General features: G+C 36.0%; 1 protein-coding gene across 2 annotated transcripts; it reads right to left on the reverse strand.

Moving 5' to 3' along the window:
• Positions 1 to 19,297: 19,297 nt before the first annotated feature.
• Positions 19,298 to 54,244, reverse strand: LOC149186379 (putative copper-transporting ATPase HMA5). 2 transcript variants are annotated; one of them, XM_089410988.1, is made up of 7 exons: positions 53,937 to 54,244; positions 53,529 to 53,857; positions 22,030 to 23,424; positions 21,522 to 21,776; positions 21,255 to 21,377; positions 20,466 to 20,948; positions 19,298 to 20,242 (listed from the first exon to the last, which is right to left on the reverse strand). In XM_089410988.1, the coding sequence occupies exons 2-7, from the start codon at positions 53,844 to 53,846 to the stop codon at positions 19,826 to 19,828; spliced, it is 2,991 nt and encodes a 996-aa protein (XP_089267114.1). In that variant the 5' UTR covers positions 53,847 to 53,857; positions 53,937 to 54,244; the 3' UTR covers positions 19,298 to 19,825. The 2 variants fall into 2 exon arrangements, with proteins under 2 accessions (XP_089267114.1, XP_089267113.1); XM_089410987.1 differs by having other exon boundaries at positions 53,990 to 54,243.
• Between the last annotated feature and the right edge of the window lie 17,845 nt (positions 54,245 to 72,089).

Raw genomic sequence — 72,089 nt, forward strand, 5'->3', positions numbered from 1 at the left:
GGTATGAGAATAGTTCTTTTCTTGTGTCAACCTCCTTAAAAATGAAACAACTCCCTTTTCAAGTTAAATATTGAAAGTAAACCTTCATTTCATCCAGCCGGTTGAATGCAATGAAGCCTGGGGGGCATGTACCTTGCTTTGCATCATTATGCTGGGGGCATGCGAACTTTTTGAGCATAGTTCCTTATCTTGTGTCAAGCTCGTTAAAAAATGAAACAAGGATAGGTTAGATAGGTAGATTTTAGAGAGTAGTCATGAGCATAGTTCCTTGTCTTGTGTCAAGCTCATTAAAAAATGAAACAAGGATCATGAGCATAGTTCCTTGTCTTGTGTCAAGCTCGTTAAAAAATGAATCAAGGTTTTTAGAGTAAAGTTTTTTGTTAGGTAGATTGTAGAAATAGTTATGAGCATAGTTCCTTATCTTGTGTCAAGCTCGTTTAAAAAATGAAACAAGGGTTTTGAGGATAGTTCTTTTCCTGTGTCAACCTCACTAAAAAATGAAACAACTCCCACAAGTCTTTCTAAGATCTTGAAAGTAAAGCTTCATTCCATCCACCTCATTGAATGCAATGAAGCTTGGGGGGCATGTACCTCGTTTTGCGTCATTATGCTGGGGGCATGTGAACTTATAACAAGCATAGTTTTTCGTTTCAAGCTTGCGTAAACATGAAACTGAATCCGAGCATAGTTCTTTTCCTGTGTCAAGCTCGTTAAAAAATGAAACAAATCCTCCTCTATTTGAGTCGAGAGATTGACTAGATCTCATAGATGTTAAGTTGTATATCTAGGTTAGTTATTTCAGTTTTTTGCATAATTTTCTTATAGTTTAGGTCGAGTCTTTCAAATGATCTCGTAACTCAACCTTCATTTCATCCAGCTGGTTGAATGAAATGAAGCTGGGAGGCATGCGCTCTAGCAGTTACGCTTAGGGGGCATCAAGCACAGTTTTATCTCTGTTTCAAGCTTGTGTAAAAATGAAACTACTCTGAAGCATAGTTTTTCTCTGTTTCAAGCTTTTGTAAAAATGAAACCTATTTCGAGTCAATTTCAGTTATTTTCAAGACTCGTTAAACTCATGAAAATACCGAGATTATTTTGCTATTTTTCATTCTCGTAAAACAAATGAAAATGCCGAGTTCTTTCCATCTTTTCCTGCTCGTAAATTAAATTGAAAGTCGGCCATATGAGTACATTTTTATCATTTTTTCGAACTCATTAAAACTTACGAAAAAGTGAAAACCATGAGTACATTTTTATCATTTTTTCGAACTCGTTAAAACTTACGAAAAAGTGAAACCGCAGAGTCATCTTTTAAGCCCTTTTCTGACTCCTAAAAAATGAAAAGATTGCCGAGCATTTCTTTTACACTCGTTAAAACAGAATTAAAAGACGGTCCCCTTATAGCTCTTTTCTGACCGTAAAATCAGGAAAAGATTGCCGGGTTTTTGTCGTTTCAAACTCGATACAGAAATAAAACGACGTGTCCTTGATCGCTTTTTACTTTTCAGGTCAGTGGCACTAATTATGAAAGTACTCCTTGGTCGCAAGATCAAGCGGTTCCCCCAGGTATTATTTTATACTTTTTCGGGCTTGAGGGACACAAATCTACGAAAAAGTTCAACTTGGAGTCTTCTTAAGTTTTTCAGACTCTCTAAAATTGAAAAACACCGAGTTTCCCCTATACTGGGCTCGTTAAACATTTCACAGTAAAGGACCTGTTCAATTACAAACAGGAACGAACCACTCCTTCCTAGGGTTCGAATCAAAACTAGGTTGGACTCATCCGAAGGATGAGCTTATAATCAAGCATATGTTATCCTCCTCAAGCTTGTCAAAAATAAAGAGGTACTTGCCAGAAATGGTGGGGGGAAAAAAAAAGAATGAACCTGTTTGTTACCTTTTGTCTCAAAAGAAAATTTATTACCACTCTTGGACACGACACTTTTCATTCACCTGGGTTGGGAAATATTTTACCTCACAGTTGATCAAACCACTTTGAAAGTCTTTAACCGGGTTCCGGGGATTAACTTTGAGTTATTTGTCACCAAGCCATCTGTCGTGTCGTTATGTGTTCAAGAGGTCTGCAAGCAAAACTTTCATCTGCAAAATACTTGTCATCCATTTTACCACCCCTGAGTCAGTCCTTACAGCAACATTTCTTCAACTTGAACAATGATTTCGTGTTGCGGGCTTGCCTGCAACGGGTCGCTTTCTATCGACATTAGCACATTATCTAGAGAGATGACTTAGAAATCGTCAGTACCTTGAAGTCTGCATGCATCAATGGCAGGTTTCTCGCCTTTGACGTCAGTTTACATCATTGACTTTCGATCGAAGGATTCCGTGAAATGTTCGACATCAACTCATTCATTCACATCTCATGGATTGTACTGGGTACTTTGAGAACCATTGACATTACTGGTGGTCTCTCTCACGCTTGTTAACAGTTTACATCATCGACTGGTAATCAAGTGGTTTCTACCATGTTCGACATCAACTCATTTATTCGCATGGCTAGAATCGTACTAATTCGGGAAGTAGAAATGAAGACCCTGGATCTAGTTTCCACCATCCAGGCTGCGAGGAGTTTTGTATTCATTATCTAAGTAGACTAATCATAAACAGATGGCTGCGTCCATACTATGTCTACAAAAGTCTATGACTGTGATGTACTGCAAGATCATTCCTGTATCAGAGTAGTTAGTCTGTTAGTTAAAGTTTTGATCTGAGTATGGGAATGCCTACCTTAGTGATGATATAATCTTATACATGTATTTTGTGTTGAAAATTGCAGGTTCTGACCAGGCTCTCCACGGGATAATCCTTGAAATGATAAAGCGCTTCACCCTTCCTAGATATTACAAACCCTAATCTATTCCAGGCTTCGCACTTTAGGGGGCAATCTGTTACACTAAAAAATGTCACCATGACTATTTACAGTTAGTATGGCTCAATCAACAGTCATGCTACCCTCTTAGGCAAGTCTTATGCCTCTGCTCTCCATGTCAAACTCCAAAAAAGAGAGAAAGTCTTGTATAAATGTATTTATCTCTGGGGACGCAGGTTCTCTCAACCTTACCTGCGGGGACGCTCCCAATGTTCACAAAAGCTGCGTCCAAAGACGCTCTGTATGTAAAGGGACAGGTGCGTCCCCCTGTAAAGGTTAGAATGCGCAAGTTTCATCTTTAAAAAGTTACTTGTGGTCATTTCTAGAGCATTCTAGAAGGTTGTTCGACGTGTATTGGGCGCCTCCAGATGGTTCATGCACTCCTATCAAAGAGGAACTTATCCCATCAATAAGGGAGCTATCCCACCCAAAGAGGGGATTATCCCATTGATGGTGGACCTGATTAACCTCCTCTTGAGTACTATAAATACAGGCATTGGGCCAGAAGGAGGAGAGTTTGAAAGCTATACATTTCTAAGGGTAAATGCTGCAGGAATTAGGACTCCCATTTAGAAGCTTGTGAGGAGAGATTGCCATCTTTGCTTGTTCTATTTGGAAGTGGGTGAGCTTTGTCAAAGTAGAGGAAGACTCTTGTGGACCCTGGAAGGAGCTTGCACAACACCAAGGCTCAGGTTGTAATGGTTCCTTTTGATTACCTTTAATGCAAATTGGTCCATTCTTCTCAATAACTTGTTGTTTATGGGTTATTTCATGTACTCCTTGGTCTATATGTTGAATATGCTTTGTTTTATGTTATAATCAGGTGCTATTTAATTGTTTGACTGTTGGTGATTGCAGGTTTTGGAGAAAAGGAGGAGCTCATCCAGATCAACAAAGCTTGGACTTCTACAACAGCGTTTGGATAAAGGTAAGAACGAAACACTTGATTTCTCATATCATAATGCATGTTTAGAGAAGGATAGCTCCAGTTTGTTTTGTTTGTCATTAGAATGTCTTAGACTTCTAGGAAGGAACCATAAGATCAATACAGACAGTTTTACTTAATGGTAATATTCATCATAATGGTAATATAAAACTATATCAATAATGAATGTTAACCTTAATCTTAATCTTGAAGAATATGAAATGATAAAGTAAAGAATGTTCTAGTAAGGGACATGCATCTATATTAATTAAAAAAATATAATAAATAATAATCCTCCAGGTGGCGCGTTCGATTCTCCCTGGCAACGGTTTCAGATATAGCGTCCCCACTTGCGGTAACACCAACCATCTTGATGTACTGGAGCTAGACTGCATCATTCTCAAGGAAAATGTAGGAGGAGATTCGATCTCAAGTTAATTCTGCACATATTATGCACTCACGTCACTCATGTTTTCATCATATTAATCATGGTATTCGTAATATATATGGGATTCAATCCCGATAATATTTTTAATATTAATTAATTAATATTAATTTGATAGTGTGAAATATATTTATGGAATTGTTTTTAGTGAGATTTTTTGGAAGTTTTTTTGGTGGGTTTTTCTAATCTAATTTCTCTAAAATCTAAGAGAAATTTATTGAAATCAGAAGCTTGACAAGTAACCCTTGCATAATTTAAGTGCCTTAAAGATTTTCAGGTACTAATCAAAAGGAATGTTCTAGAAAGGGACATGCATCTATATTATTAAAAATAATAATAAATAGTAATTTGCAAGAGGGGCAATTTTCTTTTACCTAAACATCTCACTTTTTAAATAATATCCCTTTAACATGTAGTCATTGCTTTATAATGGAACTTAAAAGGTAATAATCAATATCTAAAGAATTTTAGGGAAATGGTCCAATTTAAGTATGGTGGTAAACCATATCTAAAGATAACAAATTGGAAGATGCATTTAGAGTATTATTGAGCTTTAGGTGATCGAATTCATAGTTAATGTCTAATAGGTTGTCTTGCTTCAAGGATGTCACTTCTAAGGAATGGAAGAATGGTAATAAAAGAACTATGTCAACAAACATTTGGAAAAAAAAAAAAAAAAAAAAATGGTAAGGGGAACCTTGATACACTACATATAGTACGATGACACTAACCAAATCAACACCTATGAGATGGAAACAAGAAGACAATATGGGCAGGGAAAATTTTAACCATGAAAATTTATCTTAAAGTTCAGAAACCTTGGCAACCTTTCTTGTCCCTAACATGCAAATTGTAAAATGTTTAGTCATATTTTTCTAAAAATATTCAAATTACTAAAGATTTGTTATATAGTCTTTATAAAAAATTTGTGATTTATAAGGTAAAATAATTTTATACCATAAAATTTAGGCAAAATTTTTTTAGAAAAAATGAAAAATGGCAAATATTTTTTTTGGAAAAAAACATGGAAAATTAACCCACTTGCGAATATTAGCCCCTAAAATTTTCGTTGAATATGGGAAAAGAGGAAACACCTAAGCATAAAGGAAATAATCTCCTACCTAGTCGATTATTATTAATAGTTACATAAGGTGCCACATTGAATAACGACAATATGGAATTCTTAGAGTAAAGAAAATAACAAACCCATGGATGCGTGTGGGAAGGAAATGAAGAAAAATAATCATGATTAGTGAAAATTCCACAAGTCAAAAAAAAAAGGAAAACAAGGAAAAGCAACTTAACATAAAGGAAATGTTCTCATGACTGGTTAAGATAATGGATATTTGAGCATGGTACCCAAATATAGTAACCACACTATGGAATTGTAGAATTGAGGTAAATAATTGAAGCTCATACAACTCCCATGGGGTGTATACCTAATGAATGGTATGAAATTGCTAGGTGAAAATGCAATAAAGCCTAGGACCAAATTATGTGATGAGTGAAGGAGTGTTTCTCTTATATGACAATAACTCTTAAGGTTAGTGTTGAATGGATTTAGTGACATGAATGATGAGTAAGGGTGAATGGCAAGGGTCATGGTGACGACTAATATAATTTTAAAGTCTCAAGATTGGAAGTTGTGAATACTTGTAATTGGTGAGAAACGGCAAATGGTAGAAGTTACCAAGCACACCAAGCATATTAAATGTTTTGGTGGATGATAAGGGTAATAGTGGTTCAATTTTTCACATTTTAAATCAACGGTAGTATTGACAAGCCAACAATGAAAGATAGATATTAAAGATAATAATTGTTTTACCATTGGTAAAGGAGATAAGTTGAGGCTTAAGAACTAATGAAAAACAAAAAATGAAGGTTTAGAAATTGTTTGTCATTGATGAGTTATGTATTTGGATTAAATGAGTCAATGTATTGGGAATGAAAAAATGACTTAATGAATGATGGTAAGGCCATCAATACCTTAACTAGAGATTACGACTCTAGATGGTGAAACTTGCAAGTAAATAGACCGTTTCAAAACTATAGCACACTGCTAGTGTGGCTATGCTTATTTGGTACATTTTGAAATTTCTTATTGAAATAAGAGGAAATGATTGTTTAAAGTAATTTGAATCTTGTTGAGAACACAACATTAATAGTGTTGATGAGACAACCTAAATCCTAAATGGATGTTGAATAATCTTAGTTCATAGTTGGTATTCAATGTTTATACAAGCAAATGAAATTGATTTTTTCTAATGAATCATGATAAGAATGTTTATAGTGTATTATTGTTATATATTTGATAAGTATTGAGATGATTCTCATATTGATGATGGTATGAGAATTATGATGCACATGTGGTTCCTATTTATTTAGTTGATCGATAATAATGTTGTATGCTCACGAGAGATATGATATTCATAAGGTAGCATAGGAATTATGATGTTATGATATGAGGTATATTGACATGTGGTTCATTTATTATGTGATGTTATGATATGAAGTATATTGACATGTAGTTCATTTATTATGTGATGTCATGATGTTGATATATTGATGTTATAACTTATGAGGGTATTTTATGATGAAAAGCATGTGGTAATTGCATGCAAATTTTATGACATGCATGAGTATGTAGTTATTTACTATTCAGAATGTGGTGATTAACAATGATGTTATGTTATGATGATGACATGTAAGAGTTGGCATGTGGATTATTTTTTGATGTTATGATTATAACTAATGTAGTGGATGCATGTTGAGATGTGGTGACTATCAAGAACTCCACAAATGGGCTGAGAGGGCTAATTTATTTGATGATCTCATGGGAGCCCATACCTATGAGGGAGAATATGTAACACCATATGGGTTGGGGAAAAACTCAATCAACACTACATATGCCAGTGGTTCCTTTGTCTTGTATAGCTCTTGATGGATAGCTCTTGAGGGACTATGGGACCATCTTGAGGAGGCCAAGTGTCTGATATTGGATTGGGATGTCGAAGTCTGGTGGGGATGTAAGGACTTCGATGCCTGGGGTTGTGCACCTTAGTGAGTGTGGAGGGAGTGGGCCAGCCTTGCGAGATGCCCAGAGTCATTGAGTACTGGGACCAAATGTCTGCCTTGGGGAAGATGAGGTTTGAGCCGGGCGTGAGCCTTGGGCTATGGTACAGACCAATGAGGCTTATGCCTAGTTCCGAAAGTGGGAAAAATGACAGAGATTCCTTGAGATTTCCCAGGTGTTGTGGAAACTTTCAATGCTTGCTAGGTATACTAATTCAGCAGAGGGTGTAGGGAAAATGTGAAGTAATAAATAACTAAATAAATAAAATGTTAAACGATTCAACTTAACTTTGGAACAAATTTCCTTAGAGAGGGGGAGTATGTAATGTCCCTTAGTAATAATAAAAATAATAAATAATGTAATATAATATTAAAATATAAGCAAATAAATGATAAACAAAAAAAAAAGATAATAATGGTAAATAAATAATAGTAAAAATTAAAGAAAAGATAATAATCGTGAATAAATAATAAATAATGAAGATAATATAATAATAATAAATAAATAAAATAGTAAATAACAATACTTGAGTTTTAAATAAATATATATAAAAGTAAACTATAAAAATAGTAAAAATAAGTAAAGTTAACAAAAAAATAAAATAAAATAAGAAAGAGTTAAACCACGATAACTATAAAATAAGTAAAAATTAGTAAAGTTATCAAAAAGTAAAAATGACTAACACAAGAAAGAATTAAATTAAGAGAAATATTAGATTAAGTAAAACTTAAAACAAAAATAAAAAATAAAAAAGTTGCATGTTGACACATGGAATGTGTGCATGCAGACCCCTTTCCATTGTTTGGTCTATTTAATAGACAATGAGGAAGAAGATAATATTCATCATTTATTCATCAATTCTCTTGGAACAAAAGTATTGTGAGAAAAAAGATTCTCTGCCAGTAGTACATTGATTGAGGGCTCGGGGGTGGCCAACTATAGAAAGACTATGTGCCGTTGAGCCTACGATTGGGTGGAGAGTTGTCCCGAAAAATTTTGTTGCGGTTAGCGGGATTCCAATAGCATTCAACTCCGAACTCACAAGTAAGGAATATCATCGCCACAGTAAGTTGTTTTTGCTCGTGTTTTTGGAAATTTTATGTTAATTAGTGGAATAGTTGTGTGTTGATTATTAATCCTATAATTTGATGTAATTATTTGTATATCTTAAATCTGGGTTATTACAATCTACCTGTTGAAGCAACAACTCTGCCTGTTGCAATAATCCTCCTTGCCAATTGCAAGAGACTACTACTCAAGGACCATGACTCCAACTGACTTTGGACATGATATACAATACATTACAATACAATATAATGCTTCATGGAGCAAATACATGGTTGTGAAAAATACACAAGACTGACATATGAATCATCTATAAAATCTCCTATCACCAACCATGACTCTATGGACCCAAGTTTACATCATGCACCCAATATGTGGGGCTACATCAAATATATACAAGATGAAACATGACTTGGACTCCCATTGACCCATACATAGCAAATGACAAGACATGTTAGACACCATGGGTCTCTCCATGAGCAATGTGCCCAAAATATGAAACAATGACAGTACATAGCTTGGCTTTTACATATGCACATAAATGTGCTCTCATCAATAGGTGCCCAAAAATATGAAATAACATGAAATACATGGCATCAATGAGCATCAACATATGCTCTGTATGGCAGTAACAATATAATGTATTACATAGCATGTGCATAAAAACATAATACCTCCTTGAGTAATAACATAAGCTCTCCATATGTAGCAACAATAATAGGAGCACTAACCAAACCATGTGCTAGCGCAAGACCACTCAACACTTTGGCCATCACCATCCAAACAATGAATATCCAGCAGCATAATCATGATAACCACTAGCAACCACCATGCTCCACATGTGCATCAACAAACAATATCAACCGATAGCAGCAATATCACAATAGTAGCAACAACAATTACATATCCTCATCATGAGCAACAACAATCTCTCCATACATACTCAGCCATATTGCTCCAGGAAGATCCATCGATCCAAGTACACAAGTGTTCAAATTGTCGTCATCAGTGTTCATGGGTGTCGTTCAATGTCGTCATTGCTTCAGTTCAGCTTTGACAAATCGATATTGTTGGTTATGATCAGGCTGTTCAGGTAATGTTCGTAGTTATGGTTTCATGGCATTCAGTTGATTGTGTAAAAGGATCCAAAGTTAAAGTACCTGGACGATGACATAGTCTTGTCATCATCACCACCAGTGTCAGTCTCAAAGATGTGATGGTCGTCGTCGTGCAATGTTGACGAATGTTGCATGGAGACCACAAGGATGTACAAGGGTTGACCGTCTAGTAAAGGCTTCAATTTCACCGATGTCACTTTGCAGAGCCGACATGGGTCTTGAAAAGTTAAAAGAAACTCTTTACCTAAGCCTAGACCTACACCCTAACTCCTAAGCTATATTTTCATCATTGTTTACCCTAAGAATCCTAATGCATTTTTTCCCTAATTCTAAACCATGTATCAAATCAAATCCTATGCTAAACCTAAGTGCCAACCCAAATACATTACATCCATGTATTAAATACCTAATACATTAAACTATGTATTAAGCCCTAGTCCTAACCTATCACAACACTTTAATCCTAATCCTATATAGCTCTCGGCCTATTGTATGTTATAAACAATATAAAACATTGTTAAAAACCATACGACAGCCCTAACCGCGTCCACAGACCGCAGTGGGACTGCAAGGTATGTGACTACAGTATTGAACTGTCGGAGGTTAACGGACAATTAGGTCCCCTAACCATAGTTGTTAGCCGCGTCGGGGCTAGAGTTCATGTGAACACTTGCAGGATAACCGTCGGGTTATGCAAACCGTAGCTTGGGATTAAGCCATGGGGGAAGTTAATCAGGTAGTCAGCATGTGAACGCAACACAAATCGCCACCACCACTATCACTGTAACTGCCAGTCAATGGAACCGCCAGCATCCAAACCGCAAGCCAGGTCGACTGTTCACATGCACTGGCAGTCTCCTCCGCGCTATTAGAAAACTGCATGCGGTTTACGGGTTATAACTATGGTATTTTTGAGTTTTTTAAAATAGTTTAACAAACAAACTAATTTGGTGACAATGGAACCTATCCATGTGTCCTTTCATCACAAGACCAAAGCTCCTAAACCCAAATTAGGCCAAATCCATCCCTAAATACAGTGAGAGGAGGTTTCCATGCATCTGCAAAAATTTAAGAGGCGGATTTGTCCTTTGAAGACAGGAGGGAGTAATTTTGAGATTTCATGTGTAGGTTCTGGAAGGATAGAGGCGATTTTGTTTTTAGTGTTTTGGGAACATCTGGAGTCGGATTTGGAAACCATAAGCGGTGTTGGAAAGTTGGTTCAAAGAGCTATTTGATGACAAAGGTCAGAATTGCCTGTGTGCAAGTTCATTATGTCCAATTCACTGTGTAAACGTCTTCTTTCTTCTCATTCCTAATAAAACAGTCACCCATCTTGAAAGCAGACGCGGAGACATAGTCCATCAGGGACGAACTTCGTAATCAATATTGTTGTCTGGTATATCTGTGTTTTCGATATTTTCACTTCTATTTTGCATCTTCATTATAGTTTATCAGTTGTCGTAAAGTGTTCTACTCCAGCAGTTTTCCTCGATTTCTGTTCTTTAAGTTATCATTCAAATCACTAATGGCTAATCAATTCTACATCAGTTTTTAGTATATAGTCATTTCAGATCACATATGAATCAACATCACTCAACCAAATGAATATCCAACCTATCATAAGCAACATCATGCTCTTTCTATCCATGCAAATGCAACATATAATCCATCCATCTAATATATCAACAACATACATGATTCATCTATAAGCAAAAACATAAGTAGTGAGGTACATAAATTCTATATGATCCAACTAGCAAAATGTGACAACAATAATAAAAATCATCCAACATAAAATAGTGTCAACAAATCCATTAGGAAACACATATGCTCTCCTAAATGTGTGGTCCTCCATCACACCTTAACCATGTGTATGAGACGACCATATGGTTGTCATACCTTCAATAACATCACAAGAACTCAACATGCAGCTGCTCCAAAAACCATTAACCTATAACCATTATATGGTGTTTTTTTTTTCTTTTTTAATTTGACTAGAAACACAGGTTTTTTTCAAAGGTTGTAGCCTCGGAATATTTTACTCATGTACTCTTATTTGAACACAAAAAATAATTTATAAACCCTACCCTTAAGGTATGTATATATATATGTGTGTGTGTGTGTGTGTATATATATATATATATATATATATATATATATATATATAATTTGGGTTCACATATACTTCAATTAAGATTTTGACTTGGTAGAATTGATTAAGATGATTGGAAAAAATAAGTTACTTTTAATTCTCAAGAGTACTCTAGTTGGAATTTTAAAGCCTTAAAAAATATTTATATAATCTTTTCTATGATGCTCATTAGGTATTTTCTTACGCTAGTACTGTTTGAATGATGCAGGAATTTCCTGTTATTATATTGGTCTTTATTAGTTACATATAATAACTCATCTGATTGTCTTTACTAGTTTAGCAAAGGGTGTAGGGAAAATGTGAAGTAATAAATAACTAAATAAATAAAATGTTAAACGATTCAACTTAACTTTGGGACAAAGTTCCTTAGAGAGGGGGAGTATGTAATGTCCCTTAGTAATAATAAAAATAATAAATAATGTAATATAATATTAAAATATAAGCAAATAAATGATAAATAAATAATAATAATAAAAAGATAATAATGGTAAATAAATAATAGTAAAAATTAAAGAAAAGATAATAATAGTGAATAAATAATAAATAATGAAGAGAATATAATAATAATAAATAAATAAAATAGTAAATAACAATACTGGAGTTTTAAATAAATATATATAAAAGTAAACTATAAAAATAGTAAAAATAAGTAAAGTTAACAAAAAAGTAAAATAAAATAAGAAAGAGTTAAACCACGATAACTATAAAATAAGTAAAAATAAGTAAAGTTATCAAAAAGTAAAAATGACTAAAACAAAAAAGAATTAAATTAAGAGAAATATTAGATTAAGTAAAACTTAAAATAAAAATAAAAAATAAAAAAGTTGCATGTTGACACATGGAATGTGTGCATGCAGACCCCTTTCCATTGTTTGGTCATTTAATAGACGATGAGGAAGAAGATAATATTCATCATTTCTTCATCAATTCTCTTGGAAGAAAAGTATTGTGAGAAAAAAGATTCTCTCGCAGTAGTACATTGATTGAGGGCTCGGGGGTGGCCAACTGTAGAAATATTACGTGCAGCTGAGCCTACGGTTGGCTGGAGAGTCGTCCCGAAAAATTTGTTGTGGTTAGCAGGATTCCAATAGCATTCAACTCCGAACTCACAAGTAAGGAATATCATCGCCATAGTAAGTTGTTTTTGCTCGTGTTTTTGGAAATTTTATGTTAATTAGTGGAATAGTTGTGTGTTGATTATTAATCATATAATTTGATGTAATTATTTGTATATCTTAAATCGAGGTTACTACAATCTACCTGTTGAAGCAACAACTCTGACTGTTGCAATAATCTTCCTTGCCAATTGCAAGAGACTACTACTCAAGGACCATGACTCCAACTGACCTTGGACATGATATACAATACATTACAATACAATATAATGCTTTATGGAGCAAAAACATGGTTGTGAAAAATACACAAGACTAACATATGAATCATCTATAAACTCTTCTATCACCAACCATGACCCTCTAAACCCAAGTTTACAGCATGCACCCAATATGTGGGGCTACATCAAATATATACAAGATGAAACATGACTTGGACTCCCATTGACCCATTTATAGCAAATGACAAGACATGTTAGATACCATGGGTCTCTCCATGAGCAATGTGCCCAAAATATGAAACAATGACAGTACATAGCTTGGCTTTTACATATGCACATAAATGTGCTCTCGTCAATACGTGCCCAAAAATATGAAATAACATGAAATACATGGCATCAATGAGCATCAACATATGCTCCGTATGGCAGTAACAATATAATGCAGTACATAGCATGTGCATAAAAACATAAGACCTCCCTGAGCAATAACATAAGCTCTCCATATGTAGCAACAATAATAGGAGCACTAACCAAACCATGTGCTAGCGCAAGACCAATCAACACTTTGGCCATCACCATCCAAACAATGAATATCCAACAACATAATCATGATAACCACTAGCAACCACCATGCTCCACATGTGCATCAACAAACAATATCAACCGATAGCAGCAATATCACAATAGTAGCAACAACAATTACATATCCTCATCATGAGCAACAACAATCTCCCCATACATACTCAGCCATATTGATCCAGGAGGATCCATTGATCCAATTACACAAGTGTTCAAATTGTCGTCATCAGTGTTCATGGGTGTCGTTCAATGTCGTCGTCGCTTCAGTTCAGCTTTGACAGATCAATATTGTTGGTTATGATCAGGTTGTTCAGGTAATGTTCGTAGTTATGGTTTCATGGCATTCAGTTGATTGTGTAAAAGGATTCAAAGTTAAAGTACCTGGACGACGACATAGTCTTGTCATCATCACATAGTCTTGTCATCATCACCACCAGTGTCAGTCTCAAAGATGTGATGGTCGTCGTCGTGCAATGTTGACGAATGTTGCACGGAGACCAAAAGGATGTACAAGGGTCGACCGTCTAGTAAAGGCTTCAGTTTCACCGATGTCACTTTGCAGAGCTGACATGGGTTTTGAAAAGTTAAAAGAAACTCTTTACCTAAGCCTAGACCTACACCCTAACTCCTAAGCTATCTTTTCATCATTGTTTACCCTAAGAATCCTAATGCATTTTTTCCCTAAGTCTAAACCATGTATCAAATCAAATCCTATGCTAAACCTAAGTGCCAACCCAAATACATTACATCCATGTATTAAATATCTAATACATTAAACTATGTATTAAGCCCTAGTCCTAACCTATCACAACACTTTAATCCTAATCCTATATAGCTCTCGGCCTATTGTATGTTATAAACAATATAAAACATTTTTAAAAACCATACAACAGCCCTAACCGCGTCCACAGACCGCAGTGGGACTGCAAGGTATGTGACTACAGTATTGAACTGTCGGAGGTTAACGGACAATTAGGTCCCCTAACCACAGTTGTTAGCCACGTCGGGACTAGAGTTCATGTGAACACTTGCAGGATAACCATCGAGTTATGCAAACAGTAGCTTGGGATTAAGCCACGGGGGAAGTTAATCAGGTAGTCAGCATGTGAACGCAACACAAATCGCCACCGCCACTATCACTGTAACTGCCAGTCAATGGAACTGCCAGCATCCAAACCGCAAGCCAGGTCGACTGTTCACATGCGCTGGCTGTCTCCTCCGCGCTGTTAGAAAACTGCATGCGGTTTATGGGTTATAACTATGGTATTTTTGAGTTTTTTAAAATAGTTTAACAAACAAACTAATTCGGTGACCATGGAACCTATCCATGTGTCCTTTCATCACAAGACCAAGGCTCCTAAACCCAAATTAGGCCAATTTCATCCCTAAATAAAGTGAGAGGAGGTTTCCATGCATCTGCAAAAATTTAAGAGGCGGATTTGTCCTTTGAAGACAAGGAGTGGTTTTGAGATTTCATGTGCAAGTTTTGTAAGGATAGAGGCGATTTTGTTTTTAGTGTTTTGGGAGCATCTGGAGTCGGATTTGGAAACCATAAGCGGTGTTGGAAAGTTGGTTCAGAGAGCTATCTGATGACAAAGGTCAGAATTGCCTGTGTGCAAGTTCATTCTGTCCAATTCACTGTGTAAACGTCTTCTTTCTTCTCATTCCTAATAAAACAGTGGCCCATCTTGAAAGCAAACCCCGAGACGTAGTCCATCAGGGACGAACTTCGTAATCAATATTGTTGTCTGGTATATCTGTGTTTTCGCTATTTTCACTTCTATTTTGCATCTTCATTATGGTTTATCAGTTGTCGTAAAGTGTTCTACTCCAGCAGTTTTCCTCGATTTCCGTGCTTTAAGTTATCATTCAAATCACTAATGGCTAATCAATTCTACATCAGTTTTTAGTATATAATCATTTCAGATCACATATGAATCAACATCACTCAACCAAATGAATATCCAACCTATCATAAGCAACATCATGCTCTTTCTATCCATGCAAATGCAACATATAATCCATCCATCTAATATATCAACAACATACATGATTCATCTATAAGCAAAAACATAAGCAGTGAGGTACATAAATTCTATATGATCCAAGTAGCAAAATGTGACAACAATAATAAAAATCATCCAACATAAAATAGTGTCAACAAATCCATTAGGAAACACAGATGCTCTCCTAAATGTGTGGTCCTCCATCACACCTTAACCATGTGTATGAGACGACCATATGGTTGTCATACCTCCAATAACATCACAAGAACTCAACATGCAGTTGCTCCAAAAACCATTAACCTTTAACCGTTATATGGTGTTTTTTTTTCTTTTTTAATTTTACTGGAAACACAGGTTTTTTTCAAGGGTTGTAGACTCGGAATATTTTACTCATGTACTCTTATTCGAAGACAAAAAATAATTTATAAACCCTACCTATATATATGTTATATATATATATATAATTTGGGTTCACATATACCTCAATTAAGATTTTGACTTGGTAGAATTGATTAAGATGATTGGAAAAAATAATACTTTTAATTCTCAACAGTACTCTAGTTGGAATTTTAAAGTCTTAAATTATATTTATATAATCTTTTCTATGATGCTCATTAGGTATTTTCTTACGCTAGTACTGTTTGAATGATGCAGGAATTTCCTGTTATTATATTGGTCTTTATTAGTTACATTTAATAACTCGTCTGATTGTGATCTTACTCTTCTTTTGCTTCTATTTTCGGCTTCAATATTCCTTCCACAGTTCTAACCCTTGCTTCTAATTTTTTCTTTTGAACATGTAAATTCCTTTCTTTTACATACAGTGCGTTCGGTTATTTCATAGTTTTTCGGTAATACAAACTCTCTGGTGATTTTATTGAAATATATATATATATAACCCACTGCTAAGGATTAAGTTTTAACGTATCATTGCACCAAAGCTTCTTTTTACTTCTACAAATATCTTTGGCCTAAAGTCAAAGGATATATTTTGCATTAAGTCTCTGTTTCAACAATTCGTGTAATTCTAATAGATATTCTGAGAAAGAGTGATATTTTCGATTTATGCAAACGAAGAAAAATAACCAGATCATTAGTTTTTCTGTTTCGTCATTGAATAACCAACATCATAGAAAAGAATAAAGGTCTATTTTCATTGACCCATCTATAAGGGAAATCATTTAGATACACTAATTGCTTAATAACAATTAACTTTTAATTTAATCTAAGCAATAGAAAAGTCAGGAACATTGACTTACAAAGTAATTCTGGAAATTAAGGGTTGAATACTTTCCTGCTCTCAACCTTGACAAAACAATCAGCTCCCCCTAGAGCAAACAGACCTGCAATCTCTTTTCTGTTTTTCTCACTGTTTTTCTTTAGTTTTTCTAATTTTCTTTTCAAAAGATTGTGAAAAAAAAGCCAGAAATTCTAGAGATATTATCCATCTACCACTCTTTAAGTGGTTATTAACTGTCTCCACCCCACCAACAGGTAGCAGGTAGTTAATTGTTCATTAATGAGCCCTTGTTTCCCACTTCTGAAAACAACTATCTATCGTCTAAGAAACATTAAATTGGCCAATGTTATAATTTCATAATTAAATCTAATCACCCAGATTAGATCCCTGAGACTTTCTGATGGATAGCAATTTTCAAAATAGATTGCATTGTTTTTCCTCTTTCAGTCATATGTACTTCAACCATTAATTTCTCAGTTAATTATAAAATAAAACATAATTACAATCTTTATAAACAACAATTTTACATCAATTATCATCAATAAAATAATTGATAATCAAATGTCTATCTATCTTTTAATGTAGCATATTATATTAAAATTAAACTTATGCACATTTATTTACCATAAAACATTAAATTGAAAGATATCACAAAATTATTTTAGTAAATCAAACCTACTTCCGTGACCAATTGCAAGATCAATCTAAGGAAGATGTAAGTTTCACATCCTGGACAAATGAGGTAGTCTTGGTACAAGGTATAATTCCAACAACCACTTCTCTTTCATTAATTTTAAATCTTTTATTTTCAGCATTAGATTAGAAATAGTTACTTGGTTTTTCAATAATTACATCATATTAGCAAGTTTTATTTTGGAGAAATTGAGTTTAATGATAGATCTAAATCAATGATAGATACTTTGTTTCATTGAGCATATCTTACACTTGTATCAAGTCAAAATTGCATGCAGATCCAAGCTTTTATTGGTTGTAGCACATAAGATCTGTGTTAAAGACCTTCAGAAATTTTTCTAGTGGCTGTAGCTTGCTTATCCTCGTCTATTTTACTATTTAGAGTCCAATTTGTTTAATTTCCAACTATACTAATATTCTTAGATCTAGAAATTGTCTTTTTCAATTGTTACAGGTTGAGAGGTCTTATAAACCTTATATTTTATCCTCCAACCTTCTCACCCTACATCCAACATCTAGGAGTGCTTTGGCACTTATTGGGTCACTAAGATGGACCATATAGGTTGATGCCCCTTATCATTTTATGCATTTTTTGCAGGCTGATATAACAGGATAGCAAGTTAATATGCCCTTTAACCAACAATCCAAACTGAAGTAAAACTATATTTGATTAGAACATTTTATGTACATCAAATTTGACTTGTTACGCAATATATTTTCCATCATTTGGTGTCATTTAATATGATGTTCAGTTTTTTGCTACTAAATCATATTCAAAAAATTTGGCTAGTTACGTAATATATTTTCCATCATTTGGTGTCATTTAATATGACGTTCAGTTTTTTGCTACTAAATCATATTCAATAACAGTAGGACAGTGTCGTACATTAATTTCTCCACTTCTCAACTTCTATTAAGACACTAGTCTTATTTGGAGTTATTTGGGAATACTATTAAGAATCCTCTCTTAATCTTTTAGGAGGTAGTTAGGTTTAAAGAACGAAGGCTGAACCTCTGATAATGAATCTCTGCCTTGTGTAGTACTAGATGGATGAACTCCTTAAAAAAAAAATATAGTACTAGGATAACAATTTTCAAAATATAGTATTAGGATGGGTAAACTCCTCGGAAGTCTAGTGTTGTACCCTCCTTTCATGCAATTATTAATTAGAATTGTAGTCTAGTGGTAAACTGGTGGGCGATTTTAACAATTAGTCCAAGTTTGGTACTCAACACATGCTATATGGTTATACCTTAGAATCCTTGGAGCAATATTTCCTAGGAGACTGCCCCTGCTTCGGCTAAAAAATGGGAAGTTTTCTGGGAAACAAAAAAAAAAAGCGTTAAAGCAAGTAGTTTGATATAATCAATCTACTTCCACACAACCATAAGAAAGAGATTTTTTACACCATATATTTCGGTTGTAGCTATAAATTGGAATTGGTAGGCTTACATATGGGACCAAACGCTTCTTGCAATATAAGGGATCAATCTAGCCCATAACAATAAGTTGCATCTAGCCCAGTGGGCTAGCTTGGGTGCTTTGAGCTTCATGCAAGAGGTTTTGGGGCCAATCTCTTACGCTGAGTGCCTCTGTTGTGTGCCGCACTTGATGTCCTACTAGGTGATTACAGCAATGGGTTTACACTAGGTACCATCCATGAAATGCATTGAAAGGCCTAGGGGTTTCCAAAGAGGTTTTTCTTCAAAAAAATAAAACCAATAATATTCATGCAATACTCCATCCCATATCAGTTATAGAAAGACAATCATGGTGCTAAATTCCCATACACTCACATTTATTTATTGGAATATATAATGCATTTTTACTCAAACCGCTTATTATCAATCTTATCAATCCTGTCATAAAAGAAATTACATGAGTCTCCTGCAGTGTAATTACATATATCTTAAGCAGAGAGAACAGACAAACCAGTTCAAGTGGATAATCTACAATAATCTACACCTTGGTATTTTCAATAACTTGAGACAAAAACACCTGTGTTTTTCAAACCTACACACAAATATTCTAAGATGACAGCCATCCAGAATAGCTGCTGTTTAGAACATTTAAATTCCAAAGCTGATATGTGAGAGTGACCAGATCTCTGGCTTCCCGTGTAATTACATTTAGCAGGACTCATGCAGGTATTTCATTAACTGCTGAAGCACTGATGGATTAAAAAAAACCAAGGAATCTTTAAGCAACAGTGCAAACATTGTCTACTAATCTGCAGCAGTAAGTTACCATGGATCAGCCAGTTGTTTTTCTTGAGCTTAATTGTGTAAAGTGCTTCTACTTTCAAACCTTATTGAATCCTGACTGTTTGCATTTGAAGCAAATCCAACTTCCTTGGCCTCTTGTAGTATCTTAATAACAGTGAGCAACATACAACGCTCACAGAAGAAGCTGCCATGGCTGCCCCAGCAATCCACGGTGGAAGACGAAATCTAATAAATGGAAACAATAATCCAGCTGCTATGGGGATACCCATTACATTATAACCCAAAGCCCACACATAGTTAAGTCTGATTCGCCTGAATGTGCTCCTTGAAAGGTCAATGGCAGTAATGACATCTTCCAAGTTGCTTCTCATCAGTACTATGTCAGCAGCTTCAATGGCTATATCTGTACCAGCACCAATTGCCATACCCACATCAGCGGCCACAAGTGCTGGCGAATCATTGATGCCATCACCCACCATTGCAACTGTCATCCCAGACTCCTGCACAACCAAAAACACAAAGAAACAAGTTCTCTTAGTAGAAAGTAAAATACTCTTCTACAGTCAAAATGTCGAGAGAACAACAAAAGTTTATAAACTCATTGGATAGTCATTCTAACATTGCACATGATCAAGGTAAAATGTTTTACAGGGAGGAAATAACGGGTGGCCAGGGCCTATGGGTAACACAGAAACTGAAATGTTGCTTGAGACAACTGGGTACCTGTAACTCTTTCACTTTCACTGCTTTTCCCTCAGGCAGCGTTTCTGCCATAACAGTCTCAATTCCAACCTCCTTGGCAATGGCATTTGCAGTGCCCCAGTTGTCTCCAGTGACCATAATACTTTTAATTTTCATCGATTTCAAAATGGACACCACATCTTGTGCCTCTGGCTTAACTGGATCTGATATTGCAATTATTCCAACTAATTCTCCATTGATAGACACCAAAATCCCTGTTCGAGCCATCCCCTCAACCTCCTTCAAAATGTCAAAAGCATCTTCGGAAATAGTAATTCCAGAATCTAACATCAGCTTGACATTGCCTACAAGGACATTCTTGTTGTGCACTGTAGCTTTGACACCGTGGCCAGTTATAGACACAAAATCCTGTGCCTCAGGCAGCCTGCTTGCCTCTGAACTTTCTCCTCTAAAACTTTTGGCATACTGAACCACAGCCTTGGCCAAAGGATGCTCACTGTTTGCCTGGAGCATAGCCAATATTCAAGTTAGCTAATGAGACATATAAACCCTTAACTCTGAACATAACCAAAACTGCAGAATGATGGTGAAGATAAATTTAGGTACAGATCAATAAGTATTATATTTGTGAGAGTTGGCTATACAGGGATGCATCAATGTGCATCCTACCAACCTCTGTACTACTACTACAAATTTCAAAACCAATAACAACAATGACGTCAATCAAATAGGCCGCCCAAGAATCAACTGATCCCAACTTTAACATATTGAACCAATCAGATAATCAACAAATAAAGCTGTAGGACCTACCTCTGCTGCAGCAACAATTTCATAGAAGTCATGCAGGACCATGTTTTTCATAAGCTTAGTGTTAATAACAATAGGTTTTCCAATAGTGAGTGTCCCTGTCTTATCAAATATAATGCAGTCCACCTGCAGATAGCAAAACCTCCATTCATCAATGAGCCTTTCTTTTAAAAGACGAACATAACCAGACTAAGAGAGGTACTTCTCTAATGCTAGACACCTAGTTCACATTCAAATAACAAAAAGATCTCCTCTCAATATATCACTTACTTTATGTGCACTTTCAAGTGCCTTTCCCCCTTTGATGAGAACACCTTGTGTGGCACCTACTCCAGTACCCACCATGACTGCAGTGGGTGTTGCAAGGCCCAAAGCACAGGGGCAAGCTATAACCATGACAGATATGCCAAACTGAAGAGCAAGCTCAAACTCATCCATGGAAGAAGGGATCCAAGACTTTGGGTACGAACCAATCTTGCCCGCTACAAACCACGCTAGCCAGGTAGTAAAGGAGATCACAATAACCTACAAAACAGGAAACAAAGGTAACCATGCATAGTTTCAAAAGCAGAGTTTCATATGAGCTAGGTTCAGCCTGCAGATACCAAATGCTCTTGTGGAATCAGAAAAAGCCAAAGGCTCGTTTTTTTACGTAAATGTGGAAGAATTAGAACTTTGAAATCTAAGGACAGATGCCTCATCTGTGGACAAAAGAACTTCAAAATCTAATGACAAAAGACCAATCAGGAAACTAATAAAAATTCAATTTTAGCATTACCAATGGGACAAAGAATTTTGAAATTTTGTCTGCAAACTTCTGCACTGGTGCTTTAGCCATCTGTGCTGCTTCAACAAGCCGAACTATTTGTGAAAGAGCACTCTCTGAGCCAACATGTGTAGCTCTTATATGCAGTACTCCATTTTCATTTACTGTTCCACCAATGACTTCATCACCTATTCGCTTTGCAACAGGCCTGGCTTCACCTGTTATCATACTTTCATTGACATGACTTTGTCCCCAAACAACCAAACCATCTGCAGAGACTTTCTCACCTGGTAAAATCTTAATTATATCATTGCGTTGGATCAGCTGACTGCTAATTGTACGTTCAGATACAACATTCCCATGGCTGTCAAGAGTCAATAAAGTAGCCGTATCTGGTGTCAAATCCATCAGCTTGGCAATAGCTTCTGAAGTTTTCCCTTTGGCCAGAACTTCCAAATATTTTCCTAGAAGAATAAAGGAGATAAGCATGGCACTAGTCTCAAAAAAATCAGTACCCTTGAAAGTGTTATCAGTTGCAGCCCTCAACACTGTGTAGACTGAATAGAAATAAGCTACATTTGTTCCCAAGGCAATTAAAACATCCATGTTGGCTGAGCCATGACGTAAAGCTTTATATGCACCAGTATAAAAGCGCCATCCAATGATAAATTGTACAGGAGTTGATAGGATCCACCTTAGAAGTTCTCCAAGCTTTAGCATATTCACCAATTTTAAGTCTAAACCTCTTTTAATTCCTGGAGTATACATAAAAACCATGGCTAGGAGAAAAACTGGTACAGTGAAAGCCAAACTCCATAGAAAAGACTTATAGTATTGCTTAATCTCTTCACTTCTGTCAGGTCCTCCTAGTCCTCCAGGCTGAAATAAAGTTGCCTTGCAGCGTCCAGGATATGTCTCCTCAATCACATCGATGAATGTTCTGGGTCCAGTCAAATCTGGATTGTATGACACAGTTATTTTCTCTAGTTGTACATCCACTTCTGTATCTTCTACTCCTGGCAATGCTTGGAGTGAATTCTGAATTACTCTAATTTCCCCATCAGAAAGGATTCTCTCCAGTTTGAGATGAACCTTATTCCTATCTTCCCCAGTACTAATCAACATAGCTTCGAAACCAGTGTCATCAACTGCATCAATCAATTGCTTGTAGTTAACTTGCTTAGGGTCATATCTGATTTCTGCTTCTTCAGTTGCTAAAGCAACTACAGCTTTCTTCACTCCTTGAACCTTTTCCAAGGCAGATTCCACAGTGCTAGAGCAAGAAGTGCATGTCATTCCTTTTATGCGAAGACGACATACAATTATTGTAGACCTCTCATCAACATCATCTTCTATTAAGGTGGCTTCAAAGCCAGCATCTTCAATTGCCTCCCTAATCGATTCCTCCTGTGGACATGTAGGATATTATTTTAGCAAAAAGAAAAAGAATAGTGCATTTAACTAGAAACACACATTAACAACTATGATTAATTGGTACGTTGGTGATGCATAAAATATCTATATTGAAAAATTAAATAACAATATGTTTAATGTTTCCCACAGATTGGAGAATAGCATGCATTATAATTTGAGGCAATAGATTGGGTAGTCCCCCCACCATCTTAATATTGTATCAAAGAAAAGATGTCAAGATCTCAGAGAGAGGGAGGGGAGGCATCAGCCTTCCACCATTTGGCAACTCAATTTTCTTGATATGCAAGAAAACTTCTGCTATTAATAAAGCATGTGCTGTTGCTAATTGAGCTTCTACATTTTGGCTTTGATGGATTGATTAGCATAGTTTACGCAACAGTGTACAAACTGGGAGAATATCTCACGTCAAAATTCCGCACGTTATCCTTACAGTCTATTGTCTTAAGTTGCTCATTCAATTTGCATACTAATTTCGACCTGGGCAGAGAAGTAGCTGGCCTGGGAGATTTTTGGTGGTTCAATTTGTACAACAACATCTTGGCCACTCCAGAGTGATATTCATAAAAATTGTTGTTATTTTAATGCTCTTTCAACTTAAACTCCATAAATTAAGTTCATGAAGCATTTGCTATAGTTTGCAGTGGTTGCATATTCACAGAGATGGATATACAATTGTGTTGGTTGCTGATATTTGTCATCATGGACAATGTGTAAGAGATACCAGTGAAAGGCTGCAGACTTTCTTTAGCTGATAAGATAACACAGTCCATGCCTGCCAGTCTTCCTCATTCTGTTGCAAAGGCCTTTTGAAAGACATGAAAAATAACGATTTGAATAATGTATTAATTAGGTCAACATATAGGGATCTTGCATTTGCCAAAAGAAGGGGCCAACTTCTGCGTCGCTGATAAAGATTTATTGATTATAGTTCTACCATGTGTGTTCTCTAACATTTATGCCCTAAATTCAAAGTAGTCAAAGAGAATATACAAGTCAGTGCAGTTGAAGAAAAAACATGGTAGGATTCGACTTTAAGAAGAATTTATGAAGGTGAAGCTTGCGGACCAATTTGAACATGCAAGTCTTGTCAGGCTGCTTTGTTCCCAAAGCATTGTAACATTCAAAGCTCTTGGCCTTATGTTTTCACTGATCATTCACTGATCTGTTCAATGACAAATGGCAGCCTGTCCCTTAGTCACACTGAAGCTTTGCTTCAAGCAAATATTGGAAGGCACAAGAAAACAAAGAATTAAACTGCATTGAAATATGCCAAAAAAGGGTTCTGGATTCTAAATCCCATGGAAGCATTTTTTTCTTTTCCCCTATCACCAATGTTGATATACAAAATATTTATATTCAAAAAATAAATAACAATACGTTACATGTTTTCGACAAATTGGAATATACGATGCATAATTAATTGAAACGGTGGATTGGGTGGTTTCCCGTCTTAATAGTATATCAATTAAAATGTATCAAGATCACAAGGAGAGTGGGGAAAGGGTGGCTTCAACCTTCAGCCTTTGGCCACTCAATTTTCTTGATATGTATTTACAATTTTGATATTAATAAGATCCATGATACCAATTGAGTTTTCACATGTTGTCTTTAGCATGGCTCACACAACAGTGTAGTCATTCGGGAAATTAGGATTACCAAGTGAATATTGGTGAGGTTTGGCCACAAGTCCCTTCGTCCCTAGGCTGCATTTGCTGAGAGTGTGTAAGATCCCAAAAGACAAAAATTATAATAGATATAGCATAAGTAGTGTTCTGATTAAAAATAAACTTTCAACAAGAATAAGAACACAAATGGATCTAGAAATGCAACCCTTTATATATATCATTAGCTGAAGAAAATAACACATGCCCATACAATAAGATTGGGACCCCTGCAAATGACATGCACAGCTGCTCATTAAAAGATTAATCTAAGACATTGAAGCACAATTGTGGACCCCAGATGGATCCACCACACAGTTAGACCCACGGGTTTTCGTCCCTGGGATCAAACTAGAATTGGCATCGCCAAGTTCTCAACAGGGCAAAATAGATGGATAACTCAAGATGATTCAAAGGCCTAGCTCCTATCCCCTTTAATAGGCTTGATGGACTCTCTAGAAATCTTATTTTATTATTTTCCCTTGAAAAATGAAGGCAAATACCATTGGGCAGATCCCATAGGCAAATACCACAAATAAATTCCGTCCATTTTGACCATAAATTCCATCCATTTTGACCATATCAAGAAAGGGGAATATTACAAATTCTCAAGCAATCCACTTCTATCCACAGCAGAAGCATTTGTACATTGATACCAAGATCCCATACAACTCAGTGTGTTATTCCATGCCTCCATGCTAAATGATCCTAAATGGATCCTTCGATACTTGGATCCTAAACAATCCTCCGGCCAATCCTTCCCTCGATAGATTCACCTGGATCCCAAACAATCCTCTGGCCAATCTTGCCCCCAATGGATTCTTCGAGATCTCAATGCCACCTAAGTCTTGGGACCTATGGGTTATGATACCATCTTAGCCCTCCATCATTGTTTGTGCTTAAGGGCCCAAGCTACAATATGCCCTTGGCTAAGAGTATCCTACTAATAGAGTTCCAACTCATAATCTCTCGCCAATCCATCTCGTGGGAAGGATATAATGTATGAATGCATGCACATGGAATAAGTCTACCATGTTGATGTTGTCTGATGCTCAGCTCATGCTGCTCCACCCGATCACCCAACATGATCCATTTGTAGAACTCTGTCATGCTCTCCCTAATGTATAAAGATGGTTTGGTAGTGCCACAAGCCCTATCTATGTACTCCTGTAGAGGGTTGCTCTGGAACTCCCAATTGTATTCCTCCTGCTGCCTTGTGAGGGACTTGAGACGTTCCTCTACACTAGACAGTTTGGTTGTTGACTCGGCACATACCCCTATGAGCTCCTCAATTTTTCTGTTCTCCTGTAAGATAGTGTCTCGGGTTGTCTAGACTCTCTACTTCAACATCATAAGATTTGTCTTGAAATGCGTGATCTTCCCACGAAAGTCCTCTACAAGTGATTCTGGTGCCCTATTGAATGTCTCTGTACCTATTTGCACCGGATGCCCTACGACCACAGCTTCAACTTGAGCCTTTGACTGGCTCTCTAGGAATGGTTCATCCTGCACATTATGTATGTCATGCTCCCTCTCATGGTCATGCTCATCATGTCAGTTCACTATTACTGGCTCCTCAATCAAGTTTTCTTGGCCTCCTCCATCTGTGAAGACAATATGTTGTTCATCTTCTCCAGTTGTCGAACATAGATGGATTGGTGGACTACTATCTATACTTGATTTCTCATATTCTTCATGGTCATCCCCCTGGAGACCTATGGACTCAGTTGTCCTGTCTACCTCATCAATACCATTAGGTAGAATTTCCTCATACACTCCCAAATGTTTTTCATCCTACAAGTCTCTCTGAATAATATCACAATGTTGCTCATCATCCTAAAAATTAATAGACCCAACTATAGAAGACTCCCCATGATCCGAAGGAATCTCTTCTTGTTTTGTCCTTGTTGCCTACTTCCTATCACCTGGACATGAATGGTAATGTGCCCAAGGTCCCTTGCAATTAAACCATAGTCCTCTCCTTCTTAATTCATTCTTGTTGCAAGTTTTACTACCTTTTTTCTTGCTTCCTTCATCAATTGTTTTAAGCTCCTTCTTAGTCAACACCCTTCTGAGCAATTTGATGTTTTGTATGACCAACTTCTCAACTAGATCATAGGCGACTGGTGATACAATTAGTTCCTTTCTCCAAATGGTCAACAATTTGGATATTAGTATCTTGCAGATGTTGGCATCTCCTTCTAAAAATAAGGACATAATATTTCACATGCCTGTTTTGACATTGTTTGGATGAGTTGATGTAATGTTGGTGTAAAAGTTCTAGAACACCTGAAAGATCAAGTCCTCACATTCCAAATTCAACATGAATGTGCCAAAGCTAAACTCTGCCATGAGTTCTAAGATTTTGCGTCGCTTCTGAAAGGTAGGAAGCATGATGTTCAACCCCTGAAGGGCTTCTACTATCAACTGCAATATCTCTCATGATATCATTATTGTAAGGCAGTGGTGGTGATGTTAAAGCTATGATCTGCGAAGACAAGCAACTGTGAGCCTGACCTCTTCACAAGGATGCTCCCAAAGTTTGAGTTGTATTAATGCAAGCATGGATGGCTTGAGAACCCAACTGATTTTCTTCCATTCTGGCTACCCCACCTTTAACAAACATGTGTCTAATTCCTGCAACATATGAAGGTGTTGTAACGGCTACAAGCACCCTCCAAAATTTTGCCTTAGCTTCGTTTTAGAGCCTCCCTACCAACCATCCTCAGTAACATGTCTTGCATCATCAAGCACATAGACTTCAGTTGTTTCATAGAGTCTTGTCAGCCTGTGCATGCAAGTTTGTTCCTTCACAGGCAGCTTTCCAGACTTAGTGTCAATTGTTGGTCGAGCAACTCCCTCTGGGAATGGGGCAATTCTGGAAGGGAACAAGCCTTCCCTCCAAAAATTGCACAAACCCAGCTGGGCTCCAGAATTGCGCAATTCTTCCTGACAGTCTTCCTCTCAAAAATTGCACAATTCATCCCAGGATAACTACTCGGCCCAGAAATTAAGCAATTTTGGACAACAATCACCTGTTGCTCCCAGAAATTGCGCAATCCCTCTAGGACAGCCAGCCCAGCAACTAGCAAAAATTGCGCAAATCAGTCAGGTAGCCTATTGGGCTCAGAAATTGCACAATGCAGTCAAACAGGCTTCTTTGAGAAAATTGCACAATCTGACCCAGGACAACTGCTCAGCCCAAAAATTGCGCAATCCTGGGAGACAGTCACTTGTTCCTCCTAGAAATTACATAATCCCTCTTGGACAGCCAGCTCTGCTCAGCCCAAGAACAACGCAAATTTTCATCCCAGGCTCGCAGACCGAAGCATGTGCCTTCAGGTTGACCAATTCCCTCCAAGACCGACCAAAACTGATTTGTATGCATGAACTGCTTTTACCAAGGCAGCGTGCAAAGGCATCCCTAGATTTAGTGATCTATTTTTAGCAGTTGGAGGTTACATGCAAAGATCATTTTAGAAACCTCCCGCCAAGTGTCAATTTTCCTAGATTTGTGGCATGCGTGTCATAACCTTGATTTTGTTGAATTGAGGCTTTTGTGATCCATATCAAGTTTAAGAGAAGATCTTCGGCGAAAATCACAAGATAAATCATTTGTCGACGCGTTTTGAACCAGCTAGTGTGGTTCATCGTCAGGACAAGTTGAAGAGACAGATCCGAAGATCTTCTCTTAAACCTTGATTTTATCAAAACTTATGAACCGGACGTTGCAGAGCTCATTCCTCGCATTGATCTTGCAGATCTGACACCCCACATCGCATCTAGGATTCGTCAACACATTTAGCTCAGTTGTTTCGGGGTAAGCTCGCTTCACATATCTTGTGCTGCGTTTTTGTCGCTATTTGTGTTTCGACTTGTGTGAATGTTGTCTGCTTGATTTTTGTGAACTCTTGCTGTCGTTTGCATGCATGTTAGCTTGTACAGGCGTCATTTCAGTTTTCATTCGCATCTCACTGCTGTCACATGCATAACACTATTTGTGCACCGTCAGTTGTCGTCGCAGCAACCCTCTTCACACACATGCATGCGTCGCATTTTCTGAATCCTACACTTACTGTTTGCAAGAATAATCATTCACTCTTGTTTGCACTCATCTCATCATGCATTCAGACTTCTCATGTTTTTAGTCACCCGTCGATTGGTCTGGGTTGCCTTGGCACGGACCATGCCTTGCCCAACTAACATTACACATTTTCGGAAGCGAAAGTTCTACCTTCCCTCCAGAAATTGCACAAGTTTGGCCCAACACTGACGTCCAAGCTTGCATTGCGCAATTCTTGGAGGCAGTGTCTTGCTGGCTCCAGAAAATACGCAATGCAATTTGCTGGTTGCATGTCACTACTGACTAAAATTGTGCATTGCGCAGTTTCAGTCCTTAGCAGGCCCGGCTGGACTGTCCATTGCGCAATTCCAACAGTCAGTCAACCTCTAGGCAGCCCGAACTGTGTCGTCTCCGAGCTTGGCAGTCAGTGTCCTAGCCTCCCGGTGAAAATTGCACAATCTTCATAGACAGTCACACATGTATGTTGCATGTCAGTCCTCTAGTTTGTTTTGGTTTTCAACTGACAGATTGCTTGCCATGAGTGTTGTTATGTCTCCAAGTATCACAAGTGTCGTTCGCCTCCCAACAGCACGGGTACAATGGCTTCCAAGAGAGCAGAGTCAAAGACACTAGCACAACTGGAGATGCAATCAATCAAGTGTCTATGAACTTGCTTATCCACAAAGACATCAAGTTGTTCATGGACAAAGATATCAAGATGAATGGCAACAGCATCACAGCGAGCAGCACCATCAGTAGCAGCAGAAGGCAACACACCTACATGCGATGAATGCAAGAGGAAGGTTGTTGACAACATAGAGGCAGAGCAAAGCTGCAAGTTCAAAGTAGATCCACTCATGACGAAAGCAGCTTTGGAGATTGAGGCTATGAGGTGACGGCACGACATGAAGATCACGTGAAGGCAGAGAGAGAAACAGAGAAGGAGTTGCATGTGCTGAAGCAGCAACTCAAGGAAGAACAGGAGTTGCACAGACGAGAGAATGAGTTACAGCAGGAACAAGTACAACAGGGGGCGCAACATGCACAGATAGATGAAACTGCGCCCGTACAAGTTATAGATCCATCCCAGCAACTGGCACGGAGCAGACAAGGTGAGCAGTGTTGTTGATCGCATGCAAGGGAATTCAGCAACATGCATGTCATTGTGCGCACACATGCAATCCCACCCATTTGGCACACTCACCGAGGCAAAGACAAGAAGCAAGTCCGACTGGAGTTGAACATGTATTTTGACAAGTTGATGCGCATGGTCACCAGCACACACTTGGAGATCAACACAAACACTATGCATCAATATGTTTTTGGTCCAGCCACACTCAAGATGATGATGTGCATGCTATCAAACGAGTTGGACAGAGGGGCCATATCAGTGTACCCGAATGCAACAGAGGCAAGAGTTCGCTTTCAGCAGGATGTCACCATTGAGCGCACGGACACCATCACAAACGACCAAGCTTGGCATCAATTCGCCACCGTCAATCATCGCAAGGATGTCGAAGAGTTGGTCTTACCACAACAGTCCGAGTGTTAGTGATGTCTTGCATGGCTGCTCAAGCCATTGTGTCTCACATGGGTACATGTGCAGATTGTATGTAACGTCTTGTCAAATGGAAGTTCAAGGGTCGATAGTTGAATGTAACAGTCATAGAGTAGTTGAAGATTCATGAGGGTAGATGAACGGTCACAAAGGGGAATGTCAAGAGTCACCCCACCCTTTGCAATAAATAGTCCCTCATAACTCATTATAGAGGCTTTTGGTCAGCCAAGCTTCCAATAGGAGTATCTTAGAGAAAGTTTGGACAGTATTGTAACGAGCCTTGGCTTCTCCACTGTGCAGAGCTAGTATATCTCTTTGGAGGAGCAGGCGGCATTGACTGTAATGTTCCGCTGTCGGAGCTAGTGGTTGGGCATGGTTGTATTGTATGACTGGAACTTACACTTCTTAATATAACAGAGCCAGCAAGTTTCATGCATATGTCATATTGTATTTCAGCTATCTTGTTTACTCTAAATGATATATGTATATGTTTGCTTACGCATGCATGTGTAGCTATTTTCTGTATATGTATGTATGAATCTAACTGAAATGTGTTGTTGGTTTAACCATCACTTTGGATTGCTAGCTCACTTGCCATCCATTTGTGATGCATCTTTACTCGTGTGTTCCCTTCTTAACTCCGTGCTTTCACAAGTTTCCAAGGGGCGCACTCACCCCACCCTCCGTGTGTTAGAACCGCTCATGCACCTTCCTTGACTTGCTGCATATGTCACACCCTTGCTACCAACAGGGACATATTGCCTCTGTGCGAAACCGCGGTCAAGGCGATACCATACAACCCACTGCTGGGACTCCTACACCAAACAGTATGAGGTCTAGTTGAGAATTCTTACTGGGGAAATCCCCTTACATGTTGGCGGGTCCAGCACCGTCAACAAAAGGTCTATGACTAACTTTGTTTGCTGCAATAGAGTCAAGTGCGAAGAGCTTAGCTCCTCTTCCTTGTCCTTCCTTCACTTCCCATGGTTGCTTCTACTGCAAAATGACATGGACCCTTTTTGAGAATGGTTTGCTGCTATGACCATCATTTTGGTCTATGGAGGTATTTTTGCGTAAAGGACCATATATCCTCGCTAGTTCATCAATAATTTTCTGGGTGTTTTCCAAAGTCTCTTCAAGACGGTCCATCTTTTCACATACCAAAGCAGGAAAATATGCAAGAATATATTAATTCTAAACAAAGGGATTATATCAACATTTTGTCAATCATGTCTGCCTAGATATTTCATTTTGACAAATTTGGCTAGAATGATTCTTCCACCCCTTTTTCCAAAAAGAGATTAAACTCTCTTTGCTTTTTGCTCTTTTTCTTCTTCTTCTTCTTCTTCTTTTATTATTATTTAATATTTAATTATGTATATAATATAATAAACCCTTATATCTCCCATATCTCCACCATGTGCTCAAATAATGCTAATAACATTCTAATGGAGCATCCAGTGAACCATGTGCCCAAAAAAAGAAAAATTTAATAATTATGGCCCACCCACGAAATAGCGGCCTCGAGTGCATCACTCGGCCTCTTCTGAGACAAATAAAAGATTTGTGGCCCTACCCACGAAACAATGGTCTCTCATGTTGGAATAATCTGCACCCGGCCTTGAATGCTCTGTGCGATCTCACTGGGCTCTGCAGTTGATTGTGTAATCGTTGTTCGCCTTGTTGGCCTTCCCTATTAATGGAACTCGGTGGCTGCACAACTTGTGCCTTTGGTGCTCCACGATCTAGAACTCCTTTGTGACTGGTCATGAAGAAATCACCAAGACTTGAACTCTAGATCTGACTACCCTCGAACAGTGGATGATTGGGCTAAAGATAGTGTGGGAAATTAAACGGCCTATCCCAGATGGTGAAGGCCCATGATCACCCTGTCAAATAGTCTCCTAGCATCAGCTTTTGTCAAGCGATTCTTCAGTGCTCTCTCTCAACTCAGCGTGATGGTCCTGTGGCCTTTCAAAATGCGTTCTTGTACAAGACTCAAGTGATATAGTGGAGATCTGTGGTCATTTTGCAGTCATAACATAGAGAGCAATTTATTTATTAATGATAAGGGGATTTACAAAATTTGGAGCGTATGGGCCTAAGCATACAACAGCCAACCAAATTTATCCTCCATCCTACCTAAGTCGAATTCAAAGAAACCAATGGAAACTATGCGTGCTATTACAAAGAGACCAACTTTCCAGAGTTGAATAATAAAGGGGCAAACCTTTCTATGAGACTGAAGGAGCGGCTTCAACAATTATCCTCCACGCTGACGAGTCATTCATGCCTTCATGTGATTAATACACCTATTTCTCCCCAGTGATCGCATGGTTGTTGACTGCTCACACCCCAACTCGATGGGAGGCTTGTTCCTACAATTGTCACCCCCAGTAAATCACGAGCCCATCACTCGGCCTTTCTCCATGCCCGGGTGTTGTTACGTTGGCTTGGTTAAATATGGGCCCGTGGCCTTCCAAAAAGCACTCTTTCCTTAGTGTGATGCCTCTCGGTATTTCCAAACAGTGGATCAACCCCTATGTCCTGGAGTTGGTAATCCACGCCCCCCACAGCATCGGCAAACAAGCGTATGTCTAACAATTTGGTCTCCCTTCTGCGAGTTACGCTTCCTCAACAAAAGAGACAAGGTCCACGCCCAATTTGTAGGGAGGCATGTCAATCTATCAACCAATCCAGAATGAGTAGTTTATTGTGGTCTTTCTGTCCTTTAATACAAACGACTGCGCTCAAAATGAACCCAAGAAACTATTGATTGGAAACCTTCTGAAATCCTCACTTGAAAACTCGCTTAAGGTCCCAAACTAACAATTAAGAAGTCTCAATCCGCATGGGTAGCTCAAGTGGCAATGGCCGTGGAAATGAAGTCTCACCGAACTGAAGATCTTGGGTTCGATTCTTGTGTTACCCTCCCCGGAAATGGGGTGAATAACGGACATGTAAAAACTCATAAATGAGAAGGTCCTACCAAGCTTACAAAAAAAAACAATTAAGAAGTCTCAAATTCCATTGATTAAATGACAACCAATCAAATATCAGGGATGGCAACTGACAATTGAGTCTACTTTCTGAATGATTATGTCTGATTCCGTCTCCTCCCTCAACATAAACCTTGCCCATACCTTGTGTACAGGAGGATGGAGTTATACAAGGGTTTTCGTTCTTCCAGATCAAAAAAAAAGGTCCCCAACTTCTGTTGGGAATCTCTGATCTCGGCTCACTAATGAATGAGACCTGTGAAACACCTCAAATCTTATGCTTTTTCTCCACAAAACAATATGGCCTCGCGGCCCTTCAACATAATCTGGTGCAACAGCTTTCACGAACCATGGCAATCAACTTGTCCCTGCAAATAAATTTGAAATCAATGCTCTCAATCAAGAAATTGATTGACGTGGAAAACCAAATAAATTTTTTTTTTAAGAACGGAAAACCCTTGACAGATATAAATCTGATTCTCAAACTGGTTGTAGGAGGGATTCAAATTTCACTGAAAAACAAGATACCACCTAGGTTGATATCAAATACCACAAAAGATAGTGATGTTGACAAGGGTGAGAATAAATCTCACCGATGTTCCCTGCATGAAACCCTCAGGCTGGCAGGTTGCGCAGCTCTCTAATACCACTGCAAGATCTCAAAAGATAAAAAATATAATAGATATAGCACATTTAGTGTTTTAATTAAAAATAAACTTTCAACAAGAATAAGAACACAAATGGAATCTAGAAATGCAACCCTTTATTTATATTATCAACTGAAGAAAATAACATATGCCCATAAAATAAGATTGGGACCCCTGCAAATGGCATGCACAGTTGCTCATTAAAAGACTAATCTAAGACACTAAAGCACAATTGTGGACACTGGATGGATCCAGCACACAGATAACACCCATGGGGTTTTTGCCCCTAAGATCAAACTAGAACTGCTCTCGCCAAGTTCTCAACAAGGCAAAATAGATGGATAACTCAATATGATTCAAAGGCCTAGCTCCTATCCCCTTTAATAGGCTTAATGTACTCTCTAGAAATTTTATTTTATTATTTTCCCTTGAAAAACAAAAGCAGATACCATGGGTAGATCAGTTAAATTTAGCAACTAGGGCCAAACTCCACCTTGGACAGCTCATATGATGCAGCTGATATTTTTATTGGATTCCTCTCTTTGAGAGGTGTAGGATTGATCTAAAGATCATCTCATTCTAACATGTACAAATGGAATTATGAATTTATTTTGTTTATGGACACATTGTCAAGGTCGGCCAGCAAACTAATGTAGGCTCAAAAGCCCAATAGTCACGTCTATTCATCCTCAACGTTTGCATATAAATAGAAGGTGCCTTTGCCTCATTTGGGCATCACTCAACTTCTCACACATCTCTCTCTCCTCTTATGATTGGGTATGGATTTCAGGACAGTGTCTCTCCACACGTGCGGCGAAGGAGAAAATTGTTTTCTGCATTGACCGAATTTCAGGGACAGCTTGACCAAGCGTTGACTTTGTTTGATGACAGATTTGTGGGATTCTTTTTGTTTGGGCAAACTGCATTTCTGGGCACAGAAATCGAGGCAGTCTGTTCTGTTTGACCAGCGTTGACTACAAAAGGTTTGACTGCAGCGTTGACGAAGTTTGACTTAGTATTTTCAGACTGTTTTGGGCTGATTTGATTTGTTGTTGGAGGCCAAGTTGACTGAGTTTGACTGAGCTATTTTGGAGGTCAAAATCTGCCCTGTTGACCAGCGTTGACTTTCTGGTTAGGGCTTTCTGTGGCTGTTGTTTGACTGGACAGAATTCACTTTGATTGGGCAAGTGAATATTGCATATTGTACTCTCTCTCTCTGTTGAAATTTTGAAGAATAATAAGAAGAATTGATCAAAGGGTTTCCCCACATTGGGGTTTGTCCCTGGTTGGCGCCATATCTTGTGTCCTCTTGTCTTGGCTTGTCTTCTACTGTTTTATTTATGTTCTATCTGCATTTACTGTCATGTTAATGTGATTGTTAATCTAGAAATTGATATTGGGCTAATAAGAAAATTGAAGTAAATTGCTCTTAAGCATAGAACATACCATTGTTATCTAAAATTAACAAGATCCCATAGGCAAATACCATGGTAAATACCACAGGTAAATTCCGTCCATTTTGACCATATCAAGAAAGGGGATATTACAAAGTGAATATCTCAAATCAAAATTCTGCGCATCACACTTAAAGTTTACTGGCTTAAAGTTTATTGGCGTAAGTTACTAGCTATGATTTCCATAATGATTAGGACCTATACAAGGGAGAGTTGGTTTGTAAGATTGCCAGTGGTCCAATTTGGGCATCAACAAACGTAAATATTTGGCTTGGAAGACCACCTTAAAATCAAATTCAAATAATGATCAGGGTGTCAAGCACGCTAATATGTCAGTCCATTGAATTTTACTGTTACTTTGTTTCAAGCTGACAAATTTTAATATGTGTTATGCTAATCCACAAACATGAAGGATGCAGAATTTAGCAATTTCATGCACATCTTCTTTTTGGAATGAAATAAGGGTAAGAGGAAGATCCAAACAAGTAGTAAGTTTGGCTGGTGGAAAGGTAAAAATAAAAGGATGGAAAGCTTCTAACAGCTACTAAGAGCAAGCATCCGCTATAGAAACAACGGGAGGAGAGAAGCAGAACCATTCCTTCTCAAGGAATTTTACGTGCACAATTTATGCTGAGTAAAGAGTGGTGCACAATTTATGCTGAGCAAAGAAATCTTTAAGAGCAATTATAACACGATGCAAGAAATATCAACTTTATAAAAGCATGGATGACATTAATGATATGCAGGTAGATATGCAATGGATTATGGAGGCATGAAGACCTAGCAAAACACACGATCTCCTTTGACATGCGCACCTTCCAAGACTACCCCAAAGTTGGTACACCAGCGTGGTAATTCTTCTTTTCAATAGCACCATTAGAAATGGTCCTTTGCATTACAAAATTGTAAATTATAATGGTGACTTAAATCATAATTTATAGGTCACAAGGGTAAAAAGATAATAGGAAGCAGGCTAAAGAAGAAAGCATAAGAGAAATCAAACAAGAGGAATTACAGATTGCAAGGGTAACAAGGAAATTTGTAAACAACTTTTATGGTGAAGTTAAATACACAATCAACACGAAGAAATGCTTCCTCAACTTAATCGGCAGCAACATTCAAGTTGAAATGTTACCTTATCGCCCATATTGTGTGGGTTGTGCAATAGTGAGCTTGAGAATTGAATAGGGAAGGAAGGTGGTGGTGCCATCATTTTTCGGTACATCGTTAAGCTATCAGCATATGCTTTAGAAGGCCTGTATTTTAAACAATGCAGAACTTGTTTTGGATCTTCGTCACTCTAGCATTCCCGTATTGGTGCACATGGGCAAGCAAAACCTCTGTACTAAAATGGAAGCGTCTGAAGAAAATTCTACAAGGATTATCACGAGCAATCATTAAGTAAAGGTGAAAATATCAAAGACGGAACTCCTGGTGATGGAAGACAAATTCTATGAGGAAACTATGACAAGAAAGAAAGGTATGGGAGCAAAATAAAATATTAAGAAGCCAAGGAGATGGGAAAAAGTAAGACGACTTACCATAAGCATTAAAAATTCAAATGTGTTAACAAAAATTGGCAATGATACTCAATGTCCAACAAAGAGTGCAAGAAAAAATTCATTAAAAGACAATAGTTACATCGGAAAAAATAACAACCCAGCTCACCGAGACAATACGAAGAAGTGCAGGCCACTTGATGAGAGAAGCAAAAAGGTTAAAAATCCACATGCAAGAGAAATATCCCTTCATTGCAAACCCATGTTCACGAGGCTTTATCATGCAGCCTTACCTTCCAAATATTTGGGAAATGTAGGTATGGACAACACTCTACAAAGAACTCAATTCCGAAGGGGTCTAGCACACGAAACAACAAATTGCAAAGTAAGTCAAATTTCAATAAATATTACTCTTGTATTCTATGGCATTCCTTATGGAAGAACAACTTATGTTTTGGATGGGTGGATCAAAGTGAAGGACCACTGGAAGATGTCTTACTTTAGATGACACCTAGATTATGAAGCCCATAGCATGGAAAAAGTTAGAAAACTGGTCAATCTAGCCATGGGGAGAGGAGAAAAGAATAATTTGCTCAGAGCTTAATAATAGAAAAAACCTAACCAAAGAAGAAAAAGATTTATTATACTAGAAATCAAGAGGAAAAGTCCTTAATCAAAAAAGGAAAGGTACACATTATGTTTGGAGGAGAAAAAATTGCAGAGGTTCCAATATGTTAAAAGGTTTAGCTTCTAGCTACCTCTGCTACAATTGTTGTTCTCTTATGGCTAGCCAGTAAAGGTAAGATTTTTCTGAATGCCTCTATGAAAGAGAGGTATCAAGGACCCCTCCATATGCAATGGATGTTTAATGGGTGCAAATAATATCTTTCTCCACTTTGAATATGCTAAGAAAGGATGGAGCAGTCCCTTCACTCGTCCTTGATAACCAACCCTAACTTCAATAAGCTTTAACATCCTTTCCACTATTTAGCATTGAGACTTGCTTATACTAGCACCTTCTTTTATATCTTCTATCGGATAGATATTAGCTTGTATCAAGGCATTTAGTTTTCTTGCTAGATATTTAGCTTTTAGCTACACACTCAGTTTCTACTTTTTAACATTTATCTAGGAGTTATTTTCAATGTTCCATTGAGTTTTCGGGACGGGAAAACGCCGGAGCGGAAATACGCACAAGGGGAACGTATATAAGTAACCCCAAAATTTAGAGAATTTTCGGGGTCATAGTCATTAAAATTATAAAATTAAAAATTATTAAAAAATTTATATATATATATAACTAAATAGAAAATCTTAATAATTAGGAAATATACATCTAAAGACTAAATATGATCATCATTACTTATGAGGCTATTATCATATATGAATTATCATTTGGCATGATGCAAGGTACATCTAAATTAAATTAATAAATTCATCATTTGACAATTGAAATTATGCAATGCCCAGCAAATTTCGAAAAACGATAAAAAGTAAATTCATCATATGACAATGACATTGACATTATGCTGAAGTCTAAAATAGCCATAGAATACTAAACTAAAAGTAAACATAGAAAGCAGCAGAGAAATACTAGTAAATTTCTCAAAAAGTACTAAATAATATTAATAAATACTAAGTCTTAAGTTTTAATATACTTTAAGTTTTATATTTTTGTTATTGTTTTTATTTTATTTTTTAAGTTTTAAATTTTAATATAATTTAATTTATTTTCCACTTGGTAGCTCAATTGGCAATGGCCTTGGAAATGACGTCTCACCGAAACAGAATTCTTGGGTTCAAATCTTGTGCTATCCCCCCTGATTTGGGTGAGAGAAGTTGGACACGATGAAGATGTAGTCCTACCAAGCTTACAAAATATATATATATATATATATAATTTAATTTTCTTTTTTTAAATAAGTTTTAACAAGTTTTAAGTTTTAATATAGTTTCATTTTTTCATTATTTGTTGTTTTTAATTTTTTTCATATATTTAAATTTGTATTTGTTTAATGTTTTATAAAAATTAGTAGACAAAAAAATGGGGGACGCATATGCGTCCCCCTTGCATCCCCCCGACATCCCCCCATCCTCTTTGCATCGCATTTTCTCGCCAAAAAAACATCCCCCTGGAGTTTTCCCAAGTTTCCCCAAAAAGGGGACGTGGGGGAAACGTTTCCCCAGGAGTTTTCCCATCCCCAGAGTGTGGGGGAGCGTCAGAGCGCGTCCCCTAGCCTAAGGGGCACGTCCCCGTGGAACACTGGTTATTTTTGCACTTCTAAAATACAATGGATGTACATTTGTAATCTCTTTGACCTACTTTTGTGGCCATTTGTTAGATATTGATAATATTATCTAATCTTATGGAGCAAGTTTTGTGGACAAAATCCTCCAAGTGCTTCCTCAATTAAAGAAATGATCCAGACAAGCTAAGGCCTTGTTAGAAATCTGATTAAAAAGGGTTTGAGAATTGTCCCCAAGCTTCATTTTTTTATTCCCATGGAAAGTTAATTTTATAGAGTTTTCAAAATAAAATGCTAGCCTAAAGGGCACACTTTTATGATATTAGCTTTCAACTAGACACTTAGTTGTCTTGGATAGATATTTACTAATTTAGCTATTAGCTAAACACTTGGTTCCTACTTTTTAATCTTGATCTAGGAATTACTTTTGCACTTCCACATTTCATTTACAATGGATGTACTCTTCTAGTCCCATGGGACCTACTTTTCTGATCATCTATTAGATATTAATAATATTATCTTATCTTGTGGAGCAAGTTTAGTAGACAAAATCCATCAAGGGCTTTCTTAATTGAAGAAATGAACAAGAAGGCTAAAGCTCCTTGGAAATCTTCTTTGATTAAAAAAAGTTTGAGAACTATCCCCAAGCTTCATTTTTCATTTCACCAAAAGACATTTTCTATAATCCAATATGAGGGAGATACGTAATTCCTTTTGTGCTCAACATGGACTTGACACGCAGCATAAAGAATATATGTATTAATAATAACAACAACAACAAAAATCAATGTCAACCATAAATAAAAAGTTGCAATGTCTACCTCATAATATTATAATAATAATTTATCTTGGTTCCTAGTTACTGTTAGAGTCTCAGTGTTCCTTGCAAAGTAGTGGAAGAACACCAGCATTGTGCTCTTGATTTATGGGTGACTGTATAGCATAATTGGTGTTCGGTTTCGTCGGTCTCTTGTTGTTGTGCTTCAACTAGGTGAGGAATGGGTCTCTTCCCTTTGTAAATGGCTCATTCCTCCAAGTTGCGAATGGGTTGGGCCCGCTCAGGGTCGCACTGAGTATGAAAACTCCTTGTCCATAGCGCAGTTGGTTTCTCTTCCGTAAGGTGGCAGAATTCCATAATTTCAACTTCCTCGAGTTTTGGTTGTGGGTGAGTTCAAGACTGGTATGTATCTTGATACTGAAATTCTTAGACTGGATGACAAGGTTTTCTCTTTCTGTTGTGTCTTGTTAGTGGTTCGGAGTCTTGTGGGAGTTAGGGCCTCCTGGGGTCAATGTAAGAGTCGAGGTTGCTCCTATATTGTTGGGTCCTTCAGGAAAGCAACTGTTTGGGCAAGGCACCCTATGGCTAATGGCGAGTCTCCTTCTGGTGTGCTTTTTGTATATTTTAGGGTGTTGTGGATAGTCAGGGCGTGTTGGTTTCCCTTCCCCACACCCTAGCCAACTCAAAGACTAGAGCCTTGTATTCCAGGGGAGTTGGTGCAGAAGAGTCTCGTCATGGGAGGTGGAAACCTCGAGGTGCAGGCCCAATGTGAAATGATTCTTGCAAGGATGCTCTGCCAGTGACGAAGACCTCGAAGAGGTGGTGGACTTCGTGGGCAGTGAGGAGCGAGGGGGGACAAAGCGGAAGACCAGAGTGATGAGGAGTATGGGGGTATGGCGCTGGAAGGTGAGATTGTCGTGGACCCGACATTGTTCAACCTCCCTCTTTAGACACAATTGTTGATCAACTGCAAGGAATCCAAGCCAACCTCGATATCCTTCGGGAACATAGATATGAAGACAGGAATGAGCTAGTGGCCTATATTAGTGACATACAATATAGCCAAAATGAGATCTTGGAGCAATGAGCCAATGTAGCAGAAGCCAATGTCAGAACAACAACTGTCTGAATGAGATAGAAGCAATACTGGAGCATATAGATTTCCATGTCCATGAAGGACACAGTCCAATGGCTGCTTTGCTTGTCCAACCTTTCCATTTGCCACCTTGACATGTGATCCACTGGTTGCTTGTTGGTTTTGTATTTAGTTTGGTATGTATGGCTCTTTTGCCCTCAGGAAGTAGGATTTGAATGGAAAAATCTTTTGCACTATGATCTGGATCTCCTAACCAACAAATCCGGTCAGAGTGAGGCCGAGAGAGTTGTTGACCAATACTATGTAATCTACATCTTTCTGATAATATAATAGCAATTTTGTTGATCGACAAAAAAAATATTATAATAATAATGGGGTGGTAGGAGTGAGGGGTGATCTTATGCCCCAAAGGACAAGTGGAACTTTCTTATGCTTGGAGTTTAGGCGTAGCAACAAATAATCAAGTAGAGGCTTATGCTCTCCTAAAAGATACAATTCAAGCAAGAGCACTAAAGATTCAAAAATGAATCATCATTAGGGATTCCAAAAATATTATTTCCTGCCTCCTTAAAAATTCTATCCAAGTGGAATAAATTAAAAACCTATTCTTCAAAGAATCAGAGTTTTCTTGAAACACACAATTGAATTCTCTATATTCCCTGTTTTGAGGCAAAACAATCAACAAGCAAATCTAATGGCAAATAGAGGAACCGAGAAGGAGGCCAAAACCTTGCTCATAAATGAACAAGTTGGATATTTTCAAATCCCATAATCCATTTGATGCACTATAAAAACCAATGTTGCAAAAGTTGAACTCGAGAATAAATCAACAAAGGTCTGAAAATTGAAAAAAAAATTAGAAAAAAATGGCAAAATTGTACAAAAATATGCATTTTTTTCAATTTCCAAAAACTCCTGATTTTAAGATTTAATCCCCCTCCAGACAATTTTTTCGTTTAACTCACGTAAAATCGTGATTTTATCGATTAAATCATGACTTCTTAAAATTTGAAAAAGTCTCGAAAAAATCGGCAGATAAAATTAGCAAGTTAAAAAACTGGCCATTTGCCAATCTTATCAAGATGTTATTGGAAGGTTGGCAATAGAGTTAAAAATTATTTAATGTATGGACTTCATGTGTTCTTGATTGGAATTATGGAACATGTAGGTGTACCAATGATGGCTCGTTATATACAGCGGGAGGATTATGTCCAAGCATAGGATTGGAGTAAGATGCATGCTAAGGTAAGAATGACATAGGAAAAAATTATGGTGATGCAAGACCAATCTTGGTACAAGCGAGCATCCTCTGTATCATGTGTAGATCACATTCTAATTAATGATGAGATGATATTCCCTATCCAAATGTTGTTGGATCAAGGAATCTCACATAATGATGAGATGATACTCCCTATCCAAATGTTGTTGGATCAAGGAATAATGAGTATAGCAATCTTTGGTCGTGCAATGTGCTGGCCATGGAAATCATGGGAGCAGTTGATCCAAGCAAAGAGTAGGCAACTTTAGACTGTGTCTCACATTAACTTCGTTAATTGCGACATGACGAAATCCGATGAGGCAAAGCAAGGACAATATCTCTATTTACTATGCTTTGGGGAAATAGGCAAAGACGTCGGTTGCATAATTGGAACTCTCAAATTGACTGTGTGGTGCTGCCCTTCTTCAGTGGGTCTGTTAAAGAGGGAGTCGATGTGGTCTAGTTATCTTGTGTAGAGCAGTGGGAGTCAGTCTGTTAAGGAGGGAGTCCGGTGATCGGTATTGAGACAGGGCTCTACATTAGGAAGTCTTTAGGGTTGGAAAAGAAGCAATACAAAGTCTATGAATCTCAACTCCTTATGGCACAAAAGAAGTGAGTTGGGAGTAATGAATAGAGACACTAAGAGGAGGAGCTCACATTGCTACAAACAAAAATTTTACAACTCCAAATTCGTCGTAATCAAATAATATCCAATTTAATATATGAAAAGGAGAAGATAGTGGAACATAGGTCTCAATTTTGGATTACTAATAATGAAATAGCTGGCATTCGTCGACATGGAGTATCTTCAACAGACCTGCACTGGATTCAGCAAAATTCTCCTTTTTCGAGTAACTACACCAATCACAACATTTTAGAAATTCCTGATCTAAATGTTTTTCCCCACTCAGGAAAATGAGGAACTTCTAAATGAAGACATTCTAAGTGATGGTGGAACTAAAATAAAGTAATAAACTCTGTTAATATAGGCAAGTTAGGTGTTGTAAACTTCTAGTATTCTTTTAGGATATATACCTCCTGCTATTTTTGAATACTAGTGCACTAGACTTCCTTTCTTTTCAAATTCAAGCCACAGATAAAGGTGATAGAGACAGCCTGAAACTCATCATTTTGTACTATTGTTGTATGGTTGTGACCCAAGCACAGATTTCTTAATGTCAAGTTTAAACCAAATTGGTTTACTGGACTTTGTTTGTGAGACAAGAGATTCACCTCTTTGACTGCTAAAATTTACAGAGATATACATACTTTACCCCTCTGAATTTCTCTAGATTTGAACTTGTCACTTATTAAAGGAAAATGCATGCTCTTAACCATTAAACCCACATGCTATATATATACTATTGATGTACCCTAACTTTTTTCAAAAGTGCCATACCAGTACCTGCACATGTACCCAGATACCCTAGCGACTTAGCCATGCACTCTTCAATGTCACTCCTCTAGGATTTATCTCTTCAAGGATCGATTCATCCACTGTTCTTGTGAATTGAATGGGATCCTATGCCTGAAGCAGGGAGAAAAGGAGTTTTCATCTTCTCCAACAAGGTTAGTCCAAGAAATAGGGGTTCTCATCAAAGATATAGCATACCTTATCCCAGCACATGTACGTCGTTCAGGGAATTCTGCAGCTGACCTCTTGGCAAACTGGGGTTGCGGTAATCTGAGAAAGAACCTGGACATCCACGGGAATGAGACAAACCAGGTAGAAGGTATGGATGCTCGAGGGAGATTCTGGAAGAAGACAAGGAAGGAAGTCAGGGCCCTCGATCGAGGTGTCATGGGAAAGGAGATTCATCGGCGGATCAAAGACATGTGTGAGGGGCAAGTGGTCAGGGCTGGTGGGCGGCCCACCCAAGGACCCCACACGCGCGCGACAGGAAGAACCGGGAGAGAAAGGCAATAGGTGTCAGTTACCTTAGGAAGGCAAATGGTAAGGCTAACTGTTAAACGAGGGAGAAAGGTGGTGAGGGACACTAGAGCATGCATGCAAGGTTTGAGGTGGAATTCGATCGCAGGAGACGAGATTGGAAGCTGGGGGGAGGAACTTGCTTGCGGGAGGAAGGATTGTCGCCACCACCAGAAAGACGCCACCAACGCTTCGGAGGGAAACTGTTATGTAATTCAGACCCGCCTTAATCTTCATATGGAACCAATGCTACAAGAATGTAGGCTGACCTGGCAACAAATGGTGGTGGTTTCGCATGTTTCTGATCGAATTTGGTTTGGTTCTCTATTGTTGATGTCTAGTACTTTAATTTCTGCATTATATGGTAACCTGTTGGGGAAAAAGGGGATACATGGAGGGTTAGGGGCGGCTCTTGGCACTTGGGTTGTGAATTTCACTCCTGTCTTCGTTAATACCAAGTGTCTGGGACCAAGAAGGGGCCGAGACTCCCCTGAGGACCTACGGTCGCCTAGCAATTCTCTGAGCCAGAAAGGAAAGAAAGGGGGGTCTGGGATCCAAACCGCTTACATGTCTGTCTAGTCTAGTTTGTCTAGTTCTCAGGTGATTCTCAAGCCTAGTGGGCTAGGAACGAGGTGTCGGGGTATCATAAAGTTGGAAAGCCTGACCTACCAGCTATTGTTCGGCTTCCTGGTTAACCTTTGGAGCAGTGGGGCATTAACAAGGAATTAGGGGACTCGAACCCCAGTGCAGTTGTCAATTATACACTGGTGTGGTTAATTCCATGGAACCGGAGACATGGTAGGGTAGAGGGTAGAATGAAAGACCGAAGGGAGGGAATGTTGTTTATCTTGGGTATGTCCTTTACCAACCTCTCAGCCAATTTAGTCAAAGTTGGGTTATATGGTAGTTTCAATGTCCATAGGGGCAAGAATGACGAGCCGGAGTCTCCAAACCTCAATGGACCTATCAATTCAGTCAGAACTTGGTCAGCCATTTGCATCCTTTTTCCTGTGTATTCCAAAACCTGCGAGTCCATCAAACTAGTTGTCGTAGGGCCTAAACCAAGAAGCCAACGGGCTGGTTGCACCAAGGGGAGAACTGAGAGGCAGAGGGAAGAAAATAATTTAAAACTAGGCACAATAAGGACAAAGGCAAGCTGTGAAGGGGTTGGGGGGAATTCGGGTTACACCCCTCAAACCTAGAATCGAGACTCTGTAATGGTGTTTCACATGGAATGGCCGGATGCCAACACTGACATATGGTTTGGTTTTAATGTTTCTGCTTACGCTACTCTTACAAGTCTATTTAATTTTCCTCCCCTTCTAACTCTGGTGCTCCTGCTCCGGGACAAGGAAAGAAGTCGGGAGTGGTCGTGGCTGGAAGGAACTCTGATTGAAAGCAAAATGGTGAAGGTTGAAGCGGAGCCGGGAAGAAGAGGGTCGTTGTGCCTGCAAATAGACAGACAACAAAAAGAAAACGTCGACAGCCTCAACCAGCAAGACCCAGCGAAAGAGGGGCAGGAAAACTAGAGAGGAAAATATGTAGAACCTCATGCATGCATACCATGGGGGAACTCCAACACAGGTTAAGGCCATAATTTCAACATGGGAGGCGGAGTTGAATGCCAAGGCAGCGGCAGAGCCGCTTCCAACGGAGGACTGGGATCCCTTGCTCATTGACTCGAGACACACCCGAGGCAGGCAAACTCTATTCAGACAGACAATCCAGCTTTACTGGGTTATGAAGAACCTACTGGCAAGGGCCATGACAACAAATAGGAATCTAGAGGAACCACAGCAAACACAGCAAGAGGGGCCAAGCTTAAAGGATATTCAAAGGGAGATCCAAGCTGTACAAGTGCAGTAGTATCATCAGAATGTCCGCTTAGGCCAAATCAAAAAACAAATTCAAAGCCTCCTGCAGAATGAAATGTTTGGGTCGAATGCTAAGGACCCAACTCCCACTGAATCATCAGATGACTAAATGAAGATAAGATAGGAAGTAACGCAATTTTGTTATTACTACAATGATCTGGTCAGATAGCATTTACTTTGATAGTAGAATGATTAAACATATAGTAGATACAGTGGCTTATTTAGCATGGATGGATATTCTCAAACTGTTTAAATTTTGGATGGCATATGATGCTAATTGGTGGCCAACAGACCTGGTTTCCATCGGGCAAGTTGAGGCCACCAGAAATATTTTTTGTTACCTGCCCATATATGATTAATAGAAAGAAAAAAAAGCACTGCCAAACTTACACACAAAACTTTAAACCAAAAATAATATATCAACTAGACCTACTTATTAAAGAGTGAGGTACTAAATTACATATGGAAAAAAACTTTTCATAGCAAAGCACTTTGCTATGAAAGCATGAGATTAAAAAAAAAATAGAGCATAGGGAGAAATTGAACGAGAAACTGTCGACTGCGAAAAAGGCACCCCCCACAAGAATGGCTAATGGCTAGTCTCCTTCTGGTGTGCTTTTTGTATATTTTAGGGTGTTGTGGATAGTAAGGGCGTGTTGGTTTCCCTTCCCCACACCCTAGCCAACTCAAAGACTAGAGCCTTGTATTCCAGGGGAGTTGGTGCAGAAGAGTCTCGTCATGGGAGGTGGAAACCTCGAGGTGCAGGCCCAATGTGAAATGATTCTTGCAAGGATGCTCTGCCAGTGACGAAGACCTCGAAGAGGTGGTGGACTTCGTGGGCAGTGAGGAGCGAGGGGGGACAAAGCGGAAGACCAGAGTGATGAGGAGTATGGGGGTATGGCGCTGGAAGGTGAGATTGTCGTGGACCCGACATTGTTCAACCTCCCTCTTTAGACACAATTGTTGATCAACTGCAAGGAATCCAAGCCAACCTCGATATCCTTCGGGAACATAGATATGAAGACAGGAATGAGCTAGTGGCCTATATTAGTGACATACAATATAGCCAAAATGAGATCTTGGAGCAATGAGCCAATGTAGCAGAAGCCAATGTCAGAACAACAACTGTCTGAATGAGATAGAAGCAATACTGGAGCAGATAGATTTCCATGTCCATGAAGGACACAGTGCAATGGCTGCTTTGCTTGTCCAACCTTTCCATTTGCCACCTTGACATGTGATCCACTGGTTGCTTGTTGGTTTTGTATTTAGTTTGGTATGTATGGCTCTTTTGCCCTCAGGAAGTAGGATTTGAATGGAAAAATCTTTTGCACTATGATCTGGATCTCCTAACCAACAAATTCGGTCAAAGTGAGGCCGAGAGAGTTGTTGACCAATACTATGTAATCTACATCTTTCTGATAATATAATAGCAATTTTGTTGATCGACAAAAAAAATATTATAATAATAATGGGGTGGTAGGAGTGAGGGGTGATCTTATGCCCCAAAGGACAAGTGGAACTTTCTTATGCTTGGAGTTTAGGCGTAGCAACAAATAATCAAGTAGAGGCTTACGCTCTCCTACAAGATACAATTCAAGCAAGAGCACTAAAGATTCAAAAATTAATCATCATTAGGGATTCCAAAAATATTATTTCCTGCCTCCTTAAAAATTCTATCCAAGTGGAATAAATTAAAAACCTATTCTTCAAAGAATCAGAGTTTTCTTGAAACACACAATTGAATTCTCTATATTCCCTGTTTTGAGGCAAAACAATCAACAAGCAAATCTAATGGCAAATAGAGGAACCGAGAAGGAGGCCAAAACCTTGCTCATAAATGAACAAGTTGGATATTTTCAAATCCCATAATCCATTTGATGCACTATAAAAACCAATGTTGCAAAAGTTGAACTCGAGAATAAATCAACAAAGGTCTGAAAATTGAAAAAAAAATTAGAAAAAAATGGCAAAATTGTACAAAAATATGCATTTTTTTCAATTTCCAAAAACTCCTGATTTTAAGATTTAATCCCCCTCCAGACAATTTTTTCGTTTAACTCACGTAAAATCGTGATTTTATCGATTAAATCATGACTTCTTAAAATTTGAAAAAGTCTCGAAAAAATCGGCAGATAAAATTAGCAAGTTAAAAAACTGGCCATTTGCCAATCTTATCGAGATGTTATTGGGAGGTTGGCAATAGAGTTAAAAATTATTTAATGTATGGACTTCATGTGTTCTTGATTGGAATTATGGAACATGTAGGTGTACCAATGATGGCTCGTTATATACAGCGGGAGGATTATGTCCAAGCATAGGATTGGAGTAAGATGCATGCTAAGGTAAGAATGACATAGGAAAAAATTATGGTGATGCAAGACCAATCTTGGTACAAGCGAGCATCCTCTGTATCATGTGTAGATCACATTCTAATTAATGATGAGATGATATTCCCTATCCAAATGTTGTTGGATCAAGGAATCTCACATAATGATGAGATGATACTCCCTATCCAAATGTTGTTGGATCAAGGAATAATGAGTATAGCAATCTTTGGTCGTGCAATGTGCTGGCCATGGAAATCATGGGAGCAGTTGATCCAAGCAAAGAGTAGGCAACTTTAGACTGTGTCTCACATTAACTTCGTTAATTGCGACATGACGAAATCCGATGAGGCAAAGCAAGGACAATATCTCTATTTACTATGCTTTGGGGAAATAGGCAAAGACGTCGGTTGCATAATTGGAACTCTCAAATTGACTGTGTGGTGCTGCCCTTCTTCAGTGGGTCTGTTAAAGAGGGAGTCGATGTGGTCTAGTTATCTTGTGTAGAGCAGTGGGAGTCAGTCTGTTAAGGAGGGAGTCCGGTGATCGGTATTGAGACAGGGCTCTACATTAGGAAGTCTTTAGGGTTGGAAAAGAAGCAATACAAAGTCTATGAATCTCAACTCCTTATGGCACAAAAGAAGTGAGTTGGGAGTAATGAACAGAGACACTAAGAGGAGGAGCTCACATTGCTACAAACAAAAATTTTACAACTCCAAATTCGTCGTAATCAAATAATATCCAATTTAATATATGAAAAGGAGAAGATAGTGGAACATAGGTCTCAATTTTGGATTACTAATAATGAAATAGCTGGCATTCGTCGACATGGAGTATCTTCAACACGACCTGCACTGGATTCAGCAAAATTCTCCTTTTTCGAGTAACTACACCAATCACAACATTTTAGAAATTCCTGATCTAAATGTTTTTCCCCACTCAAGAAAATGAGGAACTTCTAAATGAAGACATTCTAAGTGATGGTGGAACTAAAATAAAGTAATAAACTCTGTTAATATAGGCAAGTTAGGTGTTGTAAACTTCTAGTATTCTTTTAGGATATATACCTCCTGCTATTTTTGAATACTAGTGCACTAGACTTCCTTTCTTTTCAAATTCAAGCCACAGATAAAGGTGATAGAGACAGCCTGAAACTCATCATTTTGTACTATTGTTGTATGGTTGTGACCCAAGCACAGATTTCTTAATGTCAAGTTTAAACCAAATTGGTTTACTGGACTTTGTTTGTGAGACAAGAGATTCACCTCTTTGACTGCTAAAATTTACAGAGATATACATACTTTACCCCTCTGAATTTCTCTAGATTTGAACTTGTCACTTATTAAAGGAAAATGCATGCTCTTAACCATTAAACCCACATGCTATATATATACTATTGATGTACCCTAACTTTTTTCAAAAGTGCCATACCAGTACCTGCACATGTACCCAGATACCCTAGCGACTTAGCCATGCACTCTTCAATGTCACTCCTCTAGGATTTATCTCTTCAAGGATCGATTCATCCACTGTTCTTGTGAATTGAATGGGATCCTATGCCTAAAGCAGGGCGAAAAGGAGTTTTCATCTTCTCCAACAAGGTTAGTCCAAGAAATAGGGGTTCTCATCAAAGATATAGCATACCTTATCCCAGCACATGTACGTCGTTCAGGGAATTCTGCAGCTGACCTCTTGGCAAACTGGGGTTGCGGTAATCTGAGAAAGAACCTGAACATCCACGGGAATGAGACAAACCAAGTAGAAGGTATGGATGCTCGAGGGAGATTCTAGAAGAAGACAAGGAAGGAAGTAAGGGCCCTCAATCGAGGTGCTATGGGAAAGGAGATTCCTCGGCGGATCAAAGACATGTGTGAGGGGCAAGTGGACAGGGCTGATGGGCGGCCCACCCAAGGACCCCACACGTGCGCGACAGTAAGAACCGGGAGAGAATGGCAATAGGTGTCAGTTACCTCAGGAAGGCAAATGGTAAGGCTAACTGTTAAACGAGGGAGAAAGGTGGTGAGGGACACTAGAGCATGCATGCAAGGTTTGAGGTGGAATTCGATCGCAGGAGACGAGATTGGAAGATGGGGGGAGGAACTTGCTTGCGGGAGGAAGGATTGTCGCCACCACCAGAAAGACGCCACCAACGCTTCGGAGGGAAACTGTTATGTAATTCAGACCCGCCTTAATCTTCATATGGAACCAATGCTACAAGAATGGAGGCTGATCTGGCAACAAATGGTGGTGGTTTCGCATGTTTCTGATGGAATTTGGTTTAGTTCTCTGTTGTTGATGTCTGGTATTTTAATTTCTGCATTATATGGTAACCTGTTGGGGAAAAAGGGGATACATGGAGGGTTAGGGGCGGCTCTTGGCACTTGGGTTGTGAACTTCACTCCTGTTTTCGTTAATACCAAGTGTCTGGGACCAAGAAGGGGCCGAGGCTCCCCTGAGGGCCTACGGTCGCCTAGCAATTCTCTGAGCCAGAGAGGAAAGAAAGGGGGGTCTGGGATCCAAACCACTTGCATGTCTGTCTAGTCTAGTTTGTCTAGTTCTCAGGTGATTTTCAAGCCTAGTGGGCTAGGAACGGGGTGTCGGGGTATCATAAAGTTGGAAAGCCTGACCTACCAGCTGTTGTTCGGCTTCCTGGTTAACCTTTGGAGCAGTGGGGCATTAACAAGGAATTAGGGGACTCGAACCCCAGTGCAGTTGTCAATTATACACTGGTGTGGTTAATTCCATGGAACCGGAGACATGGTAGGGTAGAGGGTAGAATGAAAGACCAAAGGGAGGGAATGTTGTTTATCTTGGGTATGTCCTTTACCAACCTCTCAGCCAATTTAGTCAAAGTTGGGTTATATGGTAGTTTCAATGTCCATAGGGGCAAGAATGACGAGCCGGAGTCTCGAAACCTCAATGGACCTATCAATTCAGTCAAAACTTGGTCAACCATTTGCATCCTTTTTCCTGTGTATTCCAAAACCTGCGAGTCCATCAAACTAGTTGTCGTAGGGCCTAAACCAAGAAGCCAACGGGCTGGTTGCACTAAGGGGAGAAATGAGAGGCAGAGATAAGAAAATAATTTAAAACTAGGCACAATAAGGACAAAGGCAAGCTGTGAAGAGGTTGGGGGGAATTCGGGTTACACCCATCAAACCTAGAATCGAGACTCTGTAATGGTGTTTCACATGGAATGGCCGGATGACAACACTAACATATGGTTTGGTTTTAATGTCTCTACTTACGCTACTCTTACAAGTCTATTTAATTTTCCTCCCCTTCTTACTCTGGTGCTCCTGCTCCAAGACAAAGAAAGAAGTCGGGAGTGGTCGTCGCTGGAAGGAACTCTAATTGAAAACAAAATGGTGAAGGTTGAAGTGGAGCCGGGAAGAAGAGGGTCGTTGTGCCTGCAAATAGACAGACAACAAAAAGAAAACGTCGACAACGTCGACCAGCAAGACCCAGCGAAAGAGGGGCAGGAAAACTAGAGAGGAAAATATATAGAACCTCATGCATGCATGCCATGGGGGAACTTCAACACAGGTTAAGGCCATAATTTCAACATGGGAGGCAGAGTTGAATGCCAAGGCAGCGGCAGAGCCGCCTCCAACGGAGGACTGGGATCCCTTGCTCATTGACTCGAGACACACCCAAGGCAGGCAAACTCTATTCATACAGATATTCCAGCTTTACTGGGTTATGAAGAACCTACTGGCAAGGACCATGACAACAAATAGGCATCTAGAGGAACCCCTGCAAACACAGCAAGAGGGGCCAAGCTTAAAGGATATTCAAAGGGAGATCCAAGCTGTACAAGTGCAGTAGTATCATCAGAATGTCCGCTTAGGCCAAATCGAAAAACAAATTCAAAGCCTCCTGCAGAATGAAATGTTTGGGTCGAGTGCTAAGGACCCAACTCCCATTGAATCATCAGATGACTAAATGAAGATAAGATAGGAAGTAATGCAATTTTGTTGTTACTACAATGATCTGGTCGGATAGCATTTACTTTGATAGTAGAATGATTAAACATATAGTAGATACAGTAGCTTATTTAGCATGGATGGATATTCTCAAACTGTTTAAATTTTGGATGGCATATGATGCTAATTGGTGGCCAACAGACCTGGTTTCCATCGGGCAAGTTGAGGCCACCAGAAATATTTTTTGTTACCTGCCCATTTATGATTAATAGAAAGAAAAAAAAGCACTGCCAAACTTACACACACAAAACTTTAAACCAAAAATAATATATCAACTAGACCTACTTATTAAAGAGTGAGGTACTAAATTACATATGGAAAAAAACTTTTCATAGCAAAGCACTTTGCTATGAAAGCATGAGATTAAAAAAAAAAAAAGCAGAGCATAGGGAGAAATTGAACGAGAAACTGTCGACTGCGAAAAAGGCACCCCTCACAAGAATGGAAAATGAGTAGCTGTGAAAGAAGGCCACAGAATCAAAGCCAAGCACGGACGCTAAAACTTTTTTCGACAATATTGCCCAGTCAGATCAAACCTCTGACTTTTACTACCCATGTTGAAAATCCAAAAACAAAGAAAAGAAATGTTAAGGTTTCTAGACCTCCCATCAAACAGCACCCACAGATTTAATCCAGAAATTCAAAATTTTGATACCCACCTGCGAATTCAGTCTTAGAAGAAAAAAGGGTTGAAAACTTACATTAACAAATGAAGGATGATAGACAACTTGGGCCTTGCAGTGAATGACATCGACGGTGGCATCCTCGATACCCTCGAGACGCTTGACGGCCTTCTCGATGGAGGCGGCGCATGCAGAGCACTGCATGCCAAGCACCTTGAAGAGGGCTTTTCGGATCTCCAGCTGCGGTGATGGATCTACAGGGGATTCGATTGGGTACCTCGGCATCGAGGGATAATGGGGAGGAGGAACGAGAACCACAAGGGATTCCTGTTCCCCTCCATTCTCCCTGTGTTTCAGCTTCCCCAGGCATGACAAAGCAAAAAACCTGCTACCCATTCTCGCTCGCTCTGCAACAAAATATTGAATTCAGGCCTTCAATTATAGGGAAACCCAAGACCGATTTTAACTGAAAGATTTTGAAAATACCATTGAGTTGGACCGCGTAAACAATTGCGCACAATGGAGGGCCTTCAAATTACCTGAATTAACACGATTTTAACGGCACGCTACTAAACAGAACGACCCAAATCTGGCGCCTTTACCTTCAAAATCTTACTGAATGCAAAATTTCAAAAGCTGTGGCTGGAATTCAAATATTTGGTGGGAGGCATCTGCTTTTTATTTAGAAGAAAGGCTCGCCTTTGGAATACGTATTTGATTTTTGTACGTTTTACTGCTGGTCTGAAAGCTGGGAACCGCAATTAATTAATTTTTAGAGCAGGTTTTAGGTGCATATAATCTTACTAAGATTAGACCGTCAGACTTATAACTTAAACCTCCACACTATAAGTATCCAAAGGCAACCATAACATCATATGCTCTCCAATTTTAGAAAGTCAACCATAACATCATATGCTCTCCCATTTTAGAAAGTCAACCATAACATCATATGCTCTCCAATTTTCCAGGAATTAAAAACATTATTGCGATTCTACGTTGGCAGCTCCACTCATGATCGATCCTACGTTGGCAGCTCCACTCATGATCGATCGCCAGATACATTGTATGAAGACACATTCCGAAAGTATGAATTGCACGATGAAGCATGGGAATTGGGGCATCAATAAATCTTATGCTATCATGTCATAAATGAACGGCGGGTGTATATGTCCACTGTTCGATTTTGCTAAGTCAACGGTGGGCATAAACACCCGCCATTCATTTATGGCCCGATAGCTTGGGAAATATGGCTCGCATGGGAATTGGGCGGAGCTAGGAAAACTTCCCACCTAAACATTTTCTAGGTGGTCGGAATTTCGGCGTAGATATTTGGATTTGATTTGATGTCTTCTCCGTAAAGAGAGGTAAGTATTTGTACTGCTTTGTTGTGTGGGGTAGTTGGAACGGTGCAATATTGTCTTCTTTATTCGCCTTCCAAACACGCACGCATTATATATTGGTTGCATTTCGCAACTATTATTAAGCATTTGCTGGGTTGTTCTCGATTAACGTTCTAATATAATTGTATTATGCTGTAATATAAAGCTTTTTCAAAGGGGATTTCCCCTCTGAATAAAAAAATAAGTATAAGAATTGTAATTTTATTTGAATTTGAAATTTTTTCCTGCGGTGAGAAGATGGTAAAACTTTTTTTTTGGTTAATTTTTGTATTTTGTAAATGGTATTTCAATGGTCGCAAGGAGTATACCAGAAGGCGGGATGCCATTTCAATGGTTGCAAGGACGTTAAAATCTTCAATGGTTGGATGGTAAAACTTTTTTGTTAATTTTGTATTTTGTAAATGACGTGGCAACCTTGACAAGTATAACTCAAAGAAACACTTCGCTTGGCCCTGATTATGATATTTTTATGTAGAGACTAGTTTAGATAAATACCAACCTAAAAAGCCAAAAAGTAGGGACTAATAAATATTTATTCTAAAAACAGGTTAGTATACTTGTCACTTTATTTATGAATTTTTAAATATATAAATATAGTTATAAATTTATTTATTAAATATTATAAAAGAGATAAATTATTAATTTATTAAAATTATGAAAAAAGAAGTTTTTTCAATTTTAGAATATATAAAATATTTATTTTTAAAAAAAATATAAAAATTTGTAAACCAAAATGAGTACTAAAATAACTTTTATTTTTTGAGTTATGACAATATCTAAATTTTATTTTAATTAATTAACAAGAGATTAAACTTAAAAATAAATGTATAAGTATATTTTAAAAAATCCATTTGCATACATAATTTTATAAAAAATTATCTAAAATTTTCCCTTTATTATGATTTAAAAGATAATGAAAATAAATTATGATTTAAAAGATAATGAAAATAAAAAATATTTAATTATTTGAAGATTTTAAAATTATAATAAAAATAATTTTGTGAAAAAAATATAAGTTTATGAGAGATTTTTTATCACATGATATTTGTTGAGGCGTTTCGAACCAACCAGTGTGATTCATCGTCAGGACAAGTTGAATGAACAGATCATGCTTTGCATGTTAAATAGATAGAGCAGAACCTCCAACGGCTAGGTAACGGCTAGTTATCACTAGTTAATTAGGACAGGATTAGGGTATAACCACTATTTAATTAAATAAGTTACTTTGGTTAGTTATATTCTTATTAAAATAAAAGTAAATGGACCCTTTTTATACACTTACAATTATAAATATATATTAAAAAATAAATTATAACTTAAATTAATTTAAATTAATAGTTAGTTATCAAAGTTATTATATCTAAATATTAGAGTAATTAATAATTAGTTATAAAAATTATTAAATATATAAATATTAGAGTAATGTATAAATAGCTAGTTATATTTTTATTAAAATATAAGTCAAAGGGACTATTTCATACACTTATTTATAAATAAATATTAAAATAAATTAATTATAAACTAAATTAATTTTAAATTAATAGTTATTTATAAAAGTTAACTAAATATATAAATATTAGAGTAATTTAAGGGAATGATAATAGAGTAATTTAAATTATAATTATGATATTATAAATACATATTAAAATAAATTAATTTAAATTAATAGTAAGTTATTCAAGTTATTATATCTAAATATTAGAGTAGTTAGTTATAAAAGTTATAAATATTAGAGTAATATATAAATAGTTAGTTATAATGTTATTAAAATGTAAGTTAAAGGCACTGTTTCATACACTTATAATTATAAATATATATAAAAATAAATTAATTTTAATTTAATAGTTATTTATAAAAGTTAATTAAGTGTATAAATATTAGAGTAATTTAAGGGTTAGAAAGAATATTTTATATTTAAAATTAATGGTTTATTTAAGGGTTAAAATTATCATAGATTATTTTCAAGATTATTTTCTTTATGTTATTAACATAAATAAGTGCTATTACAATACCTCCAACTATATAATTGTATCATGTTGTAATATAAAGCTTCTTCAAAGGGGATTTCCCCTCTGAAAAGAAAAAAAAAGAGAGGTAAGTATAGGAATGGTTTATTTAAGGGTTAAAATTATCATAGATTATTTTCAAGATTATTTTCTCTATGTTATTAGCATAAATAACATAAAGAAAATAATCTTGAAATTAATCTATGATAATATTAACCCTTAAATAAACCATTAATTTTAAGTATAAAATATTCTTTTTAACCCTTAAATTACTCTAATATTTATATATTTAATTAACTTTTATAAATAACTATTAAATTAAAATTAATTTATTTATTTTTATGATGATGATGATGGTGGTGGTGGTGGTGGTTAACGTCCCCTGAGACCAAACAATGGTCTATCGGACCTAAATAAACAAATTATTTATTTTGATTTAAGATTGTATTCCTATGCTCAAAAAGCTTGGAGAGAAGCCTCCCGGGCTCACTATAATTTTGACATTGTAAAAGGCTAGGAAGGTCAGTATTGTAACAAAGATTGTGAAATTGAGATCTAATGTGGTTGTACGCAGGGCACCCTAATGGCAGATCCTTTCCATCCATGGAGTTTTAGGAACTGCCCAACGACCTGTTTCACTATAGAGCTCATGAGAATTCTCTAATCTTTGTTATATTAATTTTCTTCTTTGAGCTAGTTAAAATAGAGAGATACTTATATTTATAATTATAAGTATCTGAAACAATCCCTTTAACTTACATTTTAATAAAATTATAACTAACTATTTATATATTACTCTAATATTTATAACTTTTATAACTAACTACTCTAATATTTAGATATAATAATTTGGATAACTTACTATTAATTTAAATTGATTTATTTTATAATTAATTTATTTTAATATATATTTATAATATCATAATTATAATTTAAATTACTCTATTATCATGCCCTTAAATTACTCTAATATTTATATATTTATTTAACTTGTATAAATAACTATTAATTTAAAATTAATTTAGTTTATAATTAATTTATTTTAATATTTATTTATAAATAAGTGTATGAAGTAGTCCCTTTGACTTATATTTTAATAAAAATATAACTAGCTATTTATATATTACTCTAATATTTATATATTTAATAATTTTTATAACTAATTATTAATTACTCTAATATTTAGATATAATAACTTTGATAACTAACTATTAATTTAAATTAATTTAAGTTATAATTTATTTTTTAATATATATTTATAATTGTAAGTGTATAATAAAACAAATAATAAAACCTTAAAACAAATACATTATTAAAAGAAAACTTAAAAATTATATTGAAATTAAAATTAAAAAGTTTTAAATTATAATTTAAATTTCCTCTCCTTGATGATGATGATGATGATGATGATGATGATGATGATGATGATGATGATGATGATGATGATGATGATGATGATGATGATGATGATGATGATGATGATGATGATGATGATGATGATGATGATGATGATGATGATGATGATGATGATGATGATGATGATGATGATGATGATGATGATGATGGCACAATCTTAGCTAGGATAGTCATTATCCTTCTTCTCTATGCTGACGATATTGTTCTTCTGGCAAGGTGCCCTTCTGATCTTGATAAGCAACTCAAGCTTCTTAAGGATTTCTGCTCTATCATGGGTATGACTGTTAACACAGACAAAACAAAAGTTATGATTATCAAATCTAAGAAGGACACTTGCGCTAATTTTACGTATGACAATAATAAATTGGAGGAAGTGTATTCTTACAAGTACCTAGGAATTGATATCCATCACAAGCTCAACTGGAACCATAGCATTGAGAAAAGGATCAATGGGGGATGGAAAGCTTATTTTAGTCTTGAAAATAATTGTAAAACGACAAACCTCGTAATGTGGGATAAAAAGAAGTTCCTCTTTCAAACTTTAGTCACTCCTGTTATCTTATATGGCTGTGAAGTTTGGGGCTGCAACATCTCCAGAGAATCATGGAGGAAGATTGAGCAAATCCAGAAGCGTTTTATAACTTATAACCTGGAAATTAAAAGTAATACATCCTATCCTATTCTCCTTATAGAAGCAGGTCTTTCTTCTATTGAGAGCCTAGCTATGCTCAGGTTTCTGATGTACAAGCACAAGCTCAATAACATAGACAATCATAGACTTCCTAAGCTAGCTTTAAATTCCAGCCAAAATCACCTAAGGCTTAACTGAGGATGACATAAGGACACAAGGGCCTGGTTAAACTATTGGGAGATCAATGAGAATGATGCTTTGCAAAACATAAATAACATTAAAGATATTGTTACTTCTAAGTTCAAAGAAAAATTGTGGTGTGAGAAAGATTTAGCGTCTAAAAGAAAATTAAGTTATATAAGAAGGTCATCAACCCCACCCTTGAAGATCAAAAGTACCTCTCTATTCTAACTAGCTCAAAAAAGAAAATTAATATAGCAAAGATTAGAACGAATTCTCATGAGCTCCATAGTGAAACTGGCCGCTGGGTAGTTCCTAAAACGCCATGGATGGAAAGGATCTGCCATATTTGTGAGAATAGGAGCATCGAGGATGAAAACCACTTCCTCTTAGAGTGCCCTGCATACAACCACATTATATCTCAATTTCACAACCTTTGTTACAATACTGACCTTCCTAGCCTTTTACAATGCCAAAATTATAGTGAGCTCGTGAGGCTTCTCTCCAAACTTTTTGAGCATAGGAATAAAATCTTAAATCAAAATAAATAATTTGTCTTTTTAGGTCCGATAGATCATTATTTGGTCACGTTAACGATCATCATCATCATCATCATCATAAAAAGGGTCCATTTACTTTTATTTTAATAAGAATATAACTAACCGAAGTAACTTATTTAATTAAATAGTGGTTATACCCCTAATCATGTCCTAACTAACTAGTCAAATCTAGCCGTTACCTAGCCGTTGGAGATTCTGCTCTATCTATTTAACATGCAAAGCATGATCTGTTCATTCAACTTGTCCTGACGATGAACCACACTGGTTGGTTCAAAACAGAACAAATGAAATATCATGTGATTTATGCCGAAAAAAATCTCTCATAAACTTAATATGGATCACAGAAACCTCAATTCAAAATAAATATATCTTTATTATTATAGTTTAAAATATAATTAAATTAAAGAACATATACAACAGAAGACTTTAAAATTATAATGAAATTACTTTTAAAAAAAATGTGTAATCTTTCACTTTATTATAATTTAAAGAATAATAAAATCATCTTATTATAATTTAAAAGATAGTAAATCTTAAAAGATAATAAAATTTTAAAACAAATAATAAAACCTTAAAACAAATACATTATTAAAGAAAACTTAAAAATTATATTGAAATTAAAATTAAAAAGTTTTAAATTATAATTTAAATTTCCTCTCCTTTATTATAATTATAAGATTATGTACAGTTTTTAATATAATAATTTCATTTCAAAATTATTATTTTTATTATTTTAATATAAATTTATTTTTTATTATTTTAATATAATTTTATGAACCTACATTTATATAGTTTTGTAATTATAAATAATTTTATTTTAAAGATCTTATTTTTATTATTTAAATAAAAAAAATGTTAATTTAGAACTTAAAATTATTTAAAATATGGATTTATTAAAATGTATTATTAATTTTTTCCACTTGAAATGTGTAAAAGCTATTTTTCATCCTTCTTTCATATATTTTTATATTATTTTTGTTTATAGTACATTTCTCATTTCAATTTTCATATATATATGCTTTTTTTTTCCAAGCCATATTAATTAAATTTAATTATATATAAGTATTATTATTAAATTAGAATATATATATATATATATATAATTTATTAAAAAAAAATGAAAGTCCTGAGAAAGTGTTGCATGTCTGTGTTATGTATACATTTTGACTTGGTCAAATTACACGAAAATAAATAAATAAAATAAAATATTTATTTGATCTCTTTTAGGAAGGAGTTAAGATAAATATAAACTAGTACAATATTGTTTTGTGTAGTAATTCTTATATCTTTATTCCTATAATTTGTACAATGTTGTATTTTGATTTTGGTAAACATATTTTTAAAATTTTTTTTCTAAATTAAATATTATATCAAGTGTTTTTTTTAATGAATAATGTTGTATTTTGATTTTGGTATCAGATATTTTTTTATTTTTATTATTAAATTGAATATTGCATTAAGTGTTTTTTTTGTTTTTTTAATGAAAAATTTAACATATTTTTTTAAATGTAGTCATTCTTGCATAATAAACAAAAGACACATGATGACAATGTGCAAAAATGGAAAAGCATTGACATTATCACCAAGTGGCTCTTGTTATTAAAAAAAAAACGATGTCATCTAAAATTATTTATTCTTATTTGTACTTTGTAAATAGTTGACTTACCATTGTTATTTAAAAAAAATTGGAAAAAACTAATTCTTAATTAATGAATAGTACTAAAAAAAGAGCATATGTCCTTTGTCGTTATCTTTTGATGCTACCTTCACTAAAATCATCTACTTTTTAATAATATTTAATTTTTATTTATATATCAGATATTATCCTCAATAATAATTGAACTTATTAATTTATACATAAAATTAAATATTTTTTTAAAAACAATTTTGTTTTATTAAAAAAAATATTTAAAATTATTATTTAATAAACAAGTGTTGCATGTTAACTTAGTCATTGTAAAAAAAGTTAAAAGTATTATAATTGCATTTTAGAGATACTGTACTACCCAATATGGGGAGATGATGTAGTGTCCACCAATGATTGTAAATATTTACATGTTAATTCAATGTGGGAGAAATGTTGTAGTGGTTGGAAATGAGTGTAAACATTTAAATATACATTCATTATGGGAAAAATATTGTAATGCTCTTAAATAAAACATTATATCAAAAAATAATAATAATAAAACATAATATTGAGTGAACAAAAAAAAGTAATATAAATAATAAATCAATTCAATTCAATTTTTCATATTATAATTTTATTTTATTTTATAAAATTACAAACAATTTTTACCAAAAAAATCATAATATACATATTATATATCACATTTTTTACCCCAAGAAAAATCATAATTTTATGAACTTGAAAAACAATGAACAAAATTACATTATGCAAATGCTCCAAAGCATTTAATCATATCAGCCCTTAGGCTTGTGAACAAAAAGAAGAAGAAACTATATAAACAAAATACATAAATTTGTCGAGGCTAAGTGTGATAAAAGTCATTTAGCTTCCCCATTTTTCCTTTCTTTTTCTCCACCTTTTGCCATACTCATTGACTGGGAGTGGCTATTATTATTACCAGTTGATTGTCATCTGCCTGCAGGGGGAATTCTTTCTCTAAGTTTGAGCTATCAGATATATGGGTTCTCTTTATGCCCCTCTCTTACTTTTAAGTGGGTGTTTCTGCCTTTTGTTGCTCTAATACTATGATCTTTGTTGATTTTGTACCATTTTGGCTAAGGGTCATTGTTCCTTACTGATCCTCCACTCTGCCATTTGATTGCTTGTCAGGTTGTGTCTATGCTTCTGTATTTGAAAAAAAAAATCGGGCTCTTCTTTTTCATCTTTTGAAGTGTCAGGAAATTACCAATCCTTTGGCTTAGGGGGCTGCCTCTTTTTCATTTTTGGGGCTTTTTTGCTTGTGGGTAGGTATTTTGCAAGTGACCTATCTGAAAACAAGATCAACATCTGGATGTCGTGTTCTCATAATCTAACACTTGTGTCCATTGAAAGTTTTCATGTTTTAAAAGAAGACGATCAGGAAGACCTTTGTTAAGGTCAATCTCTACACATATCCTGGCAAATGTAAAGATTCATTTTGTTGTTATGTCCAGATCCATTTTTTTTAATTTTCCCAAAGTATTTCTGATATCCTCCAAGACTTTATGGTGCCAGAAAGGAAGAGGGAGATTTGGCAACCTCACCTAAAACGGCATCGTTGTTACCACCATGCTTGTTAAAAATCTCAGCTCTACCCCAAAAACATGGCACTTCGTTTGGTACCTTTTCCATATCTTGTTGTGTATTAAATTTTGCTATGAAGAATCCTTTAGAGCACAAGTAGATATCACAATTCATTGTCCAAGAAGAGTACACCCACTGATATAAGTCTTCAAGTATCTGCCAACATCAATTAAACCAACATATTAAGGCCTTAGATTGTAGATCAGTAAAGTATAATTTCACCTTTGGGGTTTTTACTTCCATAGTTGGTGCCTTTTCCATTTGCTCGACAATGTAAGGTCCTGGCAGATTTTGGATTTAACCAGCTAGAGAAACGATCTTCCCTTTCAATGCATCCTTGAATGAGATAGATCCATTAGGATTTATATGATTTGTATTAGGGTTTCTGAATGTTGTAGAACCCTCCTGCATTCTCAGATTTAAAATTATGGTAGAATCCTTTGCCATGCCATAATATTTCAGCTGGAGAGAGTCTCGGGGCACTTTTCCTTCATATATCAAAATTTGATGTGTTACTAGTAATGCCCAATCATTTTTTATGCTTTGTTTCAGTTGTTTCACTAGATATGTGCCCTAGATCCAACAAATTGTGGCCTTCCCATCTAAATTCTTAACAAAGACATGATATTTTTCTCTTTCTTTCTAGCTTTTGTCCAGTTATGGACCTAAACACCAAATAGGATATTCATATATGGGTTGATCTGGAGGTAAGATATCTTCACTCAGATCTAATCGGATATGGGGTTTAAGGAACGAAACCCCCATATCAAGCAAAATAAATGACCGTCTTTCTTTCGATAATTTCAAATCTAGAAGGGAGAGTCAATTCTTCATGCGTGATTGAGTCTTTCTCGTTTGAAGTTCATGGCTTCTCCTCGATTCAGGGTCCCATCATACCAAAGCTTGCATTCCCTTTTAGATCTTGTGACAAAAAACGTTTGGTCGGCTGTCCAGTAATATAGTCTCGCTGCAACCACTCTTCAATCAAGCAAAAGTGTTGTTGGTCCACAAGGGCCCAAAGAATAGAGCCTTAGGGAGAGTAATTTGTGAACTGCAAATATACATCAAAATGATTCTTTCCTCCTGGATGGATAAAACCAATATCCCCGCTCTTGAACCCTCTAATGATACCTGCAACCTCCTAGAGTTCGGTTGTGACATCGTGTGAGGATGCACACAAATAAACCCTAACTCTCTCCGAGATCGTCACCCTTTGAATTCTCTTATGTGTGAGAGATAATATACATATCACATTAAAATAAATTTAAATAATACTAATTCATATTTCTGAACATATAATTAATAACAAAAATTGTAAATATCGAAATTTGATATATGTGTTTTAGTTATATAAATTAAGATTTATTTGATCATATAAATTAAAAAATAGTGATTTATATTCATAATTATTATATTTAAAGTTAATTAATAAGCATATAAAAATCAATATTTACAATAATTTATTTTTCTAAATTATATATCTATCTATATCATCAATGTCATGTATATTAAAAAATTAATTACAAAATTTATAAACTATGTAACAATATGTATTATAGGGTTCTAATAAAAGAAGAATGAGAATATTTTTATATATGGAAAAGTGAAATTTATATAAACATAATTTATATTATTAAGAATCGACATAGATTCATCTTAACTACAAATATACCAAGCTTCTATAAGAATCAAATTTCTCGAGGTGCAAATCTTTCCTTAAGTTTTGCACTAAAAAAAATTGTATGTTAAGAGATTTGATCCCTATCCTCGCTTGGTAGATGCATAGTTAAGATGGGTCTATATTGGTAAATAGTTAAACTTAATGTGACTAAGTACACACGTAAAGAGTGTTCTTTGTAATGAGATAACTAAAATAAGGAAAATTTATTTATTCATAAAATCTAATCAACTAAATTCAAATCACAAAAGCCTCAATTCCCAAAAACAAATGCATATGAGTAGTTATCAATTGTAAATTAAGTATTAATATTGTTATAACATAATATATTTATACCATTAACTATTAATATTGTGCAACCGGTAAAAGATCAAATATATATCAAGTGTATATAATATTATTATATTTATATTATATGCATTAACTAATTGATATTGTTAAAAAAAATTACAAATAAAATTTTCAATTGAAACAAACTTTATCTTTTTCTATTAGTCATAAGTTTTTGCTATTTAGATTTATTGCATTTTAATTTTGATTTTTCTATTTTTTAGTTTTTTGCTTTATTTTTCTTAATTTAATTTTATAATAAAATAACAATTATCTTCCATTAACTTTATATATATAGATATATAATCTTCACTTAACTTTTTATATATATATAATCCTCACTTAACTTTTATATATATATAAAATTAATGATGTAAAAGATTTTAGTCTTTACCTCAAGTGGAAACTAATAATACTTTAAATATGAAATTGTGAAATTAAATAATATATTTTATATTTAAAAAATATAAAATTTATGTTTAAATAATTTAGAAGGATTAAAATCATAATCTTATTTTTTAATTAGTTTTTGGATAATAACGTGAAATGTTTTTAAAATTGAAAATTCAAACAATTGAAATAAATATTTATACTCTCCATATTATATTACGTTTTTATATAATGTTTTTAATAAAAATATATAAATTTAAAGAAATAATCCTATTTATAAATTTGAAGAAATAATAATATTTATTTTTATTTATAAATTTTAATAAAAAAATATTAACAAAAATATTTTTAATAAAACTATATAAATTTAAAATAATAATAATAATTTTAATTTTTAATTTTCAAAATAAATTTAATATAATTATTTATATAATAATAATTTTAATTTTTAATTTTCAAAATAAATTTAATATAATTATTTATAAATTTTATATAAAATAAGCCTTTTATATTTTTATAGTTTTATATAAAATAAGCCTTTTATATTTTTATAATTTTATATAAAATAAGCCTTTTATATTTTTATTGTCATATCATGTGACGTTTTTAAAAAATACCGTAAATTTTCAAAAATTGACATTGTCTTTATCTACAAATCTTAGAATAAAATTGGCATCTTTATTATTTAATATAATTATTTATAATTTTTATATAAATTAAGCATTTTATATTTTAATTATCATATTATGGTTTTTAAAAAATTATTTAAATTTTCAAAAAATTGGTCATGTTTTTATCTACAAAATTTAAAATAAAATTGGCATCTTTTTCATATCTGATTTTTAGAAAATCATTTGAACTCATTTTATATACTCCTGCAACTACATTAAAAATATTAATGTAATTTCTGTTTTCAGCGTATGTGATCCATAATGAATTAAACAAAGTCTTTCTGTAGAAATCACATGAGAGATTTTTTTGGCTAACACATTTCGAACCAACAAGTGTGGTTCATCATCAGGGCCAGATGAAGAGGTAGACCATGGCAAAGGTTTACATAGAAAGCAATGTAGAGACATAATATATTAATATATTAATATTATAATTTAAACATTATTGTTCAAATATAGTCGTTACTTGAAATTATGTCTCCACGTTGCTCTCTATTTAAACCTTTGCCATGGTCTACCTCTTCATCTGGTCCTAATGATAAACCACACTTGTTCGCATCAGCCAAAAAATTCTCTCACGTGATTTCTACCCAAAGACTTTGTTTAATAAATATTAATATAGTTAATATAACCAAAGATTTCATAAATATAATCAAAAAATCTATTGCAATAAGAAGAATGTTGTAGTAATGCACACATTTACCCAATTAAACATGTATAAAAAGGCTATGGATCAACTTTAGGTAAAAAAAAAGAATTACACATCTTATTGTAAAATTGACCATTTTGCTAAATAAAATTTGTTTATATATAAATTAATGTTATGAATAATAATGAAGAACTTATCATGGAGGAACTTATAAGAATTGGAACTGATTAAAATTTGTTTATATATAAATTGATGTTATGAATAATAATGAAGAACTTATCATGGAGGAACTTATTTGAATTGGAATAATAATTTCAAATCCCTAAGAAATAGGTGGATGGGAAGCCACATATAATTTTTTAAATTTATTAAAAGTAACGAACCATTTTACTAAATAAAATTTGCTTATAAATAAAAAAATATTATAAATAATAATAATTTGGCAACTAAATTATTAGCTATATCAACCAGTAATAATTATTCTCACTAATAATTTGACTACTCATAAAAAAATCACTTTTCTATAAATATATATATATAAATTTATACCTAAAAAATAATTTCATTATACAAAATTTACGATAAAATACCATCGTACAAAATTTACGATAAAATAACATCTTACACGAGATGATTTTCAAAATGATCATTATGAAACTCCGCTATACTTGAAAAGTGACTTTTTTTTCAAAAGGTGGAAAGCAAAAAATTATAAAACGCTATACTTTTTATGAGTGGGTGGAATTTGATATATCATGATGTGTTATTCAACTAGTGTATATCTATTTCAGCATCGGATCTATTAATCATCATAGCGTTTATAATTATTGATATAAATTTACGAAGACTAATTATAAATGTGTTTGCAATTAAATGATAATAGAAATATTGTTAAACGAAAGTTTATTATAGAAGTTAACTTTAACATTTATACTTGTAATCATTTTAATTTATTCTGAAGTTGATTTGTCAAATTTGCAATTTCTAGTAAGATGTTTGACAATTTTTTATTTATTCCCCGTGCCATGTTTGTGGCTAAGGGATACTTAAGTATTTAAATCATTTTTGGGAGACAACTTGTTTAAAATTAGAGATTAGATGAAGAAGGCTTTATTGCGCTCCAAAAATGGTTTTCATATGAAGTATGTACAACTAGGTCCTTTTTCATATTTAAACTTCTAAATTTTATGAGGTGTGCATCTAAGACAAAGTTTGTACTTAGCCATTTGTAATTATCAATTTTACATAATCGCTGGAAGTTCTTGTGCCAATTTAAGTGTGGTCTCTTCCCTAAGCTGTTAGGGTTAGAAATACCAACATCACAAAGAGATTATCCAGTATAATGCATTTAACATATTCTAAAATCATCTTGTTAAGATTTTGAAGGGAGAATCAACCTTTAACTCAATCCAAGAGATTTTGAAGAGAACTAAATAGTTTATTTCATGAGATTCCCTTCATATAACATCATTGAAACCCACCAAAGGAAATCTCCATTAATTGACAAAATACGCTTAAAGATGTCTCTTTTCTAAACCAATCTACGTTTTATGGCTTCCAAACCCTTACAAATTCTTTTCCTTAAGCACGACCTCTAAATCTGAAGCTAAAAAGAAATGAAGACTCAAAATGGTTCAACGAATAGGGTATACCAACATTGGTTGAACACAATAAGGCAGCTACTTACACCAATAGATCAAAGATCAATGCATCAATGTATTAGGCAGTTAAACCCTTCAAAGAGGTAAATAATACATGGCCTCAACCAAGGCAACCACTTAAGGCAATATATTAATGCAAAAGGAAAATATTTCATATATGAGTTTCTCACACTCAATCATAATCAAATGACCCTCCATGCTCTTTAAAGAGAGATCATGCATCAATTAAGTGTTAAGTCGTGGATCAATATAATGCTATTGTTGAGGAGAAAATAAATTGTAACAAACGTTTTTGTTACCCTTCCTGTAAACATTATTATATGAATAGATCATGTAAATTGATGTAAAATTTAAATGATGACTGGACTAAGAGAGAGGACACGATTTTAGAGCTTAGGAGGAGAAGTTGCTTGGGAATGGCTTGGGGAAATAATCAAACTTTGAATGTTGCAATTTATCTCAACCTATATTCCTATTGCATTAAACAAAAGTTGTACAAGCATTAAAATTGGTGTATGGGACCCTAAGAAAAAGACGAGCTAGTCCTATAGGATGGGGGCATTGGTTGACACGCAATATGAAATCAAGGAAGAATCATAGAATCATAAACCAAAAGAGGAGCTACAAAGTGGAAAAGAGTAAGCATGAGAATGCTAAAAAGTACATGAGAAGATCAAAGCACAGTGGTCGTTGTTGGGTATGTGTTATATTCTTTCCATGACTAGTATCAGGTGTTGTTACGTTGTGTCGGGTGCAAAGGGGGGTTGGCAGCCCCCCTTGCAAGGGGGTTACCGCCCCTGCGCGGAGTCCGAAGTAGCATCTTATGATTTTATTTTTTATGCAGACCCAATAATAGTTCGACGGACTCGAGGATGGTGGCGAACCTACCCATGGTTTTGCACATGGTTTTCACGCATAGTTTTGGACATGATGGTTTTTTCCCATGGTATTTTGTAGATTCAATCAAGGGAACTATGATTATGTTCTAATCAAGGATTAATGGATTGGGGTTTATGGATGCTTCGACGCATATATAATGTATTGTAACATTGAAAGGAATATAATGAAAAATCAATGTTTGGGATCAGGGAGAAAATATTTGTATATATTTTATGTTCTCGCCATTGTTTATTTTTTTTTTTTGTTCTAAGGATTCGTTTGCATTTAATTTATGTACAGGGTTAAAACCTATACTTGAGTTGTGATAGAAAAATACTACACATTAGTAGTGCATGGGAAGTTGTTGTATTTAGAAGGTGGAGTAGCAGTGGTGTAGAAATTTTGAATAATTTAACACATATTCGACAGAGATTATCCTGATCATGTACTATTGCGGAATACATACACAATACATAAGATCCTCTACGTTGATCATCAATTTAGCAGCATCAATAACAATAAAACATCAAGAGCATTCACACATTAACACAGTATGTAACCCGGGGAAAGCATCTCGCTAAAAACCCCAACTATCTGTATATTAATGATTGAGACCATGTAACATTACAAAGTACAATGCTTATCACAAGCAATCCAGTACCAACTCCACCTGATACACACAATACAGCTAAGATCTGATCTCCAAATCTATTCCACTGCTTGCCTGCCTCCACTGCTCAATACTTGCTCAAGAATTAATGAGAATGGTTTACCAAACTCGTATTTCACCTCCAAAGAATCACTCACACTGTGTAAGACGTGAGCAGAGGCTATAATACTGGGCAAATACATGAGAAAACTCATTGGCATACTCAATCCCTTGATTGTGCAAATCCTCATGCACAACTATAGTCGCAACTGATAGCAATCTGATTCTCTAACACCTGTCCCTGTTGAACTGAACATGCACTGACATGCAACTGAGTTAAATGATGTATTCTATAGTTGTATTATGAGTAAATAATTAGTTTAACAACTCATCATTAGTCTATTTGCAGTTAGACTAATTACAACTAGTTTAACCAAGTCAAACTGAACACAACTCCATCAACTCTACAATCAACTCCACCAAACTCAACTGATTGAGTTCTAACTGAAGTCATGCATGCAACAACTCAACTGACTCATAAGAAAAGCGTACTTCCTTCTGACAGCTGCATGGGCCACATCTGTAGCTCAAACTGAAGTGCTCCAAGAGAATAAGATCAAGTTTATAGTCCAAATATTATTATGAGACAATAATATTTGACTTTTCTATTTTGGACAGCTAGTCTAAAAATAGACTTTGATCACTCCTACTGTGATCACTCCTACTGTGGTCACTCCTACTATGATCACTCCTGCTGTGGTCACTCTTGCTGTGATCATACCTGCTGTGGTCACTCCTGCTGTGATCATCCCTGCTGGGATCCAAAAATAGAACTTGCGCCATAATTTGCCTGTGGGCCCACTTAGTGAAGGCGACTCTTTTCACTAAGCTCCATCATCTTGTTGCAATCTCAACAAGTGGGCTCTAGACCCCTGCTTAGCAAGTGGAGACACTCGTTACTCTTTGCGGCAACGATTCCCTTTAAGGACACTCCTCCCTAAAAAATATTTATGAATCTTGTATTGTTGTGGCTAACATTCCTAATGTTTCTAGAGAAGAAGAAGTGTTTTATATAGAAACATAAATTTTCAAGTTAAGTGACTTGCAAAAAGGAAATATAAGGACATCAAAGGCTACAAAAATAAAATCTTGAAATTTGGATTTCCTATCCTCATTCCTCACAATCACAAACTCTTCAATTTACCTATCCCTAAACCTTAGACTCAAAGCCTCATTGTTCATATTTTTAAGAGTGAGGATCAAATGTAACCCTTTTTTTTTCCACTGGAAAAATCCGTAACATTTCATTAATATGAAAGATTACATATGTAGATGCTTAACGCATATGCCATGTTCACTGATTCTCTGTACATTTTACACAAAATTGCATGTCTAAGCTGTTTTGGTTTCTGCTCAGATTTGCTATGTAGGCTGTATAGATTTTGATGCCTTTTTTGGCATCCTTCAGTCTGTTACAAGAAGATTTATACAAAAAACTGACATATATAATACTGCTGTCATAATGCTATTATAATTTAAGTCGCATGTAGACCCGCTGTAGGGTATGTCGGGTCTATATATGGGCGATGATAAAAATTTTGTTCCTGCTGATCCAAAAACTCGGTTATCTCCCAGTATCCTTGCTCCATCAGCGCGGCCTCCTTGGAAAATTTGTCAGCATCCTGGTTATGTTCCCTGTAGATATGTGAAACAGTGATATGGTTAAAAGCCTCTTTGAGCTGAAAGACTTCATCAAGAATGACGCTGAGTGTGTGCGAGTGACATGTAGAAATTCTATTGAACCAATTTATGATAATCTGTGAATCTCCGAAAATGTTGATGCTAGTGCAATGATGGCTTAATGCAAAGTGCAGCAGATGTCGCAAGGTTATGAGCTCAGCAAAATTGTTTGTTCCAGCACCCAATCCCGCTTTTATGATGTAGGAGTGATTTTCAGTTAAATGCAGGATGAAGCCACCCCCACAGCTTTGAACATTGGCTGCTCCGTCAAAAAATGCCCATGGGGTACCCCGATCGATGATGGGAGGAGGGTTTGTTCTGCGCAGTTTTGGGGGAGGCGGATCAGGAAGCTCGTTGAATGCAGAGATAATGCCAGCTTCTATAAGGGGCCAATGGATGGTCCTCTCTTCGAAAATCAATTGGTTCCTTGTTTTCCAAATGGACCAATTGACTATAATGGGTAAGTTTACTGCTTTCGAGCCCTTGTTTTGATTGCCCCATTCTATCCAAGCGTTTATTAGATCAGTACCGCTCCATTCCCCTGTGAAA

Source organism: Pinus tabuliformis, chromosome 3_1, assembly GCF_031772625.1.
Source record: "Pinus tabuliformis cultivar Carrire ecotype Pingquan chromosome 3_1, CPIR1, whole genome shotgun sequence".
NCBI classification, from domain to species: domain Eukaryota; kingdom Viridiplantae; phylum Streptophyta; class Pinopsida; order Pinales; family Pinaceae; genus Pinus; species Pinus tabuliformis.

Bases quoted from the DNA above. Each gene is read 5' to 3' on its own strand.
- LOC149186379 (XM_089410988.1), bottom strand. From the start codon at position 53,846: ATGGGTAGCAGGTTTTTTGCTTTGTCATGCCTGGGGAAGCTGAAACAC. The intron at 21,378-21,521 runs GTAAGTGATATA...TGCTATCTGCAG, and splicing joins CACTTGAAAGTGCACATAAA to GTGGACTGCATTATATTTGA. The intron at 20,949-21,254 runs GTAGGTCCTACA...GCTATGCTCCAG, and splicing joins AAATTGTTGCTGCAGCAGAG to GCAAACAGTGAGCATCCTTT.